Raw genomic sequence first — 72,089 nt, 5'->3', positions numbered from 1 at the left:
GGACGAGATTTGGAGTCCATGCTTGTATGATATTGTGTAAAAACTGCATTCAAGAAACTTATTTTGTTGTAACATATTTGTATTGTAAACCATTATGTAATGGTCGTGTGTAAACAGGATATTTTAGATTATCATTATTTGATAATCTACGTAAAGCTTTTTAAAACCTTTATCTATGAAATAAAGGTTATGGTTTGTTTTAAAAATGAATGCAGTCTTTGAAAAATGTCTCATATAGAGGTCAAAACCTCGCAACGAAATCAATTAATATGGAACGTTTTTAATCAATAAGAACGGGACATTTCACTAACCCATCAACGAGTTGTACACTTGAAGCTACAAGCATCAAGGATGAGAACCGTGATGAGCATCAAGTACCAAGAACCCCACCGAAGCACTTGTCCACTGATTTTTGTATCCGATCAGGCCACCTAGGCTGCTGGAACATTGATTTTCAGTTATCTCGGTTCAAGTAGATGATTTTCCGTTTAGGCCTCGTCTTAATCCGAGTTACGGTTTAGGATTTATGGCCCTCCGAGAGTCACTACACCCTATTAACGTTGTGCTAAAATTTCTGACCTACTCGCACTTAAACCATCGCCACGGTCAAATGAAGACGAGTTTGGTTCTAAAAATTGGTCAGCAGTTAGGGGACTCATATACGGATCCATAGCCACTGACTACGCGTCTTTTCGATTTACCTAGAGGTCGTAGCAGCTGACCGAAGTCATCCTAGTGTTTCGATCTCTATTATTGTCAAACTTACTTAGCTTTTATGATGATGAATGATGATGATGATGACACTTAAACTTATTTTATGAACTATTAGAATTTATAAAGACAACCTACTGATCTAGTAACCTTTGATTTAGGTTGACGACCTTTCGGACCGACTTACTACTTGCGTACTTTCATTACCGACTTTACCGCTTTTATCACTATGAGTTATAGCATCCCTTTTTACTTATACTATTTTTGGGACTGAGAATACATGCGCTTTTTACATTTTACATACTAGGCACGAGTACTTAAACTTTATATGTGTGTGGGTTATACAACGGCATAAACATTCCCCTTAGCACGGTAACGTTTAGTCATTGGTTTTTGAACCGGTGAACGCGAATCTTAGATATGGATCCATAGGGTTTGACATCCCTACTCAGGCTAGTCGTGCTAGCATTTAACGGGTGTTTAATACTTCGTGAACATACGCACTCGCCAAGTGTACTTTCAGGGGGGTTATAAACCTTAAGTCTAGTTACCGGGTGCCCACGGTTATACATATACTTTTCATACTGTTTTGTTATACTGAAATCTCGTGGCCTACCTTACGTTACTGTTACAACTTAAACTATAGCTCACCAACATTCGTGTTGACTTTTAAGCATGTATTTCTCAGGTGCCTAGAGGTTTCTTGCTTTCGCTGTTAGATTTGCTGTCATGCTGTTATTGAATTGCTGTTAAAGACCTGCTGTATTAGTTATCCGCTGCATTACTAGAGATGTCTCATTCATGGAACTTTTCTTTTGCATTCATAGTTTATGTTAATTTCAAACAATGGCTTTGTAACGACCTTAGGGTCAAATACTTATGTTTATGCTCCTATTCGTAGGATGTACGTTATCTTTTATAAAACGCTATCTTTTTATGAATGCAAACTTGTTTTCAAACAGCATATAGTGTTTGACCGTGTGAAGATCCTGTTGTTGACGAATCGTACACAATGTTTTTGAATGGGGCATCACACAAATTGATGCTAAAACATCAAAGAGTTGTACACTTGAAGCTTACAAGAATCAAGGATGAGAACCGTGATGAGCATCAAGCACTAAGAATCTCACCGGAGTACTTGTTTGCTGCTTTTGGGGTTTGATCAGAATCCTAGGCTTCTGGAAAACGGATTTTCAGATATTTTTTTTTGAGTAGATGACTTTTTGTTTAGGCCTCAACTTAATCCGACATACGGTTTAGGATTTATAGCCTTCTAAAAGTCACTACGCCTTAATAACGTTGTGCTGAAATTTCTGACCTACTGGCACTTAAACCGTTGTCACGGTCTAACGAAGACGAGTTAGGTTCAGCGGTTAGAGGACACACATACGGAGCCATGGCCACTGACTACACGTCTTTTCGATTTGTATAGAGGTCGTAACAGCTGTCCGAAGTCAGCCTTTTGTTTCGATCTCTATTCTTGTTAAACTTACCTTAGTGTTGATGAATGATGATGATAATGTTGATGTTGATGATGACACTTAAACTTAATTTATGCACTTTAAACTTATGGGGACAACATACTGACCTAGTGACCTTTGACTTAGGTTCACGACCTTTCGGACCGACTTACTACCTGCATACGTTTCATATCGACTTTTACTGCTTATTCACTGTGAGTTATAGCATCCCTTTACTACTTTTTACTATTTTTGGGACTGAGAATACATGCGCTTTTTACATTTTACATACTAGACACGAGTACTTAAACTTTACATATGTGTGGGTGATATAACGGCACAAAGATTCCCCTTAGCTCGGTAACGTTTAATCATTGGTTTCTGAACCGTGAATACGAATCTTAGATATGGATCCATAGGGTTTGACAACCCCACTTGGGCTAGTCGTGCTAGCATTCAATGGGTGTTTAATACTTCGAAGACATACGCACTCGCCAAGTGCACTTTTAGGGGGTGATATACATACGTTAAGTCTAGTTACCGGGTGCCCACGGTTAAGCATATACTTTTCACACTGATTTAAACTGCTGGATTGAAGCACTAAAATCTCGTGGTCTACATTACTTTACTGATTACAAACTATAGCTCACCAACATTCGTGTTGACTTTTAAGCGTGTATTTCTCAGGTGCTTAGACGATGTTACTTCCGCTGTTAGAATTGCTGTCTTGGTCTTATAGACTTGCTGTTATGGACCTGTTGTGTTAGATTTTCAATGTATTACTTAGAGATGTCTCAATCATGGAACTTTTCTTTTGCATTCGCAACTTATGTTATTTTCAAACAATGACTTTGTAACGACCTTTGTGTCATGTTATCTTTTGTAAAATGCTATCTTCTTATGAATGCAAAACTGGTTTTCAAACAGCATATAGTGTTTGACCTTGTAATGATCCTGTTGTTGATGAACCGTACACGATGGTTTTGTACGGGGCGTCACAGTAAACTTGGCAACTCGCTATGGCCGGTGTTCCCAAGAGGTATCGTATACACTTATGAGACACGGAATCTAGGAATGAGATATGAAATATCCAGATTTCAAGGTAATTGCTTCTGAGAGAGATCTCGAATCACTTACAACTTATCTGTGAGCATCCACATGTACGTTTCATCCAATTGCATGTTCTTGTTTGATTGTTGCATTAGGACTTAAACATCCATGATTATATGTAACAAGTAGGTATATCTGTACAACACTATAATGCCTGTACAATAACTATGATAGTTCGATTTTAATAGAATGATGAACAGTTAGAAGGCCTATTAAGGTCATTTCAACTTATTCTGGTAAGGGATTACCTATTTATGATCATGTTCGAACAATATGGCATGTCGCTATTCGACCGAGAAATTAGTTATGAGAACGTAGAATAATATAAGAATATAATATGGCATGTCTCTCCAATTTCCTGCGATTAGTTGCTAAGCAACCCAGGTCCCGCGATTAGTTGCTAAGCAACCTGGGTAGGAGTTTCCTTCTAGCGTGTGTGGGTGCAAATGATGAGGGTCGTTGAAATAACAGATCCGCTGATGTAAATTCGCCATTCAAAAAAAGAATTGGCAATCTAACTCTATGACTATGCTTAAGAAAACCTCCGAGGTATAGTGACACTTCAATTCCGCAACTCTATGGCATATTTGTCTCTAAGACTAGACACCTTTAGGATAAGAGATCGGTAGACTTGTAGACCTGACTCGCTCAAAAGAAATTAGTATAACCCTAGTTAATGCATTTATAAATCATAGTTACCTTTACCTGAACGAGACGGATATTATAGTCAACTTTTCTGACATTTCCATTCTCTAAGTACACCTAGAACCCTTTTACTTTTTCGCATATAGGATAATAGAAAACCAAACCAAACAAGTCTGTAATTCCTAGTTTCAAATTGCATAACCTAAAAAAAAATGGCCCTAGGAACTAACCCTTAGAAAGGAAGAATATATATAGGCCCAAAAAATATAAAATGAACTAGCCTCCTGATATTTCTTTTTCAACCACATATGACGATAATTGTTGATGCAGTTTTTATGTGTCTTATGCTGTATGGATTGACTAGGAACCCAAATGCTAATGTTGTACACCTAGTTTGTAAGAAACACGCGAAAACTGGCATCACAGGAGCAATGGTTCACACGAGTGAGAAAATCTGCTACACGGGCATACGTGAGTTATTCGCACGAGTGACTGTCTTGATCGCACGAATGAGACTCATTCATACGAATGAGAATCTCATCCGCACGAGTGACATCAACAGGTATATAAGCAGTTTCTTTGTGTGTGTTTTATGGTTAGAGCATTCCACTCATTTGCAGTTGACACTGTGAAGGAATAAGGGTGATTTCATGCTCGATTTTACCCTTGTAACCCGTGTTTCTCTGTTTAAATAAATTGTAGCTTGTAATGCCCCGACAAAATCTTCATTGACGGCGCCGTTAACTTAGGTCCCGTTACGTGGTCATAGTCCCTATATGAGACGCGTTTGACCAAAATTATGCCGCATTCATTTGAAACGTACAAGACTTACAAAGTTTAGTTTATTAAACGGTTCGACAACAAGTTAAGTTTACAAAAGTAGTAAAGTATAAATGAAACAACTTGCGACATAATATAAGTTGAAAATCACGGTTTGCTATAAATAGCGTAAGTATGTATGCTTAAGTTAAATCCAAAAGTGATATCGCTAGCGTATGCATGTATGCTTGACTCCAAGCAAGTAATCAAAGTGTGCGGAAGCATGTTTCAAGTAGCCAAGTATGAACCTGAGAAACATATAGAAAACTGTCAACGAAAAACATTGGTGAAATCATAGGTGTAGTAATAAACGTTGTTTTTGAACCACAAGATTTTGTATAGTTGATTATCCAAATCGTTTGCATTCCAAAAATTGTTATTCGTGAGCACCCAATTATCAAAGCTTAACTTTCCATCCAAGAACCCCATCACAATAGTGTTAGAACATACACTGTTTCTCGAAAATATATTTCATCCGTAGAACGGTAGTGAACCGTCCGAATGAGGGTTTGTCAAACCCATATGGCCACACAACATAAGTTCTCGCTTACACCCGGCAAGTGTAACTAATGATAATCGAATTGAGGATTTTTGTTCAAACTCGCTGTGGAATGTTTGTTTCTTCGTACTTGTGTTCAAAGTATAAAAGTAAGTAGTACAAGATATAACAAAGTATATGTTTCTCAGCCCACGATTTAAAAGTATGAAAGTTGTTGAAAAGGTGGGACTATGATCTCACCTCGAGTGCATGAGTATAAAGGTACTTCACAAAGTAAACATGTACATGAAAGTTGCTTAGCCTTGACCTAAACAAGTAAGTTGTATCAATTAACCGGTTACGACACAAGGTCGGGCGAAATGTGTTCAATTAGTCCTATGGCTCATTACGACTCGATTATAAAGCATGTGAATCACGTTGTCAAGTTTCATGCAAGATATAAGTGTAAACGAAAGGTTTTAACGATTAAAAAAAGTATTGGTTATGTTTGAATAAACGTCAACTTTTGGTGCAAGTCAAAGTCAATGAAAAAGTCAACACATTCGGGTCGGGTCCCAAACTATTTTTCTGGGGTTTTTAATCACATATAAGCGGGTTGGCAAAGTTCCATGTTGATCGGGGGTGCGTAGCATAGTTAGAATTAAACAAAAATGTGCGTTTTTGGACAGCCGGGGCCCGGAGCGGCGCTCAGATGGTCTGTTCAGCAAGTCTGGCAGTTTTGAACACTTAAACGAATCCAACTTCAAACAACCATAACTTATGAACCGTAAACATTTAAAATACGTATCGTATATCGTTGGAAAGGTAATTTAACGAGGAATACAACTAAACACATTTCATCAATCAAATCCATCATTAACAACAATGAAAACCTACATAAATGATCATTATTTAACGTTTCAAGCTTAAAAATGCAAACGGTGATTCGGGAATCCAATTTACGCATACGATACACCATTTCGAAGGTAATTAAACATACATTGCAACTAAACACTTACTAACAATATGTCATAGCATTCAATACATCAAAAATCCATTTTTAAAGTTCATCAAACCCTAACCAAGAATCAAGAATTCTTCAATTTTGTAAACGAAGCTTTTCTAAATCAACCTACACATCAAAATGAAGCTAATGATGCTAGTAACACTTTTAATACATGAACTTTAACATAATATCAACATTTAATCCTCTAAAATTCAATATTAAGCACACCCATTTTTTATATTCAAGCTAGTTACTCAAAACAACAAATCGAGCAAACTAAACACATATTCATGTTAGACTTGAGCCATAGACACTAACTAACACCATTTCAAGTTCATAAATCGAATTAGAGAAATCCAGAATTTTAGAAATGTTACCCAAACAAAATGAAATTGGTATCAAGTTGTAGAGGATGAAGAGAGGATTCCAAAAGTACGATTTGTTTTGATGTTTGCTTCCTTGAAAAGATTTGGATGATGATTCTTTGTTGAGAGGATTTGAGAGAAAAATGGGAGTATGAAGATGGTGGTAGGTGATGAATGAATAGTAGGGAGGATACTTTGACTAGTTGACTCTCTTGGCCAAGTTTGGTCACTTGGCACAAATAGTCCCTCGAGTTTGGAAGCGGGTGCGTGAATTAACCACACAAATTATTTTAAAAACGCTAGAGTAAACGGGATATGTTAAAATCAAATAGCGGAAATATTACGAACGTTAGTTAACGAAAGATACGAATTTAGATAACGAAAGATATTATCTAAAAAAAGACGGTGTTAAAAATAAATTTAACGAAAAAACGCGGGATGTTACATTACCTACACCTTACAAGAAATTTCGTCCCGAAATTTAGTTGGAAGTAGTACTCGTTGTTTCTTCCTCGAGATCTTGCATTGCAAATTCTATGAATAGGTGAAGGTACTTCCTTGGGCATTTCAACGAACTTTGACAGTCGGGATTTCACGTCGTCTCAGAGTTTGGTTTCACGATCTATAATTTCAACCGGTTCTCCTATGAAGTGGAGTGTATCATCGATAGTAAGCTCATCGAAGAGGATAACAAGTTCTTGTTTCGCAAGACACTTCTTTAAGTTTGATACGTGGAATGTAGGATGAACGGAGACTCAAATGAGTTGGAAAATCTAAACGGCTAGCAACGGGTCCAAAATGCCCCAAGATTTCAAACGGATTAATGTATCACTGATTTAGCTTTCTACGTTCCCGAAACGGATTACACCTTTTCAAGGTGCGACTTTTAACATTACGCGGTCACCCACTTGGAATTTGAGAGGTTTACGTCTAATATCGGCATAGCTCCTTTGGCGAGTACGGGCCGTCTTGAGTCTTTCTTGGATTTGAACGATATTAACGGTTATTTCATGAATGGGTTCGGGTTCGGTGGTTTGATTGTTGCCTACATCAGCCTAACAAATAGTAGAACGACATTTGCGGTCTTATAAAGTTTTGAAAGGGTGCGATGTTAATACACGAATGAAAATGATTGTAGTAAGAGAATTCGGCTAAAGGCAAGTACTTTTCTCAAGTAAATTTGAAGTCGATAACACAAACTCGTAGTATGGTTTCCAAGGTTTGAATCGTATATTTGTTTGGTCCTTCGGGTTGTAGTTGTTGTGTTGTACTCATGTCTAAACGTGGTCCCGAGGCTTTTTGTAAGGCACCCCAAAATTTAGAAGTGAAACAAGCATCTCGATCCGAAACGAAGTACATTTCTATAAGGTATATTCGAACAAGTTTGTTAGGACTTGAAGATGTTTGTTAGGAAAAGTTTCTTATTGGTTTCTGAAAAACGTTCGTTAGGACTATTCACCCTCGTGGCGAACACTAGTATAACGTGAAGAGTCTCTCTCTCCATTGAGGATATAGATAGAAGATTCCCTGAACCGGAAGTATGAGTGTGATCCGAGAGAAGTTTTCGCCTCGATGTGAGCATATCAAGCATATTGTAGTCCATCGATAAAACTGTGCGAAGATGAGATAATATACACGTGTAACATATGTTTGAAGCTGAAAGAATTTTTCATTCATTCGGAAGCATAGTGTGATGACCCGGAAATTTCTGACCAAATTTAAACTTAATCTATAACGTTTCCGACACGATAAGCAAAGTCTGTAATGTTGAGTCACGAAAGTTTTGGAACTATATTCATGTAATCAATTATTCTTTGACTGTTCTCGAAGATTTACGAACAATATATATATATATATATATATATATATATATATATATATATATATATATATATATATATATTATATATATATATATATATATATATATATATATATATATATATATATATATATATATATGATTTCAAGTTATTTAGTAAACGATAGTAACATTCAATTATTGATTCGATTGATATATAGATAAGTTAACTAAAACGTTTAAGATGAACCAGTAAAACACTAATTTGCTACAGTATTTTTTTAATTGCTACAATACCCGAAAAGCTACAGTGTTTTCGAAAATCACTATTTGATACAGTAAACACTATTTCAAAATAAAAATATATATATGTATATGTATATACTACGAGACGATGATTTATAGAAGTAAATGACCAAAACACTCAAATGTATAAGTTACATCTCGAGTGGTATAGTTTATGGATAATTTAAGTCTAATTTTTGACAAAGGTGCGACTCACGAAACGAAAAATACAAGTTTTCTCAGCGTACGAAGGGACATTCGAAAAACAGGAACTGGGACATAAGTCGAGTGATGACGTACGACTTATCGGAAAAAAATTACAAGTCAACTATGCACGTGAATTTAATATAATATATAATTAATTATATAAATTATATATATTATATTTATATTTATTTAATATGTCAACACAACAAAAAGTTAAAACAATATGAGCTGTAAAACTCACCCATGCGATCGCATGGGTATAAGCCTGGAAAGCCATGCGATCGCATGGCAACCAGGGACATGCCAAGTACTATAAATTGCTCGATCTGTGGCTCGGTTTACACATACATATAACAATATTACTCCGTAACATATTATTAATTATATTTATTATTATATTTATATTATTATTATTATTATTATTATTATTATTATTATTATTATTATTATTATTATTATTATTATTATTATTATTATTATTATTATTATTATTATTAAAGATTAATATTATTATTAATCTTATTATTAGTAGTATGAGTATTATTATTTATACATAAAATACTACGACGAGGTCATGAGCGTGTCACTTTCAAAATATGTTTTCGAGCGGGATAGAGCTAAGGAAATTATGGGTTATAGCTATGGAGGTTATGGGTAATGTACGTGGGTATTATTGGCAAATCAAACCTAGTGTTTATCATCTCTGTTGCGTCTACGTACTTTCCTGCAATATTGAATCACAATATTGATACGTGAGCATTCATATCTTATCTTTTATATATTAATTGTGTATCCATGTCTAGTGCTCGAGTATATATATGTTTATGTATGCTTGTATACTAAATTTCATCGTTAAATAGTTTATAATGAATCACGAATTAAATACATATATTACTAATAAAAGGTATATGATATACATGTTTTTGGAAAGCAGGCGAAAAATCAATAGCTTTTCAATTAGATATCGAATAGTTTTGATGAACGAATCAAAAGATATGGTCAACTGAATTATAATTGACGTTAATTGGAATTGCTTTTGAATCTGCAATTAATATTTAAACAACTTGTTTGTAAGATTGATAAATTGCATTTTTGAATATTACCAACCGAGTAAATGAATCCTTAAATAAGGTACGTCTCGTTTTGTTGAACTATTGTCAAAATTGACTTTTTGAAACGACTTTTGATAACTTTTGTATGTCGATCTCGAGCATTAGGATTTCGATACACCATGACCAGACCTAGCTTTTTAAACATTTATTGACCAACATATGTTCTCTAGGTTGAGATCTACGGTTATTTGGTAATCCGAGATTCAGTCACATTTTGGTGAATGACTTTATATGCTGCTAAGGTGAGTTTCATTTGCTCCCTTTTTAATTGATTTTGCAATCTATATTTTTGGGCTGAGAATACATGCACTTTATTTTAAACGCAATGGATACAAGTACATACTAAATTCTACACTGAGTTTGAACCAAAAATCCCTTAGCTTTGGTAACTAGTAACTGCCAGTTATAAGAACTGGTGGGCGCGAGTAGTAGTATATGGATCCATAGGGCTTGATATCCCCGTCCGAGCTAGAGCACTAGCTTTTTAACGGAAGTATGCTATTTGAGAAGCGTACACGTTGGTTTGCGTGTATTATTAAGATGATTACACAAAGGGTATAAATTATATATTCGTTAAGTTTAGTTACCAGGATGCTCAATCTTGTAGAATATTTTGATAAACGTTTCAGGTGAACCAACTGAAATCTTGTGATCCACCTTTATATACAGATTATACGAAACATTAAAACTATGAACTCACCAACCTTTGTGTTGACACTTGTTAGCATGTTTATTCTCAGGTTCCCTAGAAGTCTTCCGCTGTTTGCTTATATGTTAGACAAGCTATGTGCATGGAGTCTTACATGGCATATTTTTCAAGGAAACGTTGCATTCACCAAATCATCACCATGTATCTTATTTTGACTGCATTGTCAACGGAAGTACTATTGTAAACTATTATTTACGGTGATTGTCTATATGTAGAAATCATCAGATATCGAAAACCTTTGATTTAAATATTCATTTATAGTGAGCCTTTTCAAAAGAATGCAATGTTTACAAAACGTATCATATAGAGGTCAAATACCTCGCAATGAAATCGATGAATGACGTGTTCGTCCATATGGATTTGGAGCGATCGTCACAGTTGGTATCAGAGGATTGGTCCTAGCGAACCAGGTCTTGAATGAGTGTGTCTAACTGATAGTTGTTAAGATGCATTAGTAAGTCTAGACTTCGACCGTGTCTGCATGTTAAAAGTTTTGTTTATCATTTTTGTCGGAAATTACCTGCTTATCATTCTTAAGTCTAGACACGTTTTCCTGCATTTATTGCATAAATAGTGTATAGACAAAAATTCATATCTTAGCGTATCTGTTACTGTAAACTTTTCCTGACATCTTCCGAAAATTTCTCAGTAATTTATGGGATTTTGGTATTATATATACATATGTAAATTATGTATTGAAGAATATCAATCTAAGTTCTATAATCTAATTCATATCAAAAATCAATTCCCTAATTATACAAGATGGATCCCGCATCTAGTTCAAATTCCTTAAACTCCGACAGCTATTCCAATATGGATATTCACCTGAATTCCGAAGACAGTGTAACTGGAATGGATCAACCAATCTGCAATTACCTATTCTAGATGAATTAGGGATGGGTTCGTAGCTTACTTAATCATTGGAGATAAGAAGAAGGCGATCCCTTCCATCCACCACACTGCCCTCTTGGCGAAGAACCCGAAGCACTTACCGGCGAACCTGTTCGTAATACCATTTTCTCTCTCATCTCCAGAATATCTCGTCATGATCATATACTCTCTCAAATTCTGGATCTTATTCATCCGCTCTTCCGAACCGCCAATCATCCCGGTGTAGTAGAAGAAGTCAACGAGCTTCGCGCTCGGGTAGTGGCTTTGGAGAATATGGTGCAAAGGTTACAAGCACCAGCAGAATCACCGGCTTCAACAGTACCACCGAAAACAACACCAATAGTACCATTACCACCACCAACAACATCTGCATCGCAAACCTCAACTTCACAATCTGTTCCACTAGCATCAACGTCATACGCTCTATAGATACCAAGGAATATCAACAACAACAACAACAACAACAACAAACGATGAAGTATTGATTCATAACTTCATCAAAGAAATATTCTGCAGAGAATATGTAGTTTCTAAAAGTTTTAGAGATTATATATTGTAAATTAGTAGTGGGCGGATAGAAATAATAAAGTGAAACCCTGACAGGAATAGTACGTAAGGTACAAGCTAGACTTGTTTTACCAACAACATCAATAGTACCCTTAGCCTCACCAGCACAGTCAGTGCTGTCAACATCGCCTCTAACATCACAAGCTCCGCCAGTTCAAGAAAGCACCGTGGACATCATTACGAATCAACAACGAGTATACTGTATCAATGAATTATGAAGTAATAACTCAATTCCTCTAAAGAATTTATATGTATATCTTATATATATAAATTTTAAAACCATCATAAATCTTTTCGTACTAAGCTATTATGTATAAATTGAAAAAGGGTAAATACTACTCGGTTAATTCATATTACTAATATGCTATGATGTACATCCTTCGTTAACGACTTAACCATCATTAACTACAATCTCTGTTTCAACTCAATGAATTCCATTTCATAATAAACCAAGTGTATTATTCAATTACATAATTGATTTTACATTTTCATTTTTGATGTACTCGAAACTTTCCAGAAAACATCATTTGTGCCTTATAAGGTTCACAAAAATTCCACGAGCATTAACATCCTTCACCGAGGAATAAGAATAAATAATGAAGTATCGATTACATTAACGAAATACTCCGCAAAGATTATGTAATCTTTAATGTTTTAGAGATTAATCATTTCTAAGTCAAGCCGAAAATCAAATGAGCTTAATATGATATTAACTCATTAAATCTGTGTTACATCTGAAGAAAATATACATACATATATTTTCATAAAGACGGTAATAAAAATTCTTTTGTACAAAGTATTAATTGTGAAATCTTTAACGGGTAGGTAATACCCGGGAAATATATAAGTTCGCAATTAATATGTTACACTGTACATTCTTCAACTTTGATTCAAAAATTATTAACAATGCTCACAATGATATACAATCGTTTTCATACAAATTCAATTACATATTTTGATATTGACGGATCAGAATCCAAGTCATAACTCTGAACCAGTGACATCATTCTTAGATCTCTACATCTTTCAAAGCTATACTTTGACTTTAAATCTGTGCAAGATCCATTAGCATTGTTTTTACTGAAAATAACCTTGCAATTCCTTTTCAAAGTATCCAGTATTATCAACCGTTCAACCAGTCAACGATGACCTTTCATACTTGTAACTTTGGCATATACGTTTTTGTTACCTGGGAACCTTTCATGTTCCACCACATTAACAGTAAATGTACCAGCAAATTCATTAATATGTGACTTAAAGTCTCTCCGAAAAACCATTATAAATTGTTCATTGAAACCCTATCATGTGATCATCCACATCTTGTAACGGTAATTGCCATACCAACTACCGGGAATTAGCAACAGTATTTCGAATTTTGCAGCAATTCTACGCCAACAATTATATATATACATATAATGTCTATCTCCTAGACTTATTTACTTCGAATGTGAAGTTTCTGAAAAACACCCAAACTGCGAAACTAGTTCTCCGAATTTTGGAAAAATGCTGATGAAGCAGCAAAAACTGTAAACGACTTTAACGGTCGAAAGTTTAATGATAAAGAGAAGTGTGTTGGAAAAGCACAGAAAAAGAGAAGGTTTTGAACTGTAAAACAAGTTGATCAAACTATGACGAAGGCTGTGGACAAATCACAAAGACTAAGCCCGCCTTCAAAGAATCCAAATGATTCAGTGTCTGCTAAAGTCATTAACGAATACCTTGCTCCTGACTCTAAATCCGTTACGAACAAATCTTCTTCACCATCCTTCGATATTAGAAATTCTAAGCTATCATCATATCTTTCATTATAAATATCTTCGATGTTTCTGAAGATGAGTTAGTATAATATAATGACACTTGATCAACGTGATTATATTACAGTAAGTCATGCTGAGTTTCTAATGGAACGTGATAAAGGTTCACAGATCATACCCTCATCATGAACCATGTTACATAACTATTTCATATCAAGAAAATATTTTTCTTGATGATTCGGTCTTTTTCAGATATTATGGTAATTTGACAAATCAAGATCGTGCCATTACAATTTCTTTCTTAGAACATTAACTATGTTTATTTCGAAATGTATAGCTACGAATTCTGGACCATTATTCGCTTAACTTAAGGTCGGGAAGAGAAAATGAAAGCATGAAGCTCCGAAATATAATGGAAAATATAAAGCCCGATAACAACCCCAAAAATTACAAACCGTGTATATCGATGCGTATAGCAATATAAAGACACGGGAGAATGAAAAACACTATAACCCCAAGGTAATGGTAGAAGAAAATAACTTCCTCTGGTGGTAAATGAAAAAGAAGAATGACAGATATAAAAGTTAGGAGTATATCAAGAATCAGAACTGGATGAAGCATTTCACAATCTTTTGGAAGTATGAAATAAGGAAGAAGATGTAGGAATGGTGAAAATAATGAAACGGAAGTGGTTAATTTATAGCGAAGTATCAGACATAGAAATCGAGGCAGATTACGTATTTAATCAAAGAAAAATCCTAATTTCCGCAATTACTGAAGAATCAAATCTTATTTAGATTATGAAGATTTTCTATTCCTTAAATTCCAGAAATCAATCGTTACTACGTCAAGAGTTAAAATGAATCTCTATTCTCCATTTCACTCTATTACGATAACTTCCCTCATACACTTCGAGTAATCGGATTGTTTTGTCCATATTATTCAACGGTGATAAAATTCTATTTATTAACTCATATTCGTCATGAAAACATTTTTATTGTTAGTCATGACGACCTCACTCAAATTTCGGGACGAAATTTCTTTAACGGGTAGGTATCGTGATGACCCGGAAATTTCTGACCAAATTTAAACTTAATCTATAACGTTTCCGACATGATAAGCAAAGTCTGTAATATTGAGTCACGAAAGTTTTGGAACTATATTCATGTAATCAATTATTCTTTGACTGTCCTCGAAGATTTACGAACAATATATATATATATATATATATATATATATATATATATATATATATATATATATATATATATATATATATATATATATATATATATATATATATATATATATATATATATATGATTTCAAGTTATTTAGTAAACGATAGTAACATTCGATTATTGATTCGATTGATATTTAGATAAGTTAACTAAAACGTTTAAGATGAACCAGTAAAACACTAATTTGCTACAGTATTTTTTTTGAATTGCTACAGTACCCGAAAAGCTACAGTGTTTTTGAAAATCACTATTTGCTACAGTAAAAAAACTTCGCTACAGTAACTTTGCTACAGTAAACACTATTTCAAAATGAAAATGTATATATGTATATGTATATACTACGAGACGATGATTTATAGAAGTAAATGACCAAAACAATCAAATGTATAAGTTACATCTCGAGTGGTATAGTTTATGGATAATTTAAGTCTAATTTTTGACAAAGGTGCGACTCACGAAACGAAAAATACAAGTTTTCTCAGCGTACGAAGGGACATTCGAAAAACCGGAACCGGGACATAAGTCGAGTGATGACGTACGACTTATCGGAACAAAAATTACAAGTCAACTATGCACGTGAATTTAATATAATATATAATTAATTATATAAATTATATTTATATTCATTTAATATGTCGACAAACAAAAAGTTAAAACAATGTGAGTTGTAAAACTCACCCATGCGATCGCATGGGTATAAGCCTGGAAAGCCATGCGATCGCATGGCAACCAGGGACAGGCCAAGTACTATAAATTGCTCGATATGTGGCTCGGTTTACACATACATATAACAATATTACTCCGTAACATATTATTAATTATATTTATTGTTATATTTATATTATTATTATTATTATTATTAAAGATTAATCTTATTATTAATCTTATTATTAGTAGTATGAGTATTATTATTTATACATAAAATACTACGACGAGGTCATGAGCGTGTCACTTTCAAAATATGTTTTCGAGCGGGATAGAGCTAAGGAAATTATGGGTTATAGCTGTGGAGGTTATGGGTAATGTACGTGGGTATTATTGGCAAATCAAACCTAGTGTTTATCATCTCTGTTGCGTCTACGTACTTTCCTGCAATATTGAATCACAATATTGATACGTGAGCATCCATATCTTATCTTTTATATATTAATTGTGTATCCATGTCTAGTGCTCGAGTATATATATGTTTATGTATGCTTGTATACTAAATTTCATCGTTAAACAGTTTATAATGAATCACGAATTAAATACATATATTACTAATAAAAGGTATATGATATACATGTTTTTGAAAAGCTGGCGAAAAATCAATAACTTTTCATTTAGATATCGAATAGTTTCGATGAACGAATCAAAAGATATGGTCAACTGAATTATAATTGACGTTAATTGAAATTGCTTTTGAATCTGCAATTAATATTTAAACAACTTGTTTGTAAGATTGATAAATTAAATTTTTGAATATTACCAACCGAGTAAATGAATCCTTAAATAAGGTACGTCTCATTTGGTTGAACTATTGTCAAAATTGACTTTTTGAAACGACTTTTGATAACTTTTGTATGTCGATCTCGAGCATTAGGATTGCGATACACCATGACCAGACCTAGCTTGTTAAACATTTATTGACAAACATATGTTCTCTAGGTTGAGATCTACGGTTATTTGGTAATCCGAGTTTCAGTCACATTTTGGTGAACGACTTTATATGCTGCTAAGGTGAGTTTCATTTGCTCCCTTTTTAATTGCTTTTGCAATCTATATTTTTGGGCTGAGAATACATGCACTTTATTTTAAACGCAATGGATACAAGTACATACTAAATTCTACACTGAGTTTGAACCGAAAATCCCTTAGCTTTGGTAACTAGTAACTGCCAGTTATAAGAACTGGCGGGTGCGAGTAGTAGTATATGGATCCATAGGGCTTGATATCCCCGTCCGAGCTAGAGCACTAGCCTTTTAACGGATGTATGCTATTTGAGAAGCGTACACATTAGTTTGCGTGTATTATTAAGATGATTAAACAATGGGTATAAATTATATATTCGTTAAGTTTAGTTACCAGGGTGCTCAATCTTGTAGAATATTTTGATAAAAGTTTCAGGTGAAACAACTGAAATCTTGTGATCCACCTTTATATACAGATTATACGAAACATTAAAACTATGAACTCACCAACCTTTGTGTTGACACTTGTTAGCATGTTTATTCTCAGGTTCCCTAGAAGTCTTTCGCTATTTGCTTATATGTTAGACAAGCTATGTGCATGGAGTCTTACATGGCATATTTTTCAAGGAAACGTTGCATTCACCAAATCATCACTATGTATCTTATTTTGACTGCATTGTCAACGGAAGTACTATTGTAAACTATTATTTACGGTGATTGTCTATATGTAGAAATCATCAGATATCGAAAACCTTTGATTTAAATATTCATTTATGGTGAGCCTTTTCAAAAGAATGCAATGTTTACAAAACGTATCATATAGAGGTCAAATACCTCACAATGAAATCGATGAATGACGTGTTCGTCCATATGGATTTGGAGCGATCGTCACACATAGATATGGTTCGAAAATAATCGAAGGTGTGTCCCTGGTATGGATGTTATCAATATTCTCGGAGTTTTTGAATGTCCAACAAGAAAAATGAAGTCATGTACATGGCACATGGTGGTGATTAGGTTGATCGAGTCCAATCACCATAACGTGTCATTAGAACTTTGGTATGACTTACCATAATATAACCACATTGATCGAGTGTCGTTATATTATGCTAACTCATACCCCCATTCCCACATCACTCCATAAATTCAAGTTCGTGTAATCATGAAGATTTAAAATGAATAGAGTGTAACGGCATCTCTAACGTGACTTGTATTAATCGAAAGAAATAGTGCAACTCTGAAGATGCGTTTCCCGAGAGAATTGTATAAATGATTGTTCACGTCAATGCGGTTCAAGTCAAACAATAATGCCTTTAGGCACGAAAAGAGTAACGAATTTATGATAATGAGTAGTACGTAACCATAGTGATAAATAGTGATGACGATACTCATCAAAAGTAGTGGTGGTAACTTTACAACACTTGTGGATAGTAAGCTGAGACGGGGTGAATAACAACATGGGAGACAAAGTTCCCGGACTAGTGTAACTAATGAAGTCGTCGTCATCCATACGTGTATGAATCTTGAAATTATGTCTGTTACCAGAAAGTGGTAGAGTACAGGATCGTATGATGAAAATTTGGTACCGTTAAGGAGTTCACCTAAGAAAGATTCAAGTATAATGCACAAGTAGTCAAGTAAGTGCTATCTATAGCAAATGTATGTCAGAATGCAATGGTTAACTATCCGGTTGTAGTCAAGATTCACTAATGCGTCCTAACGACTCTGTCAGACACACTAATGCATATCCTAGTTCCCTACAACCAACGCTCTGATACCATCTGTAATGCCCCGACAAAATCGTCATTGACGGCACCGTTAACTTAGGTCCCGTTACGTGGTCATAGTCCCTATATGAGACGCGTTTGACCAAAATTATGTCGCATTCATTTGAAACGTACAAGACTTACGAAGTTTAGTTTATCAAACGGTTCGACAACAAGTTAAGTTTACAAAAGTAGTAAAGTATAAATGAAACAACTTGCGACATAATATAAGTTGAAAATCACGGATTGCTATAAATAGCGTAAGTATGTATGCTTAAGTTAAATTCAAAAGTGCTATCACTAGCGTATGCATGTATGCTTGACTCCAAGTAAGTAATCAAAGTGTGCGGAAGCATGTTTCAAGTAGCCAAGTATGAACCTGAGAAACATATAGAAAACTGTCAACGAAAAACGTTGGTGAAATCATAGGTATAGTAATAAACGTTGTTTTTGAACCACAAGATTTTGTATAGTTGATTATCCAAATCGTTTGCATTCCAAAAATTGTTATTTGCGAGCACCCAATTATCAAAGCTTAACTTTCCATCCAAGAACCCCATCACAATAGTGTTAGAACATACACTGTTTCTCGAAAATATATTTCATCCGTAGAACGGTAGCGAACCGTCCGAATAAGGGTTTGTCAAACCCATACGAAAACCTCAATAACGAGGAATACAACTAAACACATTTCATCAATCAAATCCATCATTAACAAAAATGAAAACCTCAATAAATGATCATTATTTAACGTTTCAAGCTCAAAAATGCAAACGGTGATTCGGGAATTCAATTTACGCATACGATACGCCGTTTCGAAGGTAATTAAACATACATTGCAACTAAACACTTACTAACAACATGTCATAGCATTCAATGCATCAAACATCCATTTTTAAAGTTCATCAAACCCTAACCAAGAATCAAGAATTCATCAATTTTGTAAATGAAGCTTTTCTAAATCAACCTACACATCAAAATGAAGCTAATGATGCTAGTAACACTTTTAATACATGAACTTTAACATAATATTAATATTTAATCCTCCAAAATTCAAGATTAAGCACACTCATTTTTCATATTCAAGCTAGTTACTCAAAATCACAAATCGAGCAAACTAAACACATATTCATGTTAGACTTGAGCCATAGACACTAACTAACACCATTTCAAGTTCATAAATCGAATTAGAGAAATCTAGAGTTTTAGAAATGTTACCCAAATGAAATGAAGTTGGTATCAAGTTGTAGAGGATGAAGAGAGGATTCCAAAAGTACGATTTGTTTTGACGTTTGCTTCCTTGAAAAGATTTGGATGGTGATTCTTTGTTGAGAGGATTTGAGAAAAAAAAATGAAGTATGAAGATGGAGGTGGGTGATGAATGAATAGTGGGGAGGATACTTTGACTAGTTGACTCTCTTGGCCAAGTTTGGTCACTTGGCACAAATAGTCCCTCGAGTTTGGAAGCGGGTGCGTGAATTAACCACACGAATTATTTTAAAAACACTAGAGTAAACGGGAGATGTTAAAATCAAATAACGAAAATATTATGAACGTTAGTTAATGAAAGATACGAATTTAGATAACGAAAGATATTATCTAAAAAAAAGACGGTGTTAAAAATAAATTTAACGAAAAAACGCGGGATGTTACATAGCGTTCATGTAATTGTTCTTTTATTTATATTAGCATTTGATTTATGTTCTAAATTGTTCATATGGGTTTTATGCCCCCGTCTTGATTATCTTGTTCTTGAATGATCATATGATGCTTGTTCCATGATCAGATCTAGGTGAATAACGGGATTTACAATAACTTAATCGACTATTTGAGCGATATCCTAAATCACAACTATCTAATACTCCGTATGATTGTTAGATTATATTAAACTCGCTAAAAAATTTCCTCATTAATTTTATATGGATCTTGAACCGTATTAAACTGTAGATTTGTCTATGTTTGGCGAACCAGTGATTGATTTTCTAATCATCGGGTACACTTATTAGTGATAAATCTTCCAATGTGTAGACTTATCCTTTCCAAATTGGCTCGGTAAAGAAGTTCGCATTGATAAGGTTGATAGGATGACGTCACGGCCGGATGAAAGAAGCCAAAAGGGTGGTTCTAATGCCGGATAATGCGGTTTCTTTGGTTTGTTTATTGTAGTTGGTTATTTATTTTGTGGTTACTTTTTCTCATGTTTAATTCTAGTTGCACTTGTATGTTTATCTGGTGCAACATTTTTTTGTTCTTGGGATATGACTTGTTTTTTTTTTTTTTTTTTTTTTTTTTTGGCTCGGTTAAAGTTAGCTAGGTCAAGTTTCAGTTATGGTATAGCAAGTTTAATTTTAGCGAGCCGTTTCGTCTGGATTATTTGTATTGGTTTAGAAGTTCCTTCATTTATTAATGACTGTTTTCTTATTTTAATAGTATTCGTTATTTTCGAAAAAAAATAAACTGCATATTGAAAATACTTCGGTGGTGTTTGGTGTTGGCATTGAAGGTGTGATCTTATTGTAGGATCGTTTCAGGTCCGCCAACATGTACGACATATAAGCTCATGAGTTCCACATTACTCTAAAACCAATTGGTGATAGAGGAAGGTTCCCATAAGCTTATATACATACATTTGGTTCATTCATTTTTCGATGTGGGACATGACTTGCACACCTTAACCGATTATACTCCAACAATCACCCCCTTAATCGGTTAATCTTGCTATCTTCCTGCGTCCGGTTTACTTGTCTGCTCCGGCTCTGATACCACGTGTAGGATCGTTTCAGGTCCGCCAACATGTACGACATATAAGCTCATGAGTTCCACATTAATCTAAAATCAATTGGTGATAGAGGAAGGTTCCCATAAGCTTATATACATACATTTGGTTCATTCATTTTTCGATGTGGAACATAACTTGCACACCTTAACCGATTATACTCCAACACTTATGGGTGGTATCAAGTCGCAACAACTCTCAATATTACTCAACTCCCTCGAATATATTCGTCGTACCTCTGTATAAATAAATAAGAGAGTATTTTAATGCATGGCTTTTCAAAATGTTTATGGCTTTTCGAACTGAAAAGAAAATAAAATCTATGTATTTAATTTTTGCATGTTCAATTGAAAGACCATCTTTTTGATGAATTGCAAATTAACTTTAAGGCTCTAAGAAAGTAGTTTGGCGGATATACCTTTTCGCGAATACCCGAACATAACTCACTTTCTTTCGATGATTTACAAAAGTAGCCCCCCTCCCGAAGACGGTGTGGTACTAGGTGCACGTGCGAGGAAGGTTCGAGGGAGGTGATGGTGGCATGGGTATGCGTTTGTTCGTGGGGTTGGGATATCCGTTGTCATAGTTGTGTTTTTCAATTCCTTTTTCTATCTTGGGTAGCTTTAGATTTGGACTAGGCGATGATCATGTTGTTAGAGATCTAGTTCAAGATTTGAAGGAGGAACTGTCTTTTTGAGGTTTGGGTTTATCTTGTGACGGTGTGGGACACCTTGTGGCTCATATTGCTTCTGTATTATTGTTACGGTTGAGGTCGGCGTTCTCATGACTGTTGTCATTATTTATCGTATTGTATATATATTTAGTACTTTTTAATGCATATGATACTTAGGTTATTTTGTTTAGCCTTTTAGGCATGTTTATTACTTTCCTAGTATACTATTTTCTGTCCTGTAGGCTGGAATAATGATTTAGGGTTTTAGTCTTATTTGCAGCTTGTTTGGCTTGGTTTGAATCTTCCTTATATCAGCTTTCTATTTGTTGATCTTATGATCCGTTTAATGCTATTATGTGTTTTCTCCAATAATAAATAAATACACAAAGACAGACTTGATTTTGCTATTTCTTTTGTAAAAATAGATTAGGATAACCACCTCAAGTCCTCGACTACGATGCTTGTTAAGTTCGAACATGAGACTCATTATGAATTTCAAACCTTTGAGCTATCTTGTCTTGATTACGGGAAAATTGAAAAGATTTTTTCTGTTAAGGTACTCGATCATGAATGGTGGATATCTTGGTCAAATGTACGCGATGTAACCGATTTATCTCGTAACTATTTTTAACTCTTTACTTAGTCACTCGATGATACACTGGTAACGAAATTTGAACCCGAAAGATATTTCAGTGTAAATATTGATATCTTTTACAAGACGTTGATATTATAATCAGATTTTTTAACGAGTGCTCTAGAGCACTTGATAAGAAACAATTAAAGAACCAAAACCTTTCATGAATAATAACATTATTTGTAATTAATATGAATACATATGAAAATATAGGGAGTTGATTAACGGTTAATATATTATAATTGTAAAATTTGAGTTAATTTTTTTTTTTTTTTTTTTTTTTTTTGAAAGGCAAAATTTGAGTTAATTAATGTTGCTTATAGTATTATGCACTAAGGGCACACACATTAAACATTCCCTATTATAATTGACCCACACCCTCCAACCCGAAAATACGTAGGAAAATGGATGTAACACCCCGTTTTTCCCCGTACATGATTTATAGGTGTATTGTGTATGTACGACAGGCGTATGAAGGGTTCGATACATGTTTGGGTGTTAAAATCTTGTATGCGAGAAAATGTGTCAGGCCACGTTGGGTGTCGCGGCGCGACAAAGGGAGCCGCGGCGCGGCGTTTCGAATAAATCCAGATCAGAAAGCTTGTTAACAAAGTCACCAGTTCGAGGCAATCGTCGCGGCGCGACGAATTAGGCCGCGGCGCGGCAAATGGTGCGAACTGGCACCAGATTCTTGTAAATTTAAATGAAGTTCAAGGGCAATTTGGTCTTTTCGCGTTTGAGCCAGATTTGAGGATTTAACCCCATCCATTCATTTCATTTCTTATTTTTCTTTTCCTTTTTCTTTCATTTTCTCCCAAGAAACTCAAATACCCCAAGTGATTCAAGTGGGATTTTGGAAAGGAAGAAGCGGGTTTTGATCTTTGGCGTAGTTGACAAGTTTGTTCTCCTCGTTCTTAGCTACACGGTGATACTAATGGTAAGCTCTAACTCCGAAATTCGTTTTTGTGTTCTTCATTCAATTTTGGGGCTTTTGATTGTATGATTCATAGATAGAACCCATTTAGTTGTTAATTGGAGATTAACGCCAATATTCGGGTTTATTGTTGTTAATGTCGGGTTTTGGGTTTGGTGTGCAAGTTCATGCTTGTGAGACTTGCAATTGGGTGAAATCACTAGTATTTAGTGATTATTGAGGTGTTGGATGAAATTAGGGTTCTTTTGGTTGACTAATTTTGGCTCTAGATTTGATGATGATTTTGACCTGATTGTTGATTTAATAAGGTTTATAAACTTAAAATGGATTAAGTTGAAGTATAAACCCGAGTTAAATGTGTTTTGGTGTCAAGACTTGTAAATGGTGAGATTTTGACCTTATGGGTCAAAATTAGGGTTTATGGGTAAATTTTGAGATTGATAAGTGTTTAACACTTAAGATTGGGTTCATTTGGTTTATTAGGGCCATTGTCACTAGTGTTAGTGATTATTGGTTAGTTTGGGCGCGTTTTGTGCTTGGAAGTGCATTTGGGTCAAAATGGCACTAAGTGTCGAATTGGGTTGGTTTGTAAGTCAACTCTAATTGTGTATTGTTGTATTTGTGATAATGGAATAGGTACTTTCCATTGACGAGTCGCGGATTACTTGGAAGCATTCATCAAGGCGACAATGTGAGTGTTAATATCCTATGTGCATATGTATGTGTAGGATGGGTGCGGGTCGGGTGAAGGGGTTCTCGGTTATAGAGCTCACTTCTCATATAGGTGGAATTGTTGGACTTGTGTATAGGTCCAATTGGCACGGTTGTGCATTTTGGTTGACTACCTTTGACGAGGTGCACACTTTGGGTGTACGTTATCACATGGGCGTGTGATGTGGATTATATAACCCCAATGGCGAAGGGTTAATTTTGTGAGTGGAATAATTATGCGTGAACGTATATAATGTATTTATTTGTGTGGTATGAATGTGGAAGTGTCGCGGTGTTCAAGACACCACATTCTAGGTAACGAGTAGTATTGTCGCGGTGCTTAAGACACTACTCCTTGTGTAATTGACTTGTGGGATTGTCGCGGTGTTTAAGACACCACAATGTCGTGAGAGTGGAAGTGTCGCGGTGTTCAAGACACCACTCATTGTATTGAATGAAGTGTGGATTCGTCGCGGTGTTTAAGACGCCACATTGTTGTAAGGGTGAGTTAGTCGCGGTGTTTAAGACATCACCCGGGGGACTAGTGATTACGCGGTGTATAAGTAACACTAGTGGATGTTATGAACTCCAACGGACTTACATGTACCGTTCTCTTGTATACTTGGTTAACCATGGTTATTGTGTTGTAAGCGTAAGCAAATTATGTTATTCGAGAGATATATATATATATATATATATATATATATATATATATATATATATATATATATATATATATATATATATATATACATATGTATATTGTATACATATAATGTTGTATTGTCGTGTTGTAGCTAACCCTCCGGGTGTAGCTTATTGGCATTGTTCACATCGTTGTTGGCGAACTTATATTTTGTTGATGTATCTTAAGCTCATTGCTTAGTGATCTTACGGTATGCTTAGACTAGCTTGCCTTTATGCTTGGATGCTCCGGTATGCGGTATTTGATATTTTGTGGCGTGTCCATTTTATGCATATATATGTATGTAGTATATTCTCACTCACTAAGCTTTAGCTTACCCTCTCGTTGTTGATATTTTTATAGGTTCGCATGCTTGGCGGCTCGGGTAAGCTTGGGGATTAGAGATCTCGGCTAGGTTGCTTTAGAAGATCTTGCTTTTGGACTCGATTAGGATTTGGGTAGCGTAGTCCCAAATCACCATGCTCGGTTTGGTGTAAACGTAACTAGTCGGGTCATAATGATTATAACCGGTTTACGATTTAATTAATGAACCATTGTATTAAGGAGTTTAAATCATTAATGTATGTTTTAAGTTCGATGAACTTACCTTGATAACAAATACGTTTTGGAATATGTGTAATGGGACCTAAAGTATTATTTAACGCGTATTAAAAGGAAAAAATTTTATGGGCCGGTTTTAATACGGGTTGGGTTGTTTCAAGTGGTATCAGAGCATGGTCTAAGGGATTTAGGTGACTTGAGATAGGTGCCTAGACTTAGACTTTTGTGTGTGCTTAATTTGTTGCGGGACTTGTAGGAGTACGGGTCGGAATAGGTTATAGTTAGTGCCTTGTTTGTAGGTGGACTAACGTTTATATTAGTAATGCGGATATTATTAATATATTATTGTGTTGTGATAATAATTCTTGCGGGTGCTTATATCGCGTAGAATTTGCGTTGTGTTGGTTTATATCATCGAGCAAAGCGGTCGTTGTACTAACGAGTCGATACGGCGTGTGTGCGTAATAAGGACTTGCAAACCTTATTACGGGTGCAAATCGTGTCAAACAAGTGATGTACGACGGGTGTTGAGCAAGATGGGGCGGTGTTGTGCGTATGGTGTTATACGTTCGTGGACTAATCATTTTGCATTCTTTAGAATGGCGACGCGAAACAAGATCGAGACGAATGACGAAGAGTTTAATACTAGAGTTGCGACCGCCGTTGCGGAGCAAATGAGTGCGTTGGATGAAAGAATGGATAGGAGGTATTCCAAATTTCAGGGTAGTAGTGAAATGGAGCGTTGTCTTAAGGGCTTCATGAGGACTAAACCCCCGATGTACGATGGAAAACCGGATCCTTTGGTAAGCACAACTTGGATCTCGGATGTTGAAGGGTGTTTTCGTACTATTGAATGCCCTCCTGAGAAGAGGACAAGACTCGCTACTAGTTTGTTGCGGGATAGGGCAAAGGATTGGTTGGATGGTAAGATTGATCTTATCGGTGGTGAACCGTTTATGGCGTTATCGTAGGACGGGTTTAAGAAGGAATTCTTTGAGGAATTCTGAACTTCAGCCGATTTATCGGAAATGCGTAATGAGTTGCGAAATTTGCAACAGGGTTCTATGGATTTGAATACTCTCAAGACGACCTTTATGGCGAAGGCTCATTTTTGCCCGGAGTATTTGGGGAATGATAATTTGTTGATGCAAGATTTCTATCGAACCTTGAATGATGACTTGAAGAATAAGATTAGCCGGGGTTACACGAAATCGTTTGCAGAATTATTCACTGTGGCTAGAGGTTTCAAGTCGTATACGCGATCAAAGATTGGTGAACCTTCAAGTGAGAGAAGGGTTGTTTTGTATGGTGCTCCTAGTAAGAGGACTAAGGGTCCGAGTGTGAGCACGGGTGGTACGCGGACGAGTATAACGGATTCTAGTGCGTCTAGGTGTTACAATTGTGGCGTGAGGGGTCACAAGTCTTGGGAATGTTCGGTACCAAAGGGTGATGGCATGGTGTGCTTCAATTGCCAAGAAGAAGGACATCGTAAGTAGGAATGTCCCAAGTTAGTGGGGACGGGTGTGGCAAGGAGACGTTAGGGTACGTTTCGTTTTAATAAATATGCCTTTTGATTATTTATTAAGTGCCGTTTGAAGTTGAGTTTATTAAATGCATTGTGTTGTGCATGTTATTGATATGGGTGACGTTCCTAATGGAAGTACCCTATGACGACGTTTTGATTGACGGGCGAAGGGCGTAAGACTTGGTGTAACCAAGCATTCCTTGATATTTGTAAAATGTTTCTACCAAGCCATGGAAATGGGTTGGTGTTCGGTTGTTAAGCGCGTGTTCGCTTTTGTGTTGAGGTCGATGAACCGTGAGGTTCGACGGGTGGGCTGAAACCCTTGAGATCGAGTGTTTTGAATCTCGATGTATGTTGGTAATGGAGTCTTTATGACGCGACATTAGGTGCCTCTTTTATACCTACTAGCGTGGTGTTCGACTCCGATTATGTTGCGGTTACATTGTACTTAGGGTACCGAAGTGAAATCCTTAGGTACATGAGTGACTAGGTGGAATTTGACAAACTAAAGCAATTGGATGATTGCGAAGGTAAGGTTTGTGTTATCGTGGTACACTTTTGCTCAAAGTGTTTAAGGATTGATTGAAATCCTTTGTGTGCTCAAGGCTGGAGCAAGATATGGTGACGGGTCGTGTGAGCCCAATCTTTGTAAAGTCTACCTTAGGTAGCATTGTATGGTTGTACGAGTTGTGGATATGGGACGTAGTTCCAAATGGGGGAGTTACACTCCCGCACGAGGAAGTTTTAGTGTGAGATTTCGGATGATGCTTTTGGTAGATCTGGAAAATGTTGTCGAGACCTGATTTTGGTCGATTTGTGGTAGATTACAATTTCGGATAAATTGTACTTATGGTTTGGATTTGAATTATCACCGAGGTGGTAATGTGGTAAATCTCGATTGAGAGATAATGGACGTGTTTGGCGAGCAAGGTGAAATCCTTCGGTTAAGGGAGGTGTGTGTCGGATTCTCTTCTAGAGAATAATTGTTTTGTGCCTATGTTTGATATAGGTGGTTCTTGCTCGTGTATGTGAATGGTTAGTGGTATCCGTTAGGATTCACTATGGCGTAGCAGAGCGCGATGTTACGCTACTCGTCGTTCGAGGCCAAAAGGGCGTTGATTGATGAAGCATGACTTTCGGGTCCGCTGACTTCATCATGGTATTGGTGATTGATGAAGCATGACCTTTAGGGTCCGCTGACTTCATCATGGGAGTATGCGATTGGTGGATCATGACCTTCGGGGTCCGCTGACTTCATCATGAGCGAGGTGTTATATCGGTGAAGCATGACTTTCGGAGTCCGCTGACTTTATCCGGTGTTGAGATTGGTGAAGCATGACCTTCGGGGTCCGCTGACTTCATCATGGGATTATTGATTGGTGAAACATGATATTCGGGTTCGCTGACTTCATCATGGTAGTGAATCGCGTGTAGTTCGGATTCACTAAGGCGCGTGTGTTTTCGGCCAGCCTTCGTGTTGTGTGATCTGTCGGTTGTTTTATACACCGATGGTGGGGTCGTAAGGACCGTGATGTTGATCTGTTGGTTGTTTTATACACCAATGGTGGGGTCGTAAGGACCGTGTTGTGTGATCGATCGGGTGTTTTTATACGCCATTGGTGGGGTCGCGAGGACCATGTGGTATGATTAGTGATGCGATAGCCGTGTTTCGCTCACGTGTTATTACGGGTATGACGATAGTCGATTTTGTACACCTTTGGATTTGGCGTTTTCATAGTCGTTTTGGGCGCTATCGGTTTTAGCCTTTTGATTATGATGTTACGGTAGTTGCGTATTGATCGTATTGCGCACTACAATGGATGTTTAGTGATTGGTGTTATCCGTCAGGATTCGTTGGTTCGGTCTTCATCGTTTCGGATTGTTGACCTTAGGTTGAGACTTGGTTGCTTTTAGCGTTGTACTCGGTAAGGGTACGCTAAGGGGTTGATATCTATGTACGAGATTGGTTGAGTTTTCCCGATGTTAGGGAATGAGCATGGTTTTAGTGCTCGGATTGTGGATTTGATAAATCGCGGGTGACGATTTAGTTGTTAAAGGCAATTCAGTGGGAAGAATTGCTTAGGAAAGTCGGTTTGGACTTATGTTTGAGGACCGTGAAGTGTGGTCCGTTTGGTTAAATGACAAGGATCACGAGGACGTGATCGAGTCTAAGTGGGGGAGAGTTGTAACACCCCGTTTTTCCCCGTACATGATTTATAGGTGTATTGTGTATGTACGACAGGCGTATGAAGGGTTCGATACATGTTTGGGTGTTAAAATCTTGTATGCGAGAAAATGTGTCAGGCCACGTTGGGTGTCGCGGCGCGACAAAGGGAGCCGCGGCGCGGCGTTTCGAATAAATCCAGATCAGAAAGCTTGTTAACAAAGTCACCAGTTCGAGGCAATCGTCGCGGCGCGACGAATTAGGCCGCGGCGCGGCAAATGGTGCGAACTGGCACCAGATTCTTGTAAATTTAAATGAAGTTCAAGGGCAATTTGGTCTTTTCGCGTTTGAGCCAGATTTGAGGATTTAACCTCATCCATTCATTTCATTTCTTATTTTTCTTTTCCTTTTTCTTTCATTTTCTCCCAAGAAACTCAAATACCCCAAGTGATTCAAGTGGGATTTTGGAAAGGAAGAAGCGGGTTTTGATCTTTGGCGTAGTTGACAAGTTTGTTCTCCTCGTTCTTAGCTACACGGTGATACTAATGGTAAGCTCTAACTCCGAAATTCGTTTTTGTGTTCTTCATTCAATTTTGGGGCTTTTGATTGTATGATTCATAGATAGAACCCATTTAGTTGTTAATTGGAGATTAACGCCAATATTCGGGTTTATTGTTGTTAATGTCGGGTTTTGGGTTTGGTGTGCAAGTTCATGCTTGTGAGACTTGCAATTGGGTGAAATCACTAGTATTTAGTGATTATTGAGGTGTTGGATGAAATTAGGGTTCTTTTGGTTGACTAATTTTGGCTCTAAGTTTGATGATGATTTTGACCTGATTGTTGATTTAATAAGGTTTATAAACTTAAAATGGATTAAGTTGAAGTATAAACCCGAGTTAAATGTGTTTTGGTGTCAAGACTTGTAAATGGTGAGATTTTGACCTTATGGGTCAAAATTAGGGTTTATGGGTAAATTTTGAGATTGATAAGTGTTTAACACTTAAGATTGGGTTCATTTGGTTTATTAGGGCCATTGTCACTAGTGTTAGTGATTATTGGTTAGTTTGGGCGCGTTTTGTGCTTGGAAGTGCATTTGGGTCAAAATGGCACTAAGTGTCGAATTGGGTTGGTTTGTAAGTCAACTCTAATTGTGTATTGTTGTATTTGTGATAATGGAATAGGTACTTTCCATTAACGAGTCGCGGATTACTTGGAAGCATTCATCAAGGCGACAATGTGAGTGTTAATATCCTATATGCATATGTATGTGTAGGATGGGTGCGGGTCGGGTGAAGGGGTTCTCGGTTATAGAGCTCACTTCTCATATAGGTGGAATTGTTGGACTTGTGTATAGGTCCAATTTGCACGGTTGTGCGTTTTGGTTGACTACCTTTGACGAGGTGCACACTTTGGGTGTACGTTATCACATGGGCGTGTGATGTGGATTATATAACCCCAATGGCGAAGGGTTAATTTTGTGAGTGGAATAATTATGCGTGAACGTATATAATGTATTTATTTGTGTGGTATGAATGTGGAAGTGTCGCGGTGTTCAAGACACCACATTCTAGGTAACGAGTAGTATTGTCGCGGTGCTTAAGACACTACTCCTTGTGTAATTGACTTGTGGGATTGTCGCGGTGTTTAAGACACCACAATGTCGTGAGAGTGGAAGTGTCGCGGTGTTCAAGACACCACTCATTGTATTGAATGAAGTGTGGATTCGTCGCGGTGTTTAAGACGCCACATTGTTGTAAGGGTGAGTTAGTCGCGGTGTTTAAGACATCACCCGGGGGACTAGTGATTACGCGGTGTATAAGTAACACTAGTGGATGTTATGAACTCCAACGGACTTACATGTACCGTTCTCTTGTATACTTGGTTAACCATGGTTATTGTGTTGTAAGCGTAAGCAAATTATGTTATTCGAGAGATATATATAGATATATATATATATATATATATATATATACATATGTATATTGTATACATATAATGTTGTATTGTCGTGTTGTAGCTAACCCTCCGGGTGTAGCTTATTGGCATTGTTCACATCGTTGTTGGCGAACTTATATTTTGTTGATGTATCTTAAGCTCATTGCTTAGTGATCTTACGGTATGCTTAGACTAGCTTGCCTTTATGCTTGGATGCTCCGGTATGCGGTATTTGATATTTTGTGGCGTGTCCATTTTATGCATATATATGTATGTAGTATATTCTCACTCACTAAGCGTTAGCTTACCCTCTCGTTGTTGATATTTTTATAGGTTCGCATGCTTGGCGGCTCGGGTAAGCTTGGGGATTAGAGATCTCGGCTAGGTTGCTTTAGAAGATCTTGCTTTTGGACTCGATTAGGATTTGGGTAGCGTAGTCCCAAATCACCATGCTCGGTTTGGTGTAAACGTAACTAGTCGGGTCATAATGATTATAACCGGTTTACGATTTAATTAATGAACCATTGTATTAAGGAGTTTAAATCATTAATGTATGTTTTAAGTTCGATGAACTTACCTTGATAACAAATACGTTTTGGAATATGTGTAATGGGACCTAAAGTATTATTTAACGCGTATTAAAAGGAAAAAATTTTATGGGCCGGTTTTAATACGGGTTAGGTTGTTTCAATGGATTTCTGTCTATGTACTACAGTAGAACAGTTATTGCCTACTACATCAATTTATAATTTCCATACTAATTAATCCTAGTTTGTCCTAGGTTTCATTATCAAGCTGAAATATATATATCAATATCGCTAGTGATAAGCTATCAAACTAGAGTTTAATGTCTACAAACTTCACAACAAAATAATCTAATTATCTTGATCAACATAATAAATGAATGAAAGCTAACGTCACGGGTTTAACGTCATTAAACTTATAGGCATAGCCCAACGGTTCACCTCATGTACTTTGTGCCATGGGATAGGGAGAGGTCATGGGTTCGATCCTTAGGGATGACATGATTTTCTGTAAAACAATTGAACACTAATAATGGTAGTATATATTGACCTTATAGGAAGGTTTTACCGGATTTGTTCACGGACCTCTACCCAGGAACACTGCCCAAATGGATGTATTCATGAGTACCGTCGATCGGGTTCGGGTTTCCGCTCGAACGTGTGTGAAACGTGCAAATGATGAGGATCGTCGAAATAAATGATCTACTGATGCTAAAAAATCGCCGGACAAAAAAAAAATAATAAAAAAAATAAAGATAAAAAAATAAAAATAAAAACCGTCACATGTCAAAAGATATACAAGGATTTTATAACGAATAAACAAAATCTAAGGCCGGACAAGACTTGTTCGTTACGAATTTTCTTATTCAAAATGCACTAATCATTTCATACAACCATTGAATTAAAAAATAATCTACCTTTAAGAAAAGCTCCAATAATTAAATATTACATGGCCTGTCCAATATATGAACCGAAATCACCTCACATTCAGGCAATGGTGGATCCACCACCCATATCCTAACTGGCTCCGCCACCACATCCACCACCGTAATCCGCCTACCACCACCCGAGACAACACAAATTTTCCCACCACCAACCGCCAAGTGTTCCGCTTCTTTCAAATACTTAGACCCTTTAATCACCTCTTCCCAACAATCATGTTCATCATCATATTTCCTCACACCACCATTCTTTTCATCCACCACATACATGACATCTTCCACCACGCCCACCACCCCATTCCACCCCGATACCATCCCTACCGCCATTTTTTCCCACCGGTTTTCTTTGATGTCATAAACCGCACCTTCTTTTGCCGCATTACCCTTCACATTCACCATGCAAATCTTCCCTTTGTACCCAACCGCATCTACAGCTTCTCTACTAAACTGTCCGTCTTTTAAACCTGCCAACTTCTCCCACCGCCACGAATAATCTCTACCTAAAATAAAATAAATTATTAAATTGTACTTAATTACTCGTTTTGTATTAAAAAAATTATTTTTTTATAAAGGTAAACTCACACTCCCTATTATTATCACGATATATATATATATATATATATATATATATATATATATATATATATATATATATATATATATATACCACAAAATGTCCTAAGCATGACTCGAACCTTCAACTTCAAGGTTGTAAGGGTGACCTCGATACCGGAAAGCCATTGTTCAACCATACAAAAATTACTAAATATCATTAAACTCCTAATTCATGCTCATTTATTATTTTAAATTATTTATTTCTTAAATATTATCGCTATAACTGTACCTTGAATGTAAGGGAAAATTGTTATTTATCGAACATATTTTGAATCACATTAAAAAAAAAAAAAAAAAAAAAAAAAAAAAAAAAAAAGAATCTTGGAGACGAAGAGAGTAGGTTTTTCAACTTTTTTCAACATTTATATACGGGAATATCTAACTAAATATTCTTTATAGCAAAAAAATTTAGCTTGACACATAAAGACATAAATCTTTAGAAAAGTATAGTGGATCTTAAATGTGAAAATATACATAATAATTAGTGTAGATAAATTTGTAAAGGGTAAAATAAAGCACCTACAGTTAGCTAACATGTTACAGTGTCTAGTTCTCTTCACGTCCCATTTCTCAACCATCTTAGCCACGTCACCACGATAATGGGCCCCAACGCCACTAGCAACGTACACCGTGTCGTTAACACATCCGGCAGCACACCACCGTCGCGGATTAGTCATCTGAGGACCACGAAACCAATTTCTAGTCGAAGGATCAAAAATCAACGGATGAGATAACGCAGGAAGAAAGTTATGATCCGTGGCAGCAATTAGAACCAAAAAAGCATCTACGGTTAAAGATTGTATGTCTAGTTTTCGCGATATAAACGAAGGGTGACGATGAATGAACCGAATAGGTGGGTCAAATTTTGGATATGGTAAAAGTGTCCATTTAGATGAAATAGGATCAAAAGAGAAGAAATTTATGTCATTGTTATTAGTGGCAACAATTGTGTATAAAGATAGAAAAGGTGGGAAGTAAGGGGTGTAGATGAGGTGGCGCCACTGGCGGCAGACGGCGGAGAGAAGGGACGGGCGGACGGTGGAAAGGATGATTTGGGCTAGGTGGTTTGGTAAACCGGGAAGAAGTTGTGGCTCATCGGAGGGGTTTATGGTGGTATGACCGTTGTTAGAATTGTGTGTAGATTGATGTATGGAACATAGCATGTTGACTTTTTGTGATTGTCTAACTAACCAATGGTTGTGGGTTGTTTCCTTTTATATGTAGCCACATAAATGGTGCAAATGCACACCTTTTATGTTTCATTTTTCACTATATGCAAATTAGATAGCTTGCTCTTTTGTTAAGATAAAATTATTATAAATATAATATAACTAGTTAAATGAGCGTACAACTACGGGTTGTTTTAAACGAAATAGTTTAATGACATGTTTATGTAATGTTTAGGTATTGTAAATGTAAATGTAAAAATCATTTAGTTTAATGACCCATGGAACCACGGATTCCAACTAAGAAATTTGTTGTTGTTTTTAAAAACACATTTAGCTACTTAACTTAGTTTAAATAAATGAACTACATTTATTCTCCCACCATCTTTTCTAATTTTCATTACAGTTATTATTTTCGTTGTCATAAAGTCTACATTACAATCTTTATTGAGACATATATTTTGCATGCATATTTAACGTAATTAATCCGGTAAAGAGAACTCATATTTGAATAACAATTATATAATCATTATTACAATTATAATAAATAAAAATAAAAATAAAAATAATAATAATAATAATAATAATAATAATAATAATAATAATAAAAATAAAAATAATAATAATAATAATAATAAAGTTTGTTTAAAAATTAAGTATTTATAATTTTAACTTTAATAATAATTATTAGTAATAACAAATATATCTTGAAATTTTTTTTAAAATTAAAATACAATTATTATTTACTGAAGGTTGTACAATATGCATCAAAGTTCGTTCATGTGTTCCTGGGATATTTTATAAAAGATTGTCCAATTTGTTTTAAAATTTGTACATATGGTCATGGGGTATTTTATCATAAGATTGTACATAATGCTTTAAATATTGTACATATGACAATGGGGAAGTAATCAATCGGGGGGAAGCGGGGGGAAGCAAATTTTTTTTTTTTCATTTTTTTGGAATTTTTTTCAGGCATCAAGATCACACGAAAATATGAACATTTAAAAAAGACACTTCGTGATGAATGTTATTATATTTGTGGGAAATCGATCGACAAAAATAACATTCAAGATAATATTGTTCGTGAAGAATATAAACGTTTTTTTCATGTTGTGTGAAGTAAAATTTAGCCCTATTTAGAGTTTAGGGTTTAGGGTTTAGGGTTTGGTGTTTTGGGTTTATTCCATAAACCTAAAACACCAAACCCTAAACCCTAAACCCTAAACTCTAAACCGTTCGTGTTAAAAACTCAATCCAAATCCTAAATCTAAACTCTAAATCTAAACCCTAAACCCTAAATTTCTAAACTCTAATATCGAAACCCTATAAACACTAATATCTAAACCCTAATATCTAAAACCTCAAATACGCTCGAAAAACACGATAATTGTTATATATTAATTCTTCGAGTGTTTTTCCGCCAAAATAAAAACATTTATTACAAAGTGTCTTTATTAAATGTTCATATTTTCATCCAATCTACAATGTATGTGAACAAAGTTTTTTCAAAAATTGAAAAAAAAAAATTTGCTTCCCCCCGATTGGTTACTTCCCTCTTGATCATACCACTATATATATATATATATATATATATATATATATATATATATATATATATATATATATATATATATATATATATATATATATGAGATTGATTTATGGCGAAGTTTAAAAAGATTACAAACTCGACAAGCAAATGTGGACCAAATATGATAATTTATCATATAGTAATAAATTGTAATTCATCATTCATCGGACGACGATGAATGATTAATTTATTATTCATCACTATTTGATGAATGATTATTTGTGGCCCACATTTGCTTATCCAGTTTGTACCCTAAAATTTGCTTAGCCATGAATCCGTCGTGTATATGTGTGTGTGTGTGTGAGTATATATATATATATATATATATATATATATATATATATATATATATATATATATAGAAAGGATCCCTTAGAGAACTAGAGTATGTAGAGAACTCATAGATTGAACTTCAATCTATGTGGAGATTGAGCTTCAATCTATAAAAAAAAATCTGAAAAAAAATAAAACAGTCAATCTGCACAGAAAAAAGTCAGTCTGCAAAAAAAAAAAAAAAAAAAAAACTGCAAAAGAACGTCAATCTGCACGCAGATTGACTCAATCTACACAAAAAAAAAGTCAATCTGCACAGAAAAAAGTCGATCTGCAAAAAAAAAACTGCAAAAAAAAAAAAACGCAGATTGAGTGAATCTGCACGCAGATCGACACAATCTGCACAAAAAAGTCAATCTACACAGGAAAAAAGTCAATCTGCAAAAAAATGTCAATCTGCACACAAAAAAAGTCAATCTGCACAGAAAAAAAATCTGCAAAAAAGAAAAAAAAACGTCAATCTGCAGCAGATTGACTCAATCTGCACGAGTTCCATGGGGTCTCTAATACCTTTGGTTCTCCATGGATCTTCACCCTATATATATATATATATATATATATATATATATATATATATATATATATATATATATATATATATATATATATATATATATATATATATATATATATATATATATATATATATATATATATATATATATATATATATATATATATATATAATCATTGACACATTTTACCAATTAAAAACTATTACTTCCAAAAAAAATTCACGATGTCTTTAAATTACAAAATCATCCTATCCAATTTATATGTGCAAAAATAACAATAATAAAATAAAGATCGTGAATTATCATTTATTTAAATATATTTCCTCAATTATTAAAAATAAAGATGGATCTATACATTCCTTCCTTAATAATTGAACCTATTAAAAAAACTCACCAAAATTTTTTAACAGATTTATCTTACTGTTCGTCGCGAGTTAGATTCCACCGCCATCACCGTTTAAATCGAAATAAATTTACGAACTAAATGCAATAAATTATATTGGACACGGGGCTTCGATGAACCACCAACGGAACATTTTTTAGCAATAAATATGAAAGTGATTAGAATTTATAGTTTAAGCCATTATAATATTTATAAATACGCAAATAAAATTATTATAATATTAATTGTGCATGACGACTCCCTCGAATACCATTATTTGCTGAAATTACTAAAAAAAAAATTTAAATTAAACTTTCGTGTTGCACTTTTATTCAAACAATAATTGTATATAATAATTCTAAAATAATATAACTTAAACTTTACTAACGTTACGTTCCATAACAAATTTACAATGTACTCATATTTTCTATAATTATTACGTAGTATATAATTTATATATAAATAAAAAATATTAATGGTGAGAAAAACAATATTGTAGACATTAAGTTAATAACAGTACCCAAAATCACTTCTAAAATTTGTCAACAATACGGACTCTTAAACTTTTAAGAACTTTTAAATTTTGTCAACACCAGTCACCACATGCTCTTAAACTCAAAAGAATAATTGTTTGAAAAATTCAATCAAGTTTGCACGGTTATTTTACCCACCGTGCAACGCACCAATTTTAAATTTTGTCAACAATAAATGTGATTGTTATGCGAGGTGTATATGAAATAGCTTTATTTTTACAACGAAAAACTATTAAATACGATACAATTTTACACAAGATATTTATTTATTTATAGAATGAATATACTTAAACCTTGCTACAACAATTATAGGCAGTGTACCTAATCGTACAGTAGTGTAGTTTTTAGTAAGTCCGGTTCGTTCCAAAGGGAAAATCTTTTAAACAAAGCTTAACGCTATATTAGTTTTAATTTATAAAAATACAAAAATATATAAGTAATACTATTATTATAAAGGGGGGTTTTTACCGTTTAATGACCGGTTTGTCGATTTTTAAAACTTTAGTCGCAGTTAAAACCTAATGTAAAATATTAAATAAATAAAAGACTTAATTTAAAGCGTAAAGTAAATAACGATAATGAAATTGCGATAAATAAAAGTGCGATAAAATAAAATTGCAATAATTAAAAAGTACGATAATTAAAAGTGCAATTAAATACAATAACAATAAATAAAAGTGCGATAATTAAAAGTGCAATTAAATATAAAATAAAGGAAATTAAATATGAAATAAAAGAATTATGCTTATTTAAACTTCCATAATCATGATGTTTGACGTGTTGATTTTAGTTTTATGTCCATGGGTTAATTGTCCTTTGTCCTGGATTATTTAATATGTCCGTCTGGTTTTTGTCCATAACAGTCCATCGGTCATAAATTTAAGGTGCGAGTGTCCTCGTCAAATTATCCTTATACCCGAAGTCAAATATTTCAACTAATTGGGGACTTAAACTGTAACAAGGTTTTATTACTTTGTTTAATAATTACACCAGGTTATCGACTGCGTGTAACCCAAGGTTTTAATACTTTGTTATCAATTATGTCAAGTGTCCTTGTATATAATTTCACCCCTGTTTTAATAATTCCATAGACTATTAATTCATTCACGTGTTCGGTTAAATGAACGATTATTCGTACATATAAATATCCCGCCCATTATGTCCGATCGAGTGTATATGGTTATTTATAGGGACGTCCAATTGCAAATCTTTATATTAAAATTAACAAACTATCATTTAGTTAAACAACTATAAAGCCCATTAATAGCCCATAGTCTAATTTCCACAAGTGTCGTTCTTTTGTCCAAACCTCAATTATGGTACAAAGCCCAATTACCTAATTTTAGTATTTAGCCCAACATCATGATTACTTCAATTTAAATAAGCATAATAATAACTTAGCTACGAGACATTAAATTAAAAAGGTTGAACATAACTTACAATGATTAAAAATAGCGTAGCGTTACACGGACAGAATTTCGACTTACACCCTTACAACATTCGCTAACATACTCTTATTATTAGGATTTAAAATTAAAATTAAAATTAAAATTATAATATATATATATATATATATATATATATATATATATATATATATATATATATATACGTTTTTGAGAGATAGATAGAATTAGGATATATAAAACGTTCAGAATGCGCGAGCTTTTATAGGCATTTTTGTCCAGGACAGCTCCGCGAGTTGCGGCATTTTTGCACTACAAACTCCGCGAGTCGCGTAGTTCGTAAATCCAGCTCACACAAGTTTGGATCCTAGTCTGCCGACGGTTTTAATATATAAATATAATATATATATATATAATTTATATAATTAATTATATATTATATTATATTTATATACATAGTTAACTTGTAATTTTTAGTCCGTTGCGTCGAGCGTTGAGAGTTGACTCTGGTCCCGGTTCCTGATTTTCGAACGTCCTTGTGTACAATTTAATATCTTGTACTTTGCGTTTTGAATCTTGTACTCTTGTAATTCTGAGACGTTTCTTATCAATAATTGGAACCTCTTTGATTGTATTTTGTACTTTTGAGCTTTTTGGTCGTTTGCGTCTTCAATTCGTCGAATCTATCTTTTGTCTTCACCTTTTATTATTTAACCGAATATCACTTGTAAATAGGACAATTGCAACTAAAAGCTTGTCTTTCTTGAGGAATAATGCTATGAAATATATGTTCGTTTTTAGCATTATCAAATATTCTCACACTTGAACGTTGCTTGTCCTCAAGCAATATAGTCTTGAAATATACTAGAATCACTTCTTTATTCTTCACACTTTGTACATCAGTGATTTCTATACGGCGGTATAAACAATGGTAGTAACGATGTGGTTTACAGTCCCACATGACTCTAAAAATTTAGATCCATTAAGAAAATTGGATCTTTATGAAAACATTTGATCTTTTGAAAATTAAATCTAGTTTTTACCCTAGATAAGTTTTCCGGAATAACCCTTCACCGGTGTTTGCAAATTGTTTTTGTGGGTTTGGTGGGTTTTAGATTTGAAAATTTTAGCTCAAAACTTGCGATTTTATGTCACCCATTTGCTAACCTTGTATTGGAAAAGCAACACGTCCAGTATACTTGTTCCATATATTACCTTTCGATAAACTACCATCCGGTTGTAAAGGGAAGCGTTGAACAAGCAACTGTTAAGGCAATATCCCCTGACATGCTTTTAATTATGGTCTATAACGTGTCGGACGCAATTACTATCCTTTGTAGGAGCAATAGTAAAGCTCACCCTTATAATTTTCCGGTCTGGCACAAGGTCCTGTCTTTGACCATGCTATACAACCACCGTTCTTACGGTTGACACCCGATTTGGTTCAGGTGACCTAATGAATTCCAGGTGAATTCCTAGGATTTTACGTTCAATGGTAATGAACGCATTGAAAATGGGTTTTCAGAAAACAAATCGGTTTGTAATTTTGATCAAAATATTTTCTCGTTCAAGCTTGAGTTTAGATATCATCGAATTCCATGAGTTTGTAATTCTCAATCTTTAAGGTCAATCTCTAGGATTGAGTAATATCAGTCTTAAAAGCTGATTTTTGATCTTTAAGGAGATTATCCTTTCTGGGGATCTGATTCATTAGTCTTATCAAGCTAATTTGCACGGTGCCCCCCATTGTACGAGATAAATCCTTCCCATGGTTAGGATAAATCTGACCACTTGGCGACCCTGTTTGATGCTGAGGTCCGTGGATTTCCTGCTGATTTTAGTGATGACTTTTCTAGATTTTTCGTCAACCTACAGCTGGTCTGAACGACAACTTCTTGACCTAAATCAAGAAGCGCGTGTCTTTTTTGGAAGACTTTACTTCCTTTAAATGATGGAATTGATTCATCGTGTAGATCCATCTCTTCTTTTCTTTTATCGGGTAAAACGGTTAATTATCGTCCAAAACAAAAGTATTTTCAATTATTTGTACAAAAATATGTGATATATATTTTGAATAACTTGGTAAAAATTTCCCACACTTAGCTTTTATTTTCCTTTCTTTGCCTTTTTATTTTCCTCTATTCCATTCTTAAATTAATTCTAACATTTTTGGGTTGTTTCTCAATTTATATCCTTTCCGAGGTAACAATAATTTCGGTGTTAACACCTAGTTTTATCGTTCATAAATATGTATAAACATGATTTTGAGTTCATTTAATTGAAAATTTTAAAAAAATTTACTAGAAGTGGGTAGTCAGTATATAAGACTAGGGATGTTCTTTGTTATCAGAGAGCACTAGATTCTAATACAACTACTGTGTTACTAGTATTTTTAATGGTAACCAAGTGTTTAAGTTAAAAAATTTTAAAAATCCGAAAGAATTTAACCCCTTCCCACACTTAAGATCTTGCAATGCCCTCATTTGCAAGAAATCAGTAACAATTTAAATTATTGAGGGTGTTTAGCGTAGAAAAATGATTAAATTTTACCAAAGTTTCCAAACATATTGGCGTTTGTTTGTTGAATGATAAATTGTGCACATCATTTGTTCATTCCGTCTTGTTGTTATTTCACATATATTTTGCATCTTGTCGTCAAAATTAGTTGCTTTTGCTGAACTTAATGCCAGTCTTTAAAAATGCGTTGTTTTACCCTGTTGTGTACATAAGATAAACTGCAAACATATATACATATTTTTAAAGTTTGGTATATTACCCCACATTCAAAAATTATTAAAATCTAATAATAAAAGTTAGAAAATTATAAAAACTATTACAATATCAACATAAGTGTTAAATGTAGTAACATTACAAAAATAAAATAAATAAAACTTAATAAACTAGGGTTGATACTGATACCAGTAGGGGTTCCATGCATAACCGTATGTGTTATAGAATGCTTCAGCTGGGTTGTAAGTAGGATACGGTGGTTGGATCTCTATAGACCAGGGAGGAAATACGGGCTTTGGAGTAGGAATATAGTTTCTACCTACATGTTGGCAATGAGCTATGATGTGGTTTTGATGAACTTGCCAAACTTCAAATGCTCGATGTCTAGCATTTTTATACTCTTGTGAAGCTATAAACCTTTGCATTTATGTCATTTCATTTCTCCCTCCCACATTACCTGACTGTTGATTTCTTTCAACCTGTGGATGTCTTCCATTATATTGTACTGCGGCGTTATTTCGCCTCTTCAAAACCTTAGCACCATGATATATATTTAAACCAATTGTATCGTGGGGTTCTGGTTCTTCGATTAATAATCCCCCCCGACTTATATCCACATCGAGATATTCAGCAATTAATGTAATAAATATACCCCCTCCTATTATACTGTACGGTCTCATCCCCCTAACCATAGCCGATAAATAATAACCCACACAATAAGGTATACTTACAGCGCTTTGTGGGTCTCGAATACACATGTGGTAAAATAAATCTTGCTCATTTACCTTTTCCTTATTTTTACCTCGCTGTGTAATCGAGTTCGCTAGAAACCTATGGATTACTCTTAATTCAGCTCTATCAATATCAAGATAAGAGTAATTTCCCCCTTTAAATCGGTGATGGCTAGTCATTTGACTCCATACACCATGCGTATCAAAATTTTTATCAATCTTCCTACCATTTAATATCAACCCTTGACAATCGGCAGATGCTAGCTCCTCAGGTGTATATATACGTAAGGCCTGAGCCATGTCTAGTAGAGACATGTGACGCATCGAACCTCCTAACAAAAATCTAATAAAAGTTCGATCGATTAAAGTAGCTACCCGATCATTTATTTCTATACTACACAATAATTCTTCACACCATACTTTATATACAGGTCTACGCATGTTGAATAATCGTACCCAATCGTTAAAAGTAGAATTACCATACCTCTGTGTAAGTAATTCTCTAATCCGTTCGCCCAATCCTACAGCTTCTAACGGTTCCCATTCTATTACCCTAGGTACTTCAACAGCTTTAGAATGAAGAGTGTGCAAGCCCCTTTGGTATTTTGGATAATCTATACAACGTCTGTCTAATCTCAAGTTCGGGTGCAAATCTTTCACGTGCATATATGAAAATGTCATAACTGGATGAGGTATATCTTGTTTGTAATAGTTATCAACATCCTATTGTTTCGCATTCTCAGGAGGAGCAATGCGAGCTTGGGATGAAGATTCACCCCTTTCAGTCTGCAAAACACATCAAACACAATTTTTGTGCATCCAAATATGCATTAGTGTCAGCAAAATCATCAATCAAAATAATTACAATGACATGTTCAATTTATATCAAACTTATGCTCATTTTCATATTTTTATCAAATCTACACTTTTTCAAATAAGCATATACGAAAATGTTCGCCAAGTTTATAAGCATTCAACTCAAATAACATGTTAAAATAATCATTATTAGCAATTAAACAAGTTTCAAATGGCATTATCTCTCAAAAATCAAGTTCATGAATTTTAGACTTGAAAAAGTCCACTTTAATTCTCAAAAATTATGTTTAGGCTCAAAGTTTGGATCATTTAACTACCTAAATATGTTACACTACTTAATTTAGCAATAATTCATGACAAAAATCGGCCATAACCTGTTTATATCAAAAAGCCCCAAATTGCTCAAGAACACAAACCCTAGATTACTCAAAATTTGAAGTTTAAGGCTTCTAATCATGTTAAATAGCATCAATCTAGGTTATATAAGCATAATACACAAACAATTTAAGCATAATTACACTAAAAAGCATCAAAATCGAATTGGGTATAAATTTGTTCAAGAACACTAATTTTCGAATTAAATGGGTGTTTTGATGAAGAAATTACCGTTTTTCTTGAGTAATTCCTTGATAGCATCCTTCTCAACATGATTTTGTGAAAGATTTTATGATTTTTGGTGAAAATTTGTGAATTTGGGAGGTTTTTGTGTGTGTTTTTCGGGTATTTTTGCAGTTATTTGGGTGTGGGTGTTAGTAAACTGATCTGTTCTTGCGTTTTATTTTTTTTCTGTATTTTACAAACTCCGCGAGTCGTGGTGTATAACACCTTCAAACTCTGCGAGTCGCGGTGTCCTTTTTTTTTTATATAAAAACCTTAACTTATAAAACAATTAATTAATTAATTTTAAAATTTTGTTTCCTTTGTTATTTAGGACGAGGTCGTTTCGGAACGATGTCCGAGTCCGTCCCTCGACAAAATTTTAAAATTTGTCAATTTAAAGCGCAGTTTTAAAAGCAAAAATTTTTGGATTTTTTAATTTTTTTGGCATACTTTAATTCAATAAGATTAAAAATAATGATAATAAAAGTTCTCGTCACTCCCTCGGGTAAAGCAATTTCGGTTCAAAGACCTAGTCTTCAACTCACGACGAATTTTTAAAAATCATATTTTTAACTTAGCGAAATAAAGTAAATTTTTGTTTTTAAATTCACACCAAACTTAAATTTAAAATGCATAAAATTAAAAATTCACACCAAACTTAAATTATATTTTTGTTTTTATACATACAAACTTATATTAAAAATATTAATTTTTTAAATATTTACAATTTTAAATATATTGATTTAATTTTAACAAGTTTACAATATTATTTTAATATTAATTTTAAAAACAAAGTAAAAATAAAATTAAAAATCTTTTTTGGCTTTTATCCCACTTTAATCAATCAAATATTATCAAAAATATACGCCCCTCTTTTCGGTAAAGTAATTTCGGTTCCATAACCTAATTTAACTCATGACGAATTTTTGAAATATTTTGAGTTGATTGATTAAAGATATTTATACCTTAAGAATAAACGTTAAATTTCGCAGTGATGTAATAAATTTTTGTATGATATCAATAATTTCGGTCGCAAGACCTAATTTCTTCGAATACCAATTTAATACTTTATAGCGAACAAATTAGCGTTTATTATCAAAAGGTTAAAAATAAAAATAAAAATAAAAATAAAAAAATAAAAATGAAAACTATACAAACTTACCTGTGAAATATATTTCTTAGTGATATGCTCTAGCCCACTCATAAGATAGTCGGACTAATTGGTTTTCCATGGCTACATAGGCTTAACCTCGAGCATTCAGTGTTTTTTCTTCTAAACATATGAACGGTCCGTCTCTGCATAAAGTAACAAATTCGGTGTTTGAATAGGTTTGATTATTTGAACATTTACCTTCGTGTGACCATTTTCCGCATTTGTGACATTTTTCAAGGTGTCGTGTTCTTCTTTTCGCTGCGGATTTTGATTTTCCTTTACCAAATTGTAACTTATTATCTTCGCATCTGGATTCTTTTCTTACTCCGTCCAATTTTTCTCTGATTACTGATACCAGTTCACTCGGAAGTGTGTCATTATTACGTTTAGTAATCAAAGCGTGTAGCATTAGACCATGGTTCAGTTCACAGGAAGTCTTCATTTCGTAAAAACCTAAAAAAATAAAAATTCAGAATGGGGGGGGAGAAGACTAGTTCTTTAGGGTCTGCTAGGGAAAGACCATTCGGGTTCCATTTTCGAGAACTACACGAAAACAGAAAATCTAACTCTAACAGAAATACATATTATCCTTTAAAGACTTGATTCTCCCCACACTTAGTTAGCTGTGGTATCGAAATTGTGATTAACTTCGTTGTCAACTTCCATTGGACTATCTATGTAATGTTTAACTCTGTGACCATTAACTTTAAATTCAATCCCATTTGAATTTATTAATTCTACTGTTCCGTATGGGAAAACTCTTTTGACTATGAATGGTCCAGACCATCTTGATTTCAATTTTCCAGGAAATAGCTTGAATCGTGAATTAAAAAGAAGAACTATATCTCCTTCTTTAAATTCTTTTGAACTTCTGATTCTTTTATCATGTCATTTCTTCGTTCTTTCCTTATAGATTAACGAATTTTCGTATGCTTCTTGTCTTAATTCTTCTAATTCGTTTAGTTGACTTAACCGTAGACGTCCAGTTTCATGTAAATCAAGATTACATGTCTTCAAAGCCCAAAATGCTTTGTGTTCAATTTCTACTGGAAGATGACATGCTTTTCCGTAAACGAGTCTAAAAGGTGTGGTTCCAATTGGACTTTTGTAGGCTGTTCTAAAAGTCCAGAGTGCATCCTCCAATTTAATGGACCATTCCTTCGGATTTGATCCTACGGTTTTCTCTAGAATACGTTTCAAAGCTCGGTTAGTATTTTCAACTTGTCCACTTGTCTGTGGATGATAAGCGGTGGAGATTTTATGAGTTACTCCATATCTTTTGAGAACTTTCTCAAGTTGATTATTACAGAAATGAGTTCCCCGATCACTTATTAAAGCTTTCGGTGTTCCAAACCTTGCAAAAAGACATTTTAAAAAGTTGACTACAACTCGTGCATCGTTAGTTGGGAGAGCTTGTGCTTCCGCCCATTTAGATACATAATCAATGGCTACGAGAATGTAGAGATTATTATGAGATTTTGGAAATGGACCCATAAAGTCAATACCCCAAATGTCAAATACTTCACATACTTGAATAACATTTTGTGGCATTTCATCACGTTGACTTATTTTTCCTGCCCTTTGACATGCATCACAGGATTTGTAAAGAAGGTGTGCGTCTTTGTAAATTGTAGGCCAATAGAATCCAGCATCGTAAACTTTTCTTGCTGTTAGTTGAGGCCCATAATGCCCTCCTGTTGGTCCTGTGTGACAATGGTTTAAAATTTTACTAGCTTCATCTCCGAATACACATCGGCGTATTATTCCATCGGGACAACTTTTAAACAGATGTGGATCTTCCCAGAAATAGTGTTTTATATCACTAAAGAATTTCTTTCGTTTTTGGTACGACAATTCTTTTTCAAGGACTCCACAAACTAAGTAGTTTGCATAGTCTGCAAACTATGGAATTTCATTATGATCTATCTTCAATAGATATTCATCAGGAAAGTTGTCTTGTATGGCCGATTCATTTAGAACTTCTAATTCGGGATTTTCAAGACGAGAAAGATGATCAGCGGCGAGATTTTCTGCTCCTCTTTTATCTCGGATTTCAATATCGAACTCTTGTAAGAGTAAGATCCAACGGATTAATCTTGGTTTGGCATCTTGTTTCAAAAATAAGTATCTAAGAGCAGAATGGTCGGTATAGACCACCGTTTTAGCTAGAACGAGATATGATCGAAATTTGTCAAAAGCAAAGACAATAGCAAGGAGTACTTTTTCAGTGGTTATGTAATTCGTTTGTGCTCCTTGTAACGTCTTACTAGCATAATAAATAGGTTGAAATCGTTTTTCAATCCTTTGTCCTAAAACGGCTCCCATTGCAAAATCACTTGCATCGCACATTAGTTCAAACTGTAAATTCCAATTTGGAGTTATCATGATCAGCGCATTAGTGAGTTTTTCTTTAAGAATATTAAAAGATTTGATACATTCATCTGAAAAGATGAGTGGAGCATCCTTTTCTAGGAGTTTATTCATAGGAGTGGCAATTTTAGAGAAATCTTTTATGAAACGTCGGTAAAAACCGGCATGCCCTAGAAAACTCCTAACTCCTCTAACATTGGTGGGATGTAGAAGTTTAGCAATTACATCTACTTTAGCTCTATCCACTTCAATTCCTTCTTTTGAAATTTTATGTCCAAGAACGATGCCTTCTTTAACCATGAAATGGCATTTCTCCCAATTAAGAACTAGATTTGATTGTTCGCATCTAATAAGCATTCGTTCAAGATTAACTAGACATGATTCAAATGTATCACCGAAGACTGAAAAGTCATCCATGAAAACTTCCATGCATTCTTCTATCATGTCGTGAAAAATTGCCATCATGCACCTTTGAAAGGTTGCAGGGGCGTTACAAAGTCCAAATGGCATGCGTTTGTAAGCAAAAGTACCATAAGGGCACGTGAACGTGGTTTTCTCTTGGACCTCGGGTGCTATTGGAATTTGAAAATATCCGTAAAAACCATCAAGAAAACAATAGTAACTATTTCCGGCTAATCTTTCCAACATTTGATCAATGAAAGGTAAGGGAAAGTGATCTTTTCTGGTGGCGTCATTTAATTTTCTATAATCTATACATACACGCCATCCTGTTACAGTCCTAGTAGAAATAAGCTCATTTTTCTCATTTGTAATGACAGTCATGCCACCCTTCTTAGGCACGCATTGAACTGGGCTTACCCATGGACTATCAGAAATTGGATAAATTAAACCTGCATCTAGCAGTTTAATAATTTCTTTCTTAACTACATCTTGCATATTTGGATTTAGTCTTCATTGGCGTTGCACATACGTTTTATGACCTTCTTCCATAAGAATTTTATGTGTGCAATACGAAGGACTTATTCCTTTAATATCATGAATTTTCTATGCAATAGCTAGTTTATGAGCTTTTAACACAGAAATGAGTTATGATTTCTCATTTTCAGTAAGAGAAGACGATATTATTACAGGTAATTCAGATTCACCATGTAAATAAGCGTATTCCAAATGATTTGGAAGTGGCTTTAACTCTAATGTCGGAGGTTCTTCTATCGATGATTTATATCGATATCTGTCTTCTTCTTTTAGCATTTAAATTTCTTCTGTTGTTGGTTCATATCCATTAGCTATTAGTTTAGCTAACATTTCATTTTCATCAATTAGTTTAGTTCCTTCTCCTAAAGAACATTCTCATGTTCCGTGTAATTCTGTAAATTCTTCTAACAATTCTGCATGCGATTCTATAGTTTGAATATAATAACATGTATCATCTATAGATTGCGGTTGTTGCATTGCTCTATCAACTGAAAAGGTAACACTCTCATCCTCTATACTTAAGGTCAGTTTCTTACCAATCACGTCTATCATTGCTTTAGCCGTGTTTAAGAATGGTCTTCCTAATATGAGAGGAACTTGAGAATCTTCTTCCAAGTCTAGAACAACAAAATCTACTGGAAATACTAAAGTACCAACTTTAACTAGCATGTTCTCCATTATCCCTCTAGGATATTTTATTGATCTATCGGCTAGTTGTATGCTTATTCTTGTTGGTTTCAATTCTCCAAGGTGTAGTTTAGTGTATAGTGAATACGGAATTAAATTTATACTAGCACCTAAGTCTGCCAATGCTTCTATTGAACTAAGACTACTCAGAAAACATGAAATTGTGAAACTTCCTGGATCTGATAGTTTTTCTGGTATCTTATTCAACAGCACTGCTGAACAATTAGCATTCATAGTAACAGCCGAGAGTTCTTCCATTTTCTTTCTATTTGATATTAAATCTTTCAGAAATTTAGCATAACTAGGCATTCCTGAAATTACATCAATGAAAGGAAGATTTACATTTATCTGTTTAAACATATTCAAGAATTTGGATTGCTCGGCTTCAAGCTTCTCTTTTTTCATTTTACTCGGGTAAGGAAGTGGTGGTTGGTATGGTTTAACATAAGGTTTAGCCTTAACTGTGTTATCTTCATTAACCTTTTCAACTACCGGTTCTTTTTTCTTATCTTACTCAGGTTGTGGTTCTTGTGGAGTAGGAATAGCGTCCTCAGAAATTACAGGTATTTCAGGTGGTTTAAGTGTAATACCACTTCTTGTGGTAATGGCTTTAGCTGTTTCATTCCGGGGGTTAGCATTTGTATCACTAGGTAAACTTCCCGGTTTTCTTTCACCTATTAACCTTGCTAGATTACTTACTTACTTCTTGTTCCAAATTTTGAATAGAAGCTTGTTGATTTCTAAATGCTTGAGCATTTTGTTCATTGGTTTGTTTTTGAGATGTGAAAAACTGTGTTTGAGTTTCAACTAGCTTCGTCATCATATCTTCTAAATTCGGCTTTTTATCATCGGGTTGTGGTGGTTTGTTTTGAAAATTAGGTCTTTGCTGGTTGTAAGTATTATTGGATACTTGTTGATTACTAGGACCTTGTTGATTGTTGTATGGAACATTTCAGTTATAATTCTGGTTTTGATTGTAAATCGGTCTTGGCGGTTGATAATTATTCTGATAATTATTTCCATACCTTTGGTTTATGTATGAAATATTCTCTCTTTGTTCCATTGTTAGCTCAATACTAAGACAATCTTTTGTCAAATGTGGTCCTCCACACTGCTCACAACTAATTCGTATTGAGTGTATATCCTTAGTCATCTTTTCCATTCGTCTCTCGACAGCATCTATCTTTGCTGAAATGGAATCTAAGTCATGGCTAGAATAGGCTCTAGCTGCTTTAGATGATCTAACGATATCTTTTTCTTGGTGCCACTCATGTGAGTGGAAAGCAGTGTTATCAATAATTTTGTAAGCATCAGTTTCGGTTTTCTTCATAATAGAACCACCAGCTGCTATATCGATGTTTTTCCTTGTAGTGATGTCGCATCCTTGGTAGAATATTTGTACTATTTGACAGGTGTCTAAACCATGTTGCGGACATCCTCTTAATAACTTTCCAAATCTTTTTCACGCCTCATATAGAGTTTCATTCGGTTTCTGTGTGAACGTAACAATTTCTCCTTGAAGTCTTACGGCTTTAGATGCCGGAAAGAATTGTTTAAGAAAATTTTCAACTAAAACGTCCCATGTATCAATCGCCCCTTCAGGTAACGATTCCAACCAATCTTTGACTTCTCTCTTTAAAGTCCAGGGAAATAACATGAGATATATCTGTTCATCCTCAACTTCTCGGATTTTAAATAGTGTGCAGATCCTATTAAAGGTACGAAGATGTTCATTTGAATCTTCCTTCGGCGCACCACTAAATTGGCATTGATTAGTCACCATGTGTAGAATTTGTCCTTTGATTTCATAATCTGGCGCATTAATGTCTGGATGAGTAATTGCGTGACCATGGCCAGTGCGTTTAGCTCTCATTCGGTCTTCCATACTTAAAGGTTTCAGATTTTCCATGATTGAATTTGTTGAATTTGAATCACTAGAGGATTCTGATTTAATGGTTCGTTCCTCAACAATCTCTGTTTGAATGATTGGTGGTTCCGGAGGAAATATTAATGGTTCAGGATCTATGAATCGTCCCTGAATATTCTCCGGATTCTCAATTGTGAGGTCGGATTCAAAAAATGGATTATCGGAAATTTGAATTGGAGTACTTGGTCGACTGGATGACGATTCTAAAGAAAAATCAACGGCGACAATATTAGCTAGGTGTCTTGATCTGGTTACAGGTGATGAACGTACAAAAGGTGGTGAACGTCTTGCTCGGTGCATTCACTGAATATCCTATTAGTTTTTAAAAGGAAAGAAAAATTATATAAGTTATCCAATTAATAGACTTTTCTGATTTTGCCCACGTTTCGAATAGCCAAAAGATGCAGCAGAGGGGCATGATTCGTTTGGTCTCAATATAATTGAGTACTGTTTAGCTCCAATAACCCGGTCCACGTACAAATCCAACTATTACTACGAACCAGAAAATTTTGATATCTATCAATTTAACCACTTAAAATAAATTTTCGTAATTTTAAGAAGTTTTAGATAAGAAATAGAGAAAATTCTAAGTCCTAAAAACTAGAATGGCGAGAAATAAGAAAGAAAAAGAGCGCGTCGGTATTAAATTTGGAGAAATAAGAAAGAAAAAAAAGTGACTTATAAAACTTTAAAACACTCGACTAACCCAGCCTTATTATTATCACTAACTTAAAATTAAAATTGCAAATTGAGATTACTAATTGGAGTGATAATTGATACATAGGTAAAAGGCGTCGAAAAATAAAAATAAGAAAGTAGCGCGTTAAAACTTAAAAAGGAACTAAAAACTAAAAATTAAAAGTTGCGTCAAAAAATATTAAAGCTTACAAGAAAAACTATATCCCAAATGGCAATAACTTAAAAATGTACTAAAACTTAAAAAGGCGTCGCAAAATTCTAAAGCACCTAGATCTTAGTCTAAAGAGAAAGCACTTAAGGGATTTTACGGCAAAGCCTAAAAATCTAGAAATAAAAATAAGCTACGGCAAATACTAGAACTTAAAATTAGATACGAGCGAAAAATATAAATATTACGAATAAACGATTAAAAAGTTACAAAAATAAAAATAGGCTTAAAATTGATAAAGAGTACAATTTTTATAAAAATATTATTTTTATATTATTTATTTTATAAAAGTATTACTTTTTTATATATAAATAAAACTAATTATAATTTAATATTATTAATTAATTTAAAAACTTAAACTAAATAATAATAATAATTAAACTAATTTAGGGTTTATTAATAATAATAATTAATAATACTCCGTAATTAATGCGATTAGGGTTATGTGGCCTGTCTGTCAGGGAGGCTCCGCGAGTTGCGGTGAACCCAGTTCAAAAACTCCGCGGGTCGCGGAGGGTGCAGTTTCAGTTCAGAAACAGGTTCAAATTCGGACAGGTTCAGATTTATATATATTTTTTATTTATATTTTATATATTTTTCTGTTTTAATATTTATATAAAATATTTATATAAATTAAATAAAACTTATATTTTTATAAACTAAAATAAAAATAAAAAAACTTTATATATTTAATAAACTCTTAAAAATATATAAATATTTTTGTTTTTCTTTTTATATTTTATAACCTTTTATATTTAAAACGTATATACTTTTATAAAAGTAGACTACAACTTAACAAAATTTTTTTTTTTATATATATAGCGTTCGCTTCGGCGTTTTCCCCGGCAGCGGCGCCAAAAATACTTGATTGTTATGCGAGGTGTATATGAAATAGCTTTATTTTTACAACGAAAAACTATTAAATACGATACAATTTTACACAAGATATTTATTTATTTATAGAATGGATATACTTAAACCTTGCTACAACACTTATAGGCAGTGTACCTAATCGTACAGTAGTGTATTTTTTAGTAAGTCCGGTTCGTTCCACAGGGAAAGTCTTTTAAACAAAGCTTAATGCTATATTAGTTTTAATTTATAAAAATACAAAAATATATAAGTAATATTATTAAAACTTTAGTCGCAGTTAAAACCTAATGTAAAATATTAAATAAATAAAAGACTTAATTTAAAGCGTAAAGTAAATAACGATAATGAAATTGCGATAAAATAAAATTGCAATAATTAAAAAGTACGATAATTAAAAGTGAAATTAAATACAATAACAATAAATAAAAGTGCGATAATTAAAAGTGCAATTAAATATAAAATAAAGGAAATTAAATATGAAATAAAAGAATTATGCTTATTTAAACTTCCGTAATCATGATGTTTGACGTGTTGATTTTAGTTTTATGCCCATGGGTTAATTGTCCTTTGTCCTGGATTATTTAATATGTCCGTCTGGTTTTTGTCCATAACAGTCCATCGGTCATAAATTTAAGGTGCGAGTCTCCTCGTCAAATTATCCTTATACCCGAAGTCAAATATTCCAACTAATTGGGGACTTAAACTGTAACAAGGTTTTATTACTTTATTTAATAATTACACCAGGTTATCGACTGCGTGTAACCCAAGGTTTTAATACTTTGTTATCAATTATGCCAAGTGTCCTTGTACATAATTTCACCCCTGTTTTAATAATTCCATAGACTATTAATTCATTCCCGTGTCCGGTTAATTGAACGATTATTCGTACATATAAATATCCCGCCCATCGTGTCCGATCGAGTGTATATGATTATTTATAGGGACGTCCAATTGCAAATCTTTATATTAAAATTAACAAACTATTATTTAGTTAAACAAATATAAAGCCCATTAATAGCTCATAGTCTAATTTCCACAAGTGTCGTTCTTTTGTCCAAACCCCAATTATGGTACAAAGCCCAATTACCTAATTTTAGTATTTAGCCCAACATCATGATTACTTCGATTTAAATAAGCATAATAATAACTTAGCTACGAGACATTAAATTAAAAAGGTTGAACATAACTTACAATGATTAAAAATAGCGTAGCGTTACACGGACAGAATTTCGACTTACACCCTTACAACATTCGCTAACATACCCTTATTATTAGGATTTAAAATTAAAATTAAAATTAAAATTATAATATATATATATATATATATATATATATATATATATATATATATATATATATATATATATATATATATATATATATGTTTTTGAGAGATAGATAGAATTAGGATATATAAAACGTTCAGAATGCGCGAGCTTTTATAGGCATTTTTGTCCAGGACAGCTCCGCGAGTTGCGGCATTTTTGCACTACAAACTCCGCGAGTCGCGGAGTTCGTAAATCCAGCTCACACAAGTTTGGATCCTAGTCTGCCGACGGTTTTAATATATAAATATAATATATATATAATTTATATAATTAATTATATATTATATTATATTTATATACATAGTTAACTTGTAATTTTTAGTCCGTTGCGTCGAGCGTTGAGAGTTGACTCTGGTCCCGGATCCGGATTTTCGAACGTCCTTGCGTACAATTTAATATCTTGTACTTTGCGTTTTGAATCTTGTACTCTTGTAATTCTGAGACGTTTCTTATCAATAATTGGAACCTCTTTGATTGTATTTTGTACTTTTGAGCTTTTTGGTCGTTTGCGTCTTCAATTCGTCGAATCTATCTTTTGTCTTCACCTTTTATTATTTAACCAAATATCACTTGTAAATAGGACAATTGCAACTAAAAGCTTGTCTTTCTTGAGGAATAATGCTATGAAATATATGTTCGTTTTTAGCATTATCAAAATTGTAGTGACCCGAACTTTTCCATGTTTATATATATTAATTGAGATTGATATTTACATGATTAAATGTTTCCAACATGTTAAGCAATCAAACTTGTTAAGACTTGATTAATTGAAATATGTTTCATATAGACAATTGACCACCCAAGTTGACCGGTGATTCACGAACGTTAAAACTTGTAAAAAATGTACGATGACATATATATGGTTATATATATAGTTAACATGTTTTTATTATAAGTATGTATCTCATTAGGTATTTTAACAATGAGTTATATACATAAAAATGAGACTATTAATTTAAGAAACTCGAAAACGATATATATAACGATTATCGTTATAACAACGTCTTACTAGGTACATATGAATCATATTAAGATATTGATACACTTGGTTAATTATGTTAAATGATAAGTAAATATATTATTAAGTGTATTAACAATGAAATACATATGTAAAAATAAGACTACTAACTTAATGATTTCGAAACGAGACATATATGTAACGATTATCGTTGTAACGACATTTAACTGTATATACATCATACTAAGATATATTATATACCATAATATCATGATAATATAATAATTTAACATCTCATTTGTTATAATAAACAATGGGTTAACAACATTCAACAAGATCGTTAACCTAAAGGTTTCAAAACAACATTTACATGTAACGACTAACGATGACTTAACGACTCAGTTAAAATGTATATACATGTAGTGTTTTAATATGTATTCATACACTTTTGAAAGACTTCAAGACACTTATCAAAATACTTCTACTTAACAAAAATGCTTACAATTACATCCTCGTTCAGTTTCATCAACAATTCTACTCGTATGCACCCGTATTCGTACTCGTACAATACACAGCTTTTAGATGTATGTACTATTGGTATATACACTCCAATGATCAGCTCTTAGCAGCCCATGTGAGTCACCTAACACATGTGGGAACCATCATTTGGCAACTAGCATGAAATATCTCATAAAATTACAAAAATATGAGTAATCATTCATGACTTATTTACATGAAAACAAAATTACATATCCTTTATATCTAATCCATACACCAACGACCAAAAACACCTACAAACACTTTCATTCTTCAATTTTCTTCATCTAATTGATCTCTCTCAAGTTCTATCTTCAAGTTCTAAGTGTTCTTCATATATTTTACAAGTTCTAGTTACATAAAATCAAGAATACTTTCAAGTTTGCTAGCTCACTTCCAATCTTGTAAGGTGATCATCCAACCTCAAGAAATCTTTGTTTCTTACAGTAGGTTATCATTCTAATACAAGGTAATAATCATATTCAAACTTTGGTTAAATTCCTATAACTATAACAATCTTATTTCAAGTGATGATCTTACTTGAACTTGTTTTCGTGTCATGATTCTGCTTCAAGAACTTCGAGCCATCCAAGGATCCGTTGAAGCTAGATCCATTTTTCTCTTTTCCAGTAGGTTTATCCAAGGAACTTAAGGTAGTAATGATGTTCATAACATCATTCGATTCATACATATAAAGCTATCTTATTCGAAGGTTTAAACTTGTAATCACTAGAACATAGTTTAGTTAATTCTAAACTTGTTCGCAAACAAAAGTTAATCCTTCTAACTTGACTTTTAAAATCAACTAAACACATGTTCTATATCTATATGATATGCTAAGTTAATGATTTAAAACCTGGAAACACGAAAAACACCGTAAAACCGGATTTACGCCGTCGTAGTAACACCGCGGGCTGTTTTGGGTTAGTTAATTAAAAACTATGATAAACTTTGATTTAAAAGTTGTTATTGTGAGAAAATGATTTTTATTATGAATATGAAACTATATCCAAAAATTATGGTTAAACTCAAAGTGGAAGTATGTTTTCTAAAATGGTCATCTAGACGTCGTTCTTTCGACTGAAATGACTACCTTTACAAAAACGACTTGTAACTTAATTTTCCGACTATAAACCTATACTTTTTCTGTTTAGATTCATAAAATAGAGTTCAATATGAAACCATAGCAATTTGATTCACTCAAAACGGATTTAAAATGAAGAAGTTATGGGTAAAACAAGATTGGATAATTTTTCTCATTTTAGCTACGTAAAAATTGGTAACAAATCTATTCCAACCATAACTTAATCAACTTGTATTGTATATTATGTAATCTTGAGATACCATAGACACGTATACAATGTTTCGACCTATCATGTCGACACATCTATATATATTTTGGAACAACCATAGACACTCTATATGTGAATGTTGGAGTTAGCTATACAGGGTTGAGGTTGATTCCAAAATATATATAGTTTGAGTTGTGATCAATACTGAGATACGTATACACTGGGTCGTGGATTGATTCAAGATAATATTTATCGATTTATTTCTGTACATCTAACTGTGGACAACTAGTTGTAGGTTACTAACGAGGACAGCTGACTTAATAAACTTAAAACATCAAAATATATTAAAAGTGTTGTAAATATATTTTGAACATATTTTGATATATATGTATATATTGTTATAGGTTCGTGAATCAACCAGTGGCCAAGTCTTACTTCCCGACGAAGTAAAAATCTGTGAAAGTGAGTTATAGTCCCACTTTTAAAATCTAATATTTTTGGGATGAGAATACATGCAGGTTTTATAAATGATTTACAAAATAGACACAAGTACGTGAAACTACATTCTATGGTTGAATTATCGAAATCGAATATGCCCCTTTTTATTAAGTCTGGTAATTTAAGAATTAGGGAACAGACACCCTAATTGACGCGAATCCTAAAGATAGATCTATTGGGCCTAACAAACCCCATCCAAAGTACCGGATGCTTTAGTACTTCGAAATTTATATCATATCTGAAGGGTGTCCCGGAATGATGGGGATATTCTTATATATGCATCTTGTTAATGTCGGTTACCAGGTGTTCACCATATGAATGATTTTTATCTCTATGTATGGGATGTGTATTGAAATATGAAATCTTGTGTTCTATTATTATGATTTGATATATATAGGTTAAACCTATAACTCACCAACATTTTTTGTTGACGTTTTAAGCATGTTTATTCTCAGGTGATTATTAAGAGCTTCCGCTGTCGCATACTTAAATAAGGACGAGATTTGGAGTCCATGCTTGTATGATATTGTGTAAAAACTGCATTCAAGAAACTTATTTTGTTGTAACATATTTGTATTGTAAACCGTTATGTAATGTTTGTGTGTAAACAGGATATTTTAGATTATCATTATTTGATAATCTACGTAAAGCTTTTTAAACCTTTATTTATGAAATAAAGGTTATGGTTTGTTTTAAAAATGAATGCAGTCTTTGAAAAACGTCTCATATAGAGGTCAAAACCTCGCAACGAAATCAATTAATATGGAACGTTTTTAATCAATAAGAACGGGACATTTCAGTTGGTATCAGAGCGTTGGTCTTAGAGAACCAGAATTTTGCATTAGTGTGTCTTATCGAGTTTGTTAGGATGCATTAGTGAGTCTGGACTTCGACCGTGTTTAGTTGAAAAATGATTGCTTAACAAATTTTGTTGGAAACTATATATTTTTAACATGTGAATATTATGTGATATATTAATCTCTTAACGCGTTTGATATTATGTGATAGATGTCTACCTCTAGAACAAGTCCCATTGACTCACCTAATAATAATGAAGAGTCAAATGTAAATTGGAATGATTCGTGGACTGATTCACAAGTTCCCGAAGAGGAACCGGAAGAAGAGTCGGAACCGGAAGAAGAATCGGAACCGGATGAAGAAATAGAACCGGTGGGGGAAATAATAAAACGGTTAAGTAAAAGAAAATCCTCAACCAACCGACCAAGGTTAATTATGGTCAATGGTGTTTCCGCCAAGGAAGCAAAATATTGGGAGGATTACCAATTCTCCGATGAATCGGATTCCGACGAGAATTCCGATGATGTTATAGAAATTACCCCAACTGAATTTAAAAAGGCAAAAGAAAATAATAAGGGAAAGGGCATAAAAATAGAGAAATCTAATTCCAACCCCGATGAACTTTATATGTATCGTCAACCCCCGAAGTCCTTAAGTTGTAACAATGACCCGGGAACCTCTAAACCACGAGGTTTTTCTAAACCAATGTGGAAAATTACGGCTCGTATTAGGGGAACATCATATATCCCTAGAAACTTGGCAAAACGAACCAAAACCGAAGAAGAAGAAACGAGCGAGTCGGAATAAGATAGTTGTATTCGTGTGGTGTAATATATGTAATATAGTGTGCTTATGCTTTATGATATATGTAAAAATTGCTTGTATTAATAAGTATTTTTTTATGAATCTAACTCTTGTCTATTTTACAGTTTAAAAACACAAAATGGATAGACAACCCAATATTTTAAGAGACCTACCCGGAGACATGATTGATGAAATCTTGTCTAGAGTCGGTCAGAATTCCTCGGCACAACTATTTAAGGCGAGATCAGTTTGTAAGACATTCGAAGAACGTTCCAAGAATGTCTTGGTTTATAAGAGACTTTCGTTTGAAAGATGGGGGATATCACATTGGGAAACCCATAAGTTACGATGTGTTTACTTTGACGCATATATTGCGGGGAACCCAAATGCTATTTTACGCAACGGGTTAAGAAATTATTTTGACTCAATATATCCGAATATTGGACTTCGTGATTTAGAAAAAGCGACTAACATGCAACATAAAGAAGCATGTTATGCTTACGGATTAGTAATGTTCGCTTCTCACCAAAGCGAGAACAAGAACATCGGGCTACAACTATTAAACAAAACGTTTCCACAAGTGACGGAGTCGGTAATTGGGGTAAGAAATGAGGTTTTTAGATTGTTACGGGACTGTTGGACATTACGTAACCCTCGTCCCTTTGACGACGTTACAACACGCTGTCTTATCAACGGCCATAACAGTTATGTTCCACAAGACCAAGGATGGGAAGTAATCCTAGTAAAACCAGAATGCATGACTTGTTTCTGGACGTATGAATTACGTGTCTTTATTGCCTTTGCTGAACGACTTGTGTACTAGCTAGAATTATCTTCACAACCATCTTGTATCAAATTTATTGTGTGCTATATTTCATGCTATATGTAAAATAAGCGGTATTGTAAGTTTGTAAAATATTGTGAAAAAGTTTGAACGCGAAATATTATTATAATCAGTTTTTCATATAGAATTGTAGTAGTTGAATTGTATATTAGCTACTAAGTATGAACTTAACGGGTAGGTACTACCCGAATTTAAACTTATAAAATGCTAATATAAAGAAAAAGCTTTTATAAATGAGTTCATATTATGCTACGAAATACTATTAACTACTCTTAATATTCTGTATGATTAACTTGTTACGATTTGACTATTTTGAAGGAAATGGCACCGACTACTCGACACACCGTGAATATGAATGAAGAGGAATTCCGTACTTTTCTAGCTTCAAACATAGTCGCAGTACAGGCTGCGCTACATACCAACAATAACCTTGGATCTAGCAGTACAGGAAATCGTGTAGGATGCACCTACAAAGAATTCACTGCCTGCAAACCTTTGGAATTTGATGGAACCGAAGGACCGATCGGATTGAAACGGTGGACCGAGAAGGTCGAATCGGTGTTTGCTATAAGTAAGTGTACTGAAGAGGATAAAGTGAAGTATGCTACGCATACCTTCACAGGTTCTGCGTTAACATGGTGGAATACCTATCTAGAGCAAGTGGGACAAGATGATGCGTACGCACTACCGTGGTCAGCATTCAAGCACTTGATGAACGAGAAGTACCGTCCCAGAACCGAGGTCAATAAGCTCAAGACAGAACTTAGAGGGTTACGAACCCAAGGATTTGATATTACCACGTACGAAAGACGATTCACAGAATTGTGCCTATTGTGTCCGGGAGCATTCGAAGATGAGGAAGAGAAGATCGACGCGTTTGTGAAAGGATTACCGGAAAGAATCCAAGAAGATATAAGTTCACACGAGCCCGCCTCTATACAACAGGCATGTAGAATGGCTCACAAACTAGTGAACCAGATTGAAGAAAGAATTAAAGAACAGATTGCTGAAGAGGCCAATGTGAAGCAAGTCAAAAGAAAGTGGGAGGAAAACGGTGATAAGAATCACCAATACAACAACAACAGCAATTACAACAATAATCGCAACAATTATCCCAACAATCGCAACATCAATCGCAACTACAACAAACGGCCCAACAACAACAACAACAACAACAGCAACTACAACAATCATCCCAACAACAATAATAATTGCAACAACAACAACAATCAGAAGCAGTTATGCCAAAGGTGTGAAAAGTATCACTCGGGGTTCTGCACCAAATTTTGCAACAAGTGTAAAAGAAATGGTCATAGCGCGGCGAAGTGTGAGGTGTACGGACCAGGGGTTAATAGAACGAAAGGAACAAATGGTGTCGGAACGAGTAATGGCGGAGCAAGTAGTGTCGGAGCAAGTTATGCCAATGTAGTTTGTTATAAATGTGGAAAACCGGGCCACATTATTAGAAATTGCCCGAACCAGGAGAACACGAATGGACAAGGCCGCGGAAGAGTTTTCAATATTAATGCGGCAGAGGCACAAGAAGACCCGGAGCTTGTTACGGGTACGTTTCTTATTGACAATAAATCTGCTTACGTTTTATTTGATTCGGGTGCGGATAGAAGCTATATGAGTACAGATTTTTGTGCTAAATTAAGTTCTCCATTGACGCCTTTGGATAGTAAATTTTTACTCGAATTAGCAAATGGTAAATTAATTTCAGCAGATAATATATGTCGGAATCGAGAAATTAAACTGGTTAGCGAAACATTTAAGATTGATTTGATACCAGTAGAGTTAGGGAGTTTTGATGTGATAATCGGTATGGACTGGTTGAAAGAAGTGAAAGCAGAGATCGTTTGTTACAAAAATGCAATTCGCATTATACGAGAAAAAGGAAAACCCTTAATGGTGTACGGAGAAAAGGGCAACACGAAGCTACATCTTATTAGTAATTTGAAGGCACAAAAACTAATAAGAAAAGGTTGCTATGCAGTTCTAGCACACGTTGAGAAAGTACAAACTGAAGAAAAGAGCATCAATGATGTTCCCATTGCAAAAGAATTTCCCGATGTATTTCCGAAAGAATTACCGGGATTACCCCCACATCGATCCGTTGAATTTCAAATAGATCTTGTACCAGGAGCTGCACCAATAGCTCGTGCTCCTTACAGACTCGCACCCAGCGAGATGAAAGAACTGCAAAGCCAATTACAAGAACTTTTAGAGCGTGGTTTCATTCGACCAAGCACATCACCGTGGGGAGCTCCTGTTTTGTTTGTCAAGAAGAAAGATGGTACATTCAGGTTGTGTATCGACTACCGAGAGTTGAACAAACTTACCATCAAGAACCGCTACCCACTACCGAGAATCGATGACTTATTTGATCAACTACAAGGCTCGTCTGTTTATTCAAAGATTGACTTACATTCCGGGTATCATCAAATGCGGGTGAAAGAAGATGATATTCCAAAGACTGCTTTCAGAACACGTTACGGTCATTACGAGTTTATGGTCATGCCATTTGGTTTAACTAATGCACCAGCTGTGTTCATGGACCTTATGAACCGAGTGTGTGGACCATACCTTGACAAGTTTGTCATTGTTTTCATAGATGACATACTTATTTACTCAAAGAATGACCAAGAACATGGTGAACATTTGAGAAAGGTGTTAGAAGTATTGAGGAAGGAAGAATTGTACGCTAAGTTTTCAAAGTGTGCATTTTGGTTGGAAGAAGTTCAATTCCTCGGTCACATAGTGAACAAAGAAGGTATTAAGGTGGATCCGGCAAAGATAGAAACTGTTGAAAAGTGGGAAACCCCGAAAACTCCGAAACACATACGCCAGTTTTTAGGACTAGCTGGTTACTACAGAAGGTTCATCCAAGACTTTTCCAGAATAGCAAAACCCTTGACTGCATTAACGCATAAAGGGAAGAAATTTGAATGCAAGGATGAACAAGAGAAAGCGTTTCAGTTATTAAAGAAAAAGCTAACTACGGCACCTATATTGTCATTGCCTGAAGGGAATGATGATTTTGTGATTTATTGTGACGCATCAAAGCAAGGTCTCGGTTGTGTATTAATGCAACGAACGAAGGTGATTGCTTATGCGTCTAGACAATTGAAGATTCACGAACAAAATTATACGACGCATGATTTGGAATTAGGCGCAGTTGTTTTTGCATTAAAGACTTGGAGGCACTACTTATATGGGGTCAAAAGTATTATATATACCGACCACAAAAGTCTTCAACACATATTTAATCAGAAACAACTGAATATGAGGCAGCGTAGGTGGATTGAATTGTTGAATGATTACGACTTTGAGATTCGTTACCATCCGGGGAAGGCAAATGTGGTAGCCGATGCCTTGAGCAGGAAGGACAGAGAACCCATTCGAGTAAAATCTATGAATATAATGATTCATAATAACCTTACTACTCAAATAAAGGAGGCGCAACAAGGAGTTTTAAAAGAGGGAAATTTAAAGGATGAAATATCCAAAGGATCGGAGAAGCATCTTAATATTCGGGAAGACGGAACCCGGTATAGGGCTGAAAGGATTTGGGTACCAAAATTTGGAGATATGAGAGAAATGGTACTTAGAGAAGCTCATAAAACCAGATACTCAATACATCCTGGAACGGGGAAGATGTACAAGGATCTCAAGAAACATTTTTGGTGGCCAGGTATGAAAGCCGATGTTGCTAAATACGTAGGAGAATGTTTGACGTGTTCTAAGGTCAAAGCTGAGCATCAGAAACCATCAGGTCTACTTCAACAACCCGAAATCCCGGAATGGAAATGGGAAAACATTACCATGGATTTCATCACTAAATTGCCAAGGACTGCAAGTGGTTTTGATACTATTTGGGTAATAGTTGATCGTCTCACCAAATCAGCACACTTCCTACCAATAAGAGAAGATGACAAGATGGAGAAGTTAGCACGACTGTATTTGAAGGAAGTCGTCTCCAGACATGGAATACCAATCTCTATTATCTCTGATAGGGATGGCAGATTTATTTCAAGATTCTGGCAGACATTACAGCAAGCATTAGGAACTCGTCTAGACATGAGTACTGCCTATCATCCACAAACTGATGGGCAGAGCGAAAGGACGATACAAACGCTTGAAGACATGCTACGAGCATGTGTTATTGATTTCGGAAACAGTTGGGATCGACATCTACCGTTAGCAGAATTTTCCTACAACAACAACTACCATTCAAGCATTGAGATGGCGCCGTTTGAAGCACTTTATGGTAGAAAGTGCAGGTCTCCGATTTGTTGGAGTGAAGTGGGGGATAGACAGATTACGGGTCCGGAGATTATACAAGAAACTACCGAGAAGATCATCCAAATTCAACAACGGTTGAAAACCGCCCAAAGTCGACAAAAGAGCTACGCTGACATTAAAAGAAAAGATATAGAATTTGAAATTGGAGAGATGGTCATGCTTAAAGTTGCACCTTGGAAAGGCGTTGTTCGATTTGGTAAACGAGGGAAATTAAATCCAAGGTATATTGGACCATTCAAGATTATTGATCGTGTCGGACCAGTAGCTTACCGACTTGAGTTACCTCAACAACTCGCGGCTGTACATAACACTTTCCACGTCTCGAATTTGAAGAAATGTTTTGCTAAAGAAGATCTCACTATTCCATTAGATGAAATCCAAATCAACGAAAAACTTCAATTCATCGAAGAACCCGTCGAAATAATGGATCGTGAGGTTAAAAGACTTAAGCAAAACAAGATACCAATTGTTAAGGTTCGATGGAATGCTCGTAGAGGACCCGAGTTCACCTGGGAGCGTGAAGATCAGATGAAGAAGAAATACCCGCATCTATTTCCAGAAGATTCGTCAACACCTTCAACAGCTTAAAATTTCGGGACGAAATTTATTTAACGGGTAGGTACTGTAGTGACCCGAACTTTTCCATGTTTATATATATTAATTGAGATTGATATTTACATGATTAAATGTTTCCAACATGTTAAGCAATCAAACTTGTTAAGACTTGATTAATTGAAATATGTTTCATATAGACAATTGACCACCCAAGTTGACCGGTGATTCACGAACGTTAAAACTTGTAAAAACTGTACGATGACATATATATGGTTATATATATAGTTAACATGTTTTTATTATAAGTATGTATCTCATTAGGTATTTTAACAATGAGTTATATACATAAAAATGAGACTATTAATTTAAGAAACTCGAAAACGATATATATAACGATTATCGTTATAACAACGTCTTACTAGGTACATATGAATCATATTAAGATATTGATACACTTGGTTAATTATGTTAAATGATAAGTAAATATATTATTAAGTGTATTAACAATGAAATACATATGTAAAAATAAGACTACTAACTTAATGATTTCGAAACGAGACATATATGTAACGATTATCGTTGTAACGACATTTAACTGTATATACATCATACTAAGATATATTATATAACATAATATCATGATAATATAATAATTTAACATCTCATTTGTTATAATAAACAATGGGTTAACAACATTCAACAAGATCGTTAACCTAAAGGTTTCAAAACAACATTTACATGTAACGACTAACGATGACTTAACGACTCAGTTAAAATGTATATACATGTAGTGTTTTAATATGTATTCATACACTTTTGAAAGACTTCAAGACACTTATCAAAATACTTCTACTTAACAAAAATGCTTACAATTACATCCTCGTTCAGTTTCATCAACAATTCTACTCGTATGCACCCGTATTCGTACTCGTACAATACACAGCTTTTAGATGTATGTACTATTGGTATATACACTCCAATGATCAGCTCTTAGTAGCCCATGTGAGTCACCTAACACATGTGGGAACCATCATTTGGCAACTAGCATGAAATATCTCATAAAATTACAAAAATATGAGTAATCATTCATGACTTATTTACATGAAAACAAAATTAAATATCCTTTATATCTAATCCATACACCAACGACCAAAAATACCTAAAAACACTTTCATTCTTCAATTTTCTTCATCTAATTGATCTCTCTCAAGTTCTATCTTCAAGTTCTAAGTGTTCTTCATATATTTTACAAGTTCTAGTTACATAAAATCAAGAATACTTTCAAGTTTGCTAGCTCACTTCCAATCTTGTAAGGTGATCATCCAACCTCAAGAAATCTTTGTTTCTTACAGTAGGTTATCATTCTAATACAAGGTATTAATCATATTCAAACTTTGGTTCAATTCCTATAACTATAACAATCTTATTTCAAGTGATGATCTTACTTGAACTTGTTTTCGTGTCATGATTCTGCTTCAAGAACTTCGAGCCATCCAAGGATCCGTTGAAGCTAGATCCATTTTTCTCTTTTCCAGTAGGTTTATCCAAGGAACTTAAGGTAGTAATGATGTTCATAACATCATTCGATTCATACATATAAAGCTATCTTATTCGAAGGTTTAAACTTGTAATCACTAGAACATAGTTTAGTTAATTCTAAACTTGTTCGCAAACAAAAGTTAATCCTTCTAACTTAACTTTTAAAATCAACTAAAAACATGTTCTATATCTATATGATATGCTAACTTAATGATTTAAAACCTGGAAACACGAAAAACACCGTAAAACCGGATTTACGCCGTCGTAGTAACACCGCGGGCTGTTTTGGGTTAGTTAATTAAAAACTATGATAAACTTTGATTTAAAAGTTGTTATTCTGAGAAAATGATTTTTATTATGAATATGAAACTATATCCAAAAATTATGGTTAAACTCAAAGTGGAAGTATGTTTTCTAAAATGGTCATCTAGACGTCGTTCTTTCGACTGAAATGACTACCTTTACAAAAACAACTTGTAACTTATTTTTCCGACTATAAACCTATACTTTTTCTGTTTAGATTCATAAAATAGAGTTCAATATGAAACCATAGCAATTTGATTCACTCAAAACGGATTTAAAATGAAGAAGTTATGGGTAAAACAAGATTGGCTAATTTTTCTCATTTTAGCTACGTAAAAATTGGTAAAAATCTATTCCAACCATAACTTAATCAACTTGTATTGTATATTATGTAATCTTGAGATACCATAGACACGTATACAATGTTTCGACCTATCATGTCGACACATCTATATATATTTCGAAACAACCATAGACACTATATATGTGAATGTTGGAGTTAGCTATACAGGGTTGAGGTTGATTCCAAAATATATATAGTTTGAGTTGTGATCAATACTGAGATACGTATACACTGGGTCGTGGATTGATTCAAGATAATATTTATTTATTTATTTCTGTACATCTAACTATGGACAACTAGTTGTAGGTTACTAACGAGGACAGCTGACTTAATAAACTTAAAACATCAAAATATATTAAAAGTGTTGTAAATATATTTTGAACATATTTTGATATATATGTATATATTGTTATAGGTTCGTGAATCAACCAGTGGCCAAGTCTTACTTCCCGACGAAGTAAAAATCTGTGAAAGTGAGTTATAGTCCCACTTTTAAAATCTAATATTTTTGGGATGAGAATACATGCAGGTTTTATAAATGATTTACAAAATAGACACAAGTACGTGAAACTACATTCTATGGTTGAATTATCGAAATCGAATATGCCCCTTTTTATTAAGTCTGGTAATTTAAGAATTAGGGAACAGACACCCTAATTGACGCGAATCCTAAAGATAGATCTATTGGGCCTAACAAACCCCATCCAAAGTACCGGATGCTTTAGTACTTCGAAATTTATATCATATCCGAAGGGTGTCCCGGAATGATGGGGATATTCTTATATATGCATCTTGTTAATGTCGGTTACCAGGTGTTCACCATATGAATGATTTTTATCTCTATGTATGGGATGTGTATTGAAATATGAAATCTTGTGTTCTATTATTATGATTTGATATATATAGGTTAAACCTATAACTCACCAACATTTTTTGTTGACGTTTTAAGCATGTTTATTCTCAGGTGATTATTAAGAGCTTCCGCTGTCGCATACTTAAATAAGGACGAGATTTGGAGTCCATGCTTGTATGATATTGTGTAAAAACTGCATTCAAGAAACTTATTTTGTTGTAACATATTTGTATTGTAAACCGTTATGTAATGGTTGTGTGTAAACAGGATATTTTAGATTATCATTATTTGATAATCTACGTAAAGCTTTTTAAACCTTTATTTATGAAATAAAGGTTATGGTTTGTTTTAAAAATGAATGCAGTCTTTGAAAAACGTCTCATATAGAGGTCAAAACCTCGCAACAAAATCAATTAATATGGAACGTTTTTAATCAATAAGAACGGGACATTTCAAAAATGCTCTTAAATAATTCTTATACTTTTTCTATTTTTTTGGTGTCGCTATTTACATACTAAGGGTAGCAGAGAACTCACAGACTAAACTCAATCTGTGTGCAGATTGACTCAATCTGTGGCAGATTGAGGTCAATCTGTGTACAGATTTAACTTAGTATATAAGTTATATGGGTTCTCTCCCACCCTTAGTTCTCTCTGAATTCCTTCACCATATATATATATATATATATATATATATATATATATATATATGGTAGTGATATTATGAGAATGTTCTCATGTATATATTTTGGTGAGAACAGTTTCTAGCCGTTGGATGAGTTTTGATCAAGATTGTATAATTTAAATTATAATAAATTATAATAACATAAATGAGGGTAGTGATGTCTAATGTATACGTATGATTGTATACGTCATCCAAATATCTATATAGTTTTCAAATTTCAAATTTGATTCAAAATGATGCTTATCCCTTCAATTTCTCATTGGTTTTCACATAATGATGACAATTTAATGAAAGTTTACATGTTGTGTCATAGGAGTACAAGAAAGCTACATGTTGTGTTTCTCTGGTTTTGGATTTTTACAGGGTTTTCGAGTACGAGAGGATACTTTAGTTTGCAGGCCTCGAGTTAGGTGCTGCTGGAGTGCCCGTCGTTCTTTTTAGTTGTGCGACTTTTGTGTAGTCGCGATCGCGGTGTTAGATTCGTGACCGGTTTTTATATAGTTTTAGATTTAGGTTTGGTGGTTTGTACGAATGTATTGTATCTTTCAATTTCGTTTTCAATCAATGCACTCGCTCTCTTTCAATGTTATTGTCTAATGTGTAGGACGATTAGAGCGAGGCCTTTCAATTGTAATCGTTTGTGTATTCCACCGGATCTTTACGATCTTTTATATATATATATATATATATATATATATATATATATATATATATATATATATATATATATATATATATATATTTTCGCCAAAAAAAAAGAAAGCTAATGAAATGTAGTGTTAGCATTAATAGGATGATGGAGATGCACCAATACATGTAACGGATCATCAAAACCTAAAAAAAAAATGTAAATATGGATATGGATGCACCGAAACATACGCTTGGTATGTTAACACTTAACAACAAATAAGTGGATGTATACAAAAATTAAAAATAACTAAATAAGTACATGAAGATAAATAACACATAATTTATGGTTGCAACGAGCTTGTTATATCATCGACACAAATTTATTGATGCGTAAGATATTGAGATTCATCACGGATGCATCATCCAAATATATAAAATAAGGATGCAAACGTCAGTTTGTTTTGAAAGTCACACTACGTGCCACTTTCAATTGGATGCTAAAACGGGTTGCGCTCGTATTAGATGGCTATGACTATGCTACAAAATTATGAATCTAAATATTAGAGGAAGTATTGGCGTCATCCAAAATATTGTCGCACATAAAATTCTAGGAGATAGAGATTGTAATTTTTTTATTCATGTAGTTTTGGTTCAGAAATAAAAATAGAAAGAAAAGCATGTCATCGTGTTCGCATGAACGTATAGGAAAGAATTATGACTAGTTGTTAGAGCATTCTCAAGAATTATGAAAATGTTAACGACAGCCCTAAGGGTTGTCGTTAACATGCATTAAGTAATTGTACATGGTGGTTATTAGTCATTTTTATAAAGACGATTATCAAAATTTACAACATTTTAAAGTGTGTTAACGACAGCTCTAAGGGCTGTTATTAGCATTTTCCATATATATAGTGGTAAGATCAATGAGGAAGTAACCAATTGGATGGAAGCGGGAGGAATCAATTTTTTTTTCGTTTTTTGAATAAACTTTGTTCACGAACACTATAGATTGGATGAAAATATGAACATTTATAAAAGTCACTTTGTAGGGATGGCACCAGCGGGTCGTGGGCGCGGATCCACTACATCCATTACCCGCACCCGCGGATTTTTTTGATGATCTATTAGCCCACGGATTTTGGTTATCGGATTTATTTTTAGATCCATGTCCGTACTCACGGATATTCTTGGGTCGCGGGTTTACCCGCAGATCTTATTCATAAAGTATATGTAATCTAAAGTATTCAAAAATAAATATCATTACATACTTCAAAGTGACATTAATAACAACATCCAATTATATATTCATGTTTATGATATAATAAGTTGAGAAAACATATATTAATTATATTGTTTTCTAATATATGCGAAGCTACAATGTTTAAAATTAATAATCAAAATTTAATTATTAAGCTAATCATACAGTAGGTTGACGAATTACTAAAATGATTGGTAAAAATTAGATTTATTAAGATATTCTAATAAATAAAACAAAGAACTGTATGCTTTGATTATATAATACATGTAATGCGTAGTTGTGGGATACTCTAGTTACTAAAAAGTTCGATACCAAAATGATATGAGGAATGTAGAAACTTATAATAAGTATTACCTATTGGACATTTATTCAAGGTAGTGATTTCCACCCAATTAGAATGGGTATATCCGTAGGTTATTCAAACGGGTATTACGAATTTTTGGATCGAATTTTACCTGCAATGGATCTATTACATCCATCACCCACCCGTGACTCGTTAGCGGGTATAAGATTACATCCATCGCCCACCCATGGGTAAATTTTTTAATTTAATTCGCCCATCATGGATGCGGGTACCCGCGGATCTCGGATTTTTTTAGATCAATTGCCATCCCTAACACTTTATGATAAATGTTTTTATTTTGACGGGAAAACGCTCGAAGAAATAATATATAACAATTATCGTGTTTTTCGAGCGTATTTTGATGGTTTAGAAATTAGGGTTTAGATATTAGGGTTTAGAAATTTAGGGTTTAGAGTTTAAGGTTTAGATTTAGAATTTAGATTGAGTTTTAACACGAATGGTTTATAGTTTAGGATTTATGGTTTTGATTATAGGGACTAAGCCCAAAACACTAAATCCTAAACCCTAAATCTAAATCGGGCTAAATTTTGACAAAAAGTACTTCACAAAACATGAAAAAAACGTTCGAAGATTAACATTCTTCACGATCAATATTATCAGAAATGTTATTTTTGTCGATCATTTTCCTACCTAAATAATAACATTCATCACGAAGTGTCTTTTTTAAATTTTTATATTTTCGTGTGAACTTGATGCCTGAAAAAAAATATTCGGAAAAAACGAAAAATAAAAAATTGCTTCCCCTCAATTGGTTACTTCACCATTCATCCTACCACTATATATATATATATATATATATATATATATATATATATATATATATATATATATATATATATATATATATATATATATATATATATATATATATATATATAGGGGCATGATCAATGGGGAAGTAATCAATCGGGGGGAAGCAACAAAATTTTTTTTTTCGTTTTTTTTTGTAGCGACCCCGACAAATCGTCAAGTGACGGCGTCGACTACGTAGGTCCCATTACCTGGTCATAAGTCTTTAAAACAGACGTTTGACCCAAAATATGTCGCATCCATTCAAGTGTAAAGATTATTTCAAAGTTTACAAAGATAATTGACCACAAGTTAAGTTACAACGTTAAGTACAAATGAAAACTATGCGATCCAGTTTAAATAAGTTCAAAGATGCTCCAAAATGCATGTATACTCGACATCCAAGCAAGTATCAAAAGAGTGCGGAAGCATGTATCACTAAGCATTCAAAACCTGAGAAAACATAGAAGAAT

At 34.1% G+C, this 72,089-nt stretch overlaps 1 protein-coding gene across 1 annotated transcript; it reads right to left on the bottom strand.

Annotated features, from left to right (window-relative positions):
* Window positions 1–32,597: 32,597 nt before the first annotated feature.
* Window positions 32,598–34,442, bottom strand: LOC139874253 (F-box/kelch-repeat protein SKIP25-like). The gene is made up of 2 exons (XM_071861707.1): window positions 33,799–34,442; window positions 32,598–33,160 (listed from the first exon to the last, which is right to left on the bottom strand). The coding sequence occupies exons 1-2, from the start codon at window positions 34,436–34,438 to the stop codon at window positions 32,658–32,660; spliced, it is 1,143 nt and encodes a 380-aa protein (XP_071717808.1). The 5' UTR covers window positions 34,439–34,442; the 3' UTR covers window positions 32,598–32,657.
* Between the last annotated feature and the right edge of the window lie 37,647 nt (window positions 34,443–72,089).

This window comes from Rutidosis leptorrhynchoides, chromosome 11, assembly GCF_046630445.1.
Source record: "Rutidosis leptorrhynchoides isolate AG116_Rl617_1_P2 chromosome 11, CSIRO_AGI_Rlap_v1, whole genome shotgun sequence".
NCBI classification, from domain to species: Eukaryota; Viridiplantae; Streptophyta; class Magnoliopsida; order Asterales; family Asteraceae; genus Rutidosis; species Rutidosis leptorrhynchoides.
This window is presented reverse-complemented; position numbering and strand designations above follow the sequence as displayed.

What these genes read in the sequence shown, in the direction of transcription:
- LOC139874253 (XM_071861707.1), bottom strand. Translation starts at nt 34,438, where the DNA reads ATGCTATGTTCCATACATCAATCTACACACAATTCTAACAACGGTCAT. An exon ending in CTGTAACATGTTAGCTAACT is followed by an intron (nt 33,161 to 33,798) that starts GTAGGTGCTTTA and finishes ATTTTATTTTAG; the next exon opens with GTAGAGATTATTCGTGGCGG.